This window comes from Lathyrus oleraceus, chromosome 5, assembly GCF_024323335.1.
Source record: "Lathyrus oleraceus cultivar Zhongwan6 chromosome 5, CAAS_Psat_ZW6_1.0, whole genome shotgun sequence".
In the NCBI taxonomy this organism is placed as follows: Eukaryota; Viridiplantae; Streptophyta; class Magnoliopsida; order Fabales; family Fabaceae; genus Lathyrus; species Lathyrus oleraceus.
The window spans coordinates 171820416-171892504 of NC_066583.1; the positions used below are offsets into that span (position 1 = coordinate 171820416).

A 72089-nucleotide genomic window follows, 5' to 3' on the forward strand; every position below is an offset into this window, starting at 1 on the left:
AGCCACTGTAGTTCGGCTTACACACGCCAAACAACACCAAAACGCACAAACAAACAAGAGTGGCAAACATGGAGCCCGACAACCACTGGATGGAATTACGTCAGCATCCGAACCAAAACACACTCAAAAGGGCAAACATGGAGCCCGACAGCCAATCCTGGACTTACGTCGGCATCCGAACCCAAACACGCAAAAGGGCAAACGTGGAGCCCGACAGCCAATCACTGGGCTTACGTCGGCATCCGAGCCAAACATGCAATCAGATAACAAGTAAACGCACGCAAAAAAGAAAAAGGTTGCCCGGAGTGGTCTCGCACGACCACCTGCCTACATACCTCGTCTGGAACGAGGATCAGGGCGATGTAGTTCCCCTGAAAGGGACTAAATTGCTAACCAGAAACCGGGGAAAAATACACAACTAGGGAGCTGAGACTCGAGCCTAATGTTGTCATGCATCGTTAACCCTAAGTTCGGTTTTCTATCCTACTTGCATAAACAAGCCTATCCTAACCAGGAAAGAAGCTAGCACACAAGCATACAATCATATATCAAATGAGAACAGGCATCTCAAACAAGCATGTCAATCAGAGATTCACAGAGCACACGCTATAACCACACAAGGGGCTCACACAATAGGTTTGACTGCCTCAGCAAGTCGTCTGTACGGGCTGTGTTTGCTCTTAACCTTGCCATTACGAGGCTAAGGTGAAGCAGATGATGGGATGAAGTGAGGATCAGACCTCACAGCTCTTATCCCTAACCAGGGAGAGCTGACAAATGAGCATGGGTCCAGAATAGGGGGACCCTTCTATACTCGGAGACTCTGACTCAATGTGCACTGCACAGATCTTGGGCTTTTGATCTCGATGCTACAACCATGTAATGGGAGCAAGGAGAAGACTCACTGAATAGTGGGGGACAGGTTGCTTGTCCCTACCTTCCACCAATTGCCTTACTTGAAGGACTTTTCCTGCTTGGCTTAAAAATAAACATACACAAGCATTGCCTCTTAAGGAGGACTTCAGACAATTTGCCCGGCCCGGTAACAGCCGGGTCTCCAGACTACATGAAGATTAGTAGGTTACCTCAATGCAAATTGCTTATGCAAAGCAAAGCAAAGCCATAGTTCACAAGGAACTGAGCAACTAAAGTACCTGGAAACAATCAAACTCAGTCAGTATTCAATCAGACAAATTGTACAGCAAACAATCAAACAGTTTAAACAATACAACACAAAGCAAGCTCAAGGCTTAAGCCCAAGCTCCAACACCTACAAAACAATGTTATGTTAGTGTACAAACATCCACAACATCAATTAAAATCAACTTGTATCATTCTCCATGTACATTATGCTTTTGATCCTGAAAAACCAAGCAAACATTAGCAACTAGACCACTAGGCCAAGCCTAGGGTCCAAAAGCAACAAAAAAGTTAAAACAGCAAGGTATCCACCATCCAACATCAAATTATCATCAAACAAGAGCAAACATCATTGGTCTCATGTTTATATCATCCATCATGCTCAATTCATGCACAAAACAATCCATATGAGGTCAAATGAACCACCAAGCATACAAACAGAAGTATTGCATTCAAATCCCTATCAAAATAAATCCAAAAATTCTCAAATTAAATACACCTAAACAAGGGATAATCAAGGTCTACCATGTCAAATTTGAGCTCAATTGGGCAAATGGAACCATGTCAATGAAAATCATCAAAAACAGATACAATTTCATGCTTCAATTCACACCATCAATGCATACATCCACTTCAAAAATTCATATCTCATTGAAAACAAAAAAGAAATGGATGAGACCAAAACAGGGAGGTCACACAATGTGTCTAGTTCATGCATATCAAATTTCATGGCCATACAATACAATATGAGGATTTCCCAATCAATCTACCAACATGTGTCACATGAGCTTGCAATTTCAATCACCAGAAATGAAAAATCATGATCAATTAGAAAAGGCAGTGAAAAATTCTACAAAATTTCATACAACATCCTAACATATCAACAATTCACCATGCCAAATTTCATTCAATTCTAACATGCATAGGTTATCCAATTAAATTCAACAAGTTGACATCAAGAGGTGTGACACAAATTGTCACACCTAAGTTCCAGAATTTGCTGCTCTCTGACCAGGTATCAAAAATTCATGAAATTTACATATAAATAATCCTCAATGAGTCAAGAACCACCACAAAAATTTTCAGCCATTTATTTTATGATATGAGTATTTCATGATCAAATTGCCAAAATGTATCAAAATGTGACATACATTAGAAAAGCCTATGCCAAATAAAATATTTGCCAAGCACAACTTTGACCAATAGGTCAAAAAAATCCTACACAAGTCAACAAAGTCAAGGAAAAAATCTCCATATTTTTAGGATTTTTTAGCTATTTTTTATGGATTTTTTAATGTCTTAATGATTAATTAAGAAATTAAAAAAATTAATTAAAGTCCAATGGCATATTGGTAATTCTCAGTGGCGGGAGCGGGAAACTCCCAGTTTGAAAATTCAAACGCTTCCACGGATCAAACACACTAATTCATCGTCTCCTTCACACAGAAATTCCAGAAAAATGAAAAAATCGAAGAACATTCAATGTTAACGAAAATGGACATGGCCATATCCGTTGGACTCGTCTCAATGAGAGGATCATGAATATCACACTATTTTCACTAACAGTTCCTAAATCTCTCGAATCGACTCACTTAGGGTTTGTGTTCCTACTTTCAAACTTAGATTTCTCACGCTACGATTAATCATTTTCCAAACCACAAACAGCATTGAAACCTACGTGAAACGCTCTTCAAAACACATATAATTATTAAGCATATGGTGCAAGTCGAATTTCACTCAAACCTGGATATGGCAGTCGTGATTTGGACGAATCAAGGTGTTTTAGCTTCAAACAGGTACGAAATAAACTTCAAGAAGATGAATTCCAAGCTCAGGTTCCATCGATTCCCCTCCTAATGCGCACAATTTGGATTTGCCATGGATGAGGTGAAATTGGACAATCGCGATTGGCTTTCTTCTCCTTCCAAGCTATCCAAACAGATGTTGTTGATGATGATGTGAGTCCAATGCAACAAGAATCACGAAAAATGGTTGAGAATTGGTGAAGAATTCTTGATTTGAAGATTGGTGTTCTTGATGGAATTTTGAGAATTTTGAGAGTTTCTAGATCCAACTTTGGGAAATGCAACTTTCTGTTATGATTAACCAATGATTATGAATATATATGTGCACTTAATCCAAGCTTAATCCACCTAATTAGCAATTTTGACATGTTAAGTGAAATGGTAATTTTGTAAACAAGGGCAAATTTGTAATTTCCATGTACAGCTCATTGCCAGCTGTTTTGACAGCTCATGCAAACTCCAAATGACATATGTAATGTGTAGAAACTTGTTTCATTCCAATTGGTGGAGTATTTCTCAAAATCACATGTGTGTGGTAATTGTCCAATTTTCCCCATTTCACTTTTCAACCCAAAACTCAAACCATGTGCATTAACCATGAAATGAATATTCAAACACACTCTAAATGCCATTCCTGAGGTGTTGGAAAAAGTCCCATTCAAAAATTCCAATTATTTTGACATTTGGACGATTTTGCCCCTGGTCCAGTTCAGCTGTCCAGTTGAAAAGTGACTTTTTGCCTTGGCCATCTTTGGACAAATCCAATGATGCACCCTCAAAGTACATGTCAAATGGAGTTTGTGCATATAAAGAACTTGCAATTTGGACAAAGTATGTGGTAGTTATGGCCTCCTGATTACGGGTCTTTTCTGAAATTCACTGAGCCATATTTTGCAAACCGTACATTGGATTTTCAAGTTCTTGGACTTTTTGGAAAGGTGAGAACAAGATCTACATCTGTCATGTTGAACAATTTTTCATTTGAAGCTTCCTTGGACTTCTGTTTTTGAGGTCAAAAACTTTCCATTTTTGGAAACTTCAGTTACAAGTCACTTGCTATTTTTGGCAGTTTTTGTCCTGACCTGATTTTCTTCATTCTCAAGCTTTGCAATGTCATTTAACACTTGTTCCAACATGAATGAAGTGTGTCTAACTCATTTCCACCTCCAAATCCATCAGATCATGTACAGTTGACCACAGTTGACTTTTTCATCTGATAGATGAATCTGGCAATGCATAGATCAATTTGAACCCCAATTTCCAACTGAAATGGCTCAAGGGTGACACCCTAGCCTCAATAAGCACCATATAACCATCAAATGAACCTCATATCCATCACAAACCCCATCTCCTAGCTGTCGCATCCTGCGAAAAATCAACCGGCGAGACTCAAAAAAAAAACACACAGAGCCGCCACTAAACGTTATTTATCCCAAGATAGGGAAAGGAAACGCTCAGAGAAACCTGGAAAGACATGGTCTCGCGACCAGAGAGAAAAGGTTCGGGAGTCGGTTACGCGAGGGGAAGGTATTAGCACCCCTCACGTCCGTCGTACTCGACGGGATCCACGTCCTAGAATAAAGAAAAGGTTGCTAAACATCACACACACACACGGGGAACGCAGGTGGGGTTAGGAGAGACGGGCTCGATAAGGTATCACACACTCAAAAGGGCAAACGTGGAGCCCGACAGCCAATCACTGGGCTTACGTCGGCATCCGAACCAAAACGCACTCAAAGGGGCAAACGGGGAGCCCGACAGCCAATCACTGGGCTTACGTCGGCATCCGAGCCAAACATGCAATCAGATAACAAGTAAACGCACGCAAAAAAGAAAAAGGTTGCCCGGAGTGGTCTCGCACGACCACCTGCCTACATACCTCGTCTGGAACGAGGATCAGGGCGATGTAGTTCCCCTGAAAGGGACTAAATTGCTAACCAGAAACCGGGGAAAGATACACAACTAGGGAGCTGAGACTCGAGCCTAATGTTGTCATGCATCGTTAACCCTAAGTTCGGTTTTCTATCCTACTTGCATAAACAAGCCTATCCTAACCAGGAAAGAAGCTAGCACACAAGCATACAATCATATATCAAATGAGAACAGGCATCTCAAACAAGCATGTCAATCAGAGATTCACAGAGCACACGCTATAACCACACAAGGGGCTCACACAATAGGTTTGACTGCCTCAGCAAGTCGTCTGTACGGGCTGTGTTTGCTCTTAACCTTGCCATTACGAGGCTAAGGTGAAGCAGATGATGGGATGAAGTGAGGATCAGACCTCACAGCTCTTATCCCTAACCAGGGAGAGCTGACAAATGAGCATGGGTCCAGAATAGGGGGACCCTTCTATACTCGGAGACTCTGACTCAATGTGCACTGCACAGATCTTGGGCTTTTGATCTCGATGCTACAACCATGTAATGGGAGCAAGGAGAAGACTCACTGAATAGTGGGGGACAGGTTGCTTGTCCCTACCTTCCACCAATTGCCTTACTTGAAGGACTTTTCCTGCTTGGCTTAAAAATAAACATACACAAGCATTGCCTCTTAAGGAGGACTTCAGACAATTTGCCCGGCCCGGTAACAGCCGGGTCTCCAGACTACATGAAGATTAGTAGGTTACCTCAATGCAAATTGCTTATGCAAAGCAAAGCAAAGCCATAGTTCACAAGGAACTGAGCAACTAAAGTACCTGGAAACAATCAAACTCAGTCAGTATTCAATCAGACAAATTGTACAGCAAACAATCAAACAGTTTAAACAATACAACACAAAGCAAGCTCAAGGCTTAAGCCCAAGCTCCAACACCTACAAAACAATGTTATGTTAGTGTACAAACATCCACAACATCAATTAAAATCAACTTGTATCATTCTCCATGTACATTATGCTTTTGATCCTGAAAAACCAAGCAAACATTAGCAACTAGACCACTAGGCCAAGCCTAGGGTCCAAAAGCAACAAAAAAGTTAAAACAGCAAGGTATCCACCATCCAACATCAAATTATCATCAAACAAGAGCAAACATCATTGGTCTCATGTTTATATCATCCATCATGCTCAATTCATGCACAAAACAATCCATATGAGGTCAAATGAACCACCAAGCATACAAACAGAAGTATTGCATTCAAATCCCTATCAAAATAAATCCAAAAATTCTCAAATTAAATACACCTAAACAAGGGATAATCAAGGTCTACCATGTCAAATTTGAGCTCAATTGGGCAAATGGAACCATGTCAATGAAAATCATCAAAAACAGATACAATTTCATGCTTCAATTCACACCATCAATGCATACATCCACTTCAAAAATTCATATCTCATTGAAAACAAAAAGAAATGGATGAGACCAAAACAGGGAGGTCACACAATGTGTCTAGTTCATGCATATCAAATTTCATGGCCATACAATACAATATGAGGATTTCCCAATCAATCTACCAACATGTGTCACATGAGCTTGCAATTTCAATCACCAGAAATGAAAAATCATGATCAATTAGAAAAGGCAGTGAAAAATTCTACAAAATTTCATACAACATCCTAACATATCAACAATTCACCATGCCAAATTTCATTCAATTCTAACATGCATAGGTTATCCAATTAAATTCAACAAGTTGACATCAAGAGGTGTGACACAAATTGTCACACCTAAGTTCCAGAATTTGTTGCTCTCTGACCAGGTATCAAAAATTCATGAAATTTACATATAAATAATCCTCAATGAGTCAAGAACCACCACAAAAATTTTCAGCCATTTATTTTATGATATGAGTATTTCATGATCAAATTGCCAAAATGTATCAAAATGTGACATACATTAGAAAAGCCTATGCCAAATAAAATATTTGCCAAGCACAACTTTGACCAATAGGTCAAAAAAATCCTACACAAGTCAACAAAGTCAAGGAAAAAATCTCCATATTTTTAGGATTTTTTAGCTATTTTTTATGGATTTTTTAATGTCTTAATGATTAATTAAGAAATTAAACAAAATTAATTAAAGTCCAATGGCATATTGGTAATTCTCAGTGGCGGGAGCGGGAAACTCCCAGTTTGAAAATTCAAACGCTTCCACGGATCAAACACACTAATTCATCGTCTCCTTCACACAGAAATTCCAGAAAAATGAAAAAATCGAAGAACACTCAATGTTAACGAAAATGGACATGGCCATATCCGTTGGACTCGTCTCAATGAGAGGATCATGAATATCACACTATTTTTCACTAACAGTTCCTAAATCTCTCGAATCGACTCACTTAGGGTTTGTGTTCCTACTTTCAAACTTAGATTTCTCACGCTACGATTAATCATTTTCCAAACCACAAACAGCATTGAAACCTACGTGAAACGCTCTTCAAAACACATATAATTATTAAGCATATGGTGCAAGTCGAATTTCACTCAAACCTGGATATGGCAGTCGTGATTTGGACGAATCAAGGTGTTTTAGCTTCAAACAGGTACGAAATAAACTTCAAGAAGATGAATTCCAAGCTCAGGTTCCATCGATTCCCCTCCTAATGCGCACAATTTGGATTTGCCATGGATGAGGTGAAATTGGACAATCGCGATTGGCTTTCTTCTCCTTCCAAGCTATCCAAACAGATGTTGTTGATGATGATGTGAGTCCAATGCAACAAGAATCACGAAAAATGGTTGAGAATTGGTGAAGAATTCTTGATTTGAAGATTGGTGTTCTTGATGGAATTTTGAGAATTTTGAGAGTTTCTAGATCCAACTTTGGGAAATGCAACTTTCTGTTATGATTAACCAATGATTATGAATATATATGTGCACTTAATCCAAGCTTAATCCACCTAATTAGCAATTTTGACATGTTAAGTGAAATGGTAATTTTGTAAACAAGGGCAAATTTGTAATTTCCATGTACAGCTCATTGCCAGCTGTTTTGACAGCTCATGCAAACTCCAAATGACATATGTAATGTGTAGAAACTTGTTTCATTCCAATTGGTGGAGTATTTCTCAAAATCACATGTGTGTGGTAATTGTCCAATTTTCCCCATTTCACTTTTCAACCCAAAACTCAAACCATGTGCATTAACCATGAAATGAATATTCAAACACACTCTAAATGCCATTCCTGAGGTGTTGGAAAAAGTCCCATTCAAAAATTCCAATTATTTTGACATTTGGACGATTTTGTCCCTGGTCCAGTTCAGCTGTCCAGTTGAAAAGTGACTTTTTGCCTTGGCCATCTTTGGACAAATCCAATGATGCACCCTCAAAGTACATGTCAAATGGAGTTTGTGCATATAAAGAACTTGCAATTTGGACAAAGTATGTGGTAGTTATGGCCTCCTGATTACGGGTCTTTTCTGAAATTCACTGAGCCATATTTTGCAAACCGTACATTGGATTTTCAAGTTCTTGGACTTTTTGGAAAGGTGAGAACAAGATCTACATCTGTCATGTTGAACAATTTTTCATTTGAAGCTTCCTTGGACTTCTGTTTTTGAGGTCAAAAACTTTCCATTTTTGGAAACTTCAGTTACAAGTCACTTGCTATTTTTGGCAGTTTTTGTCCTGACCTGATTTTCTTCATTCTCAAGCTTTGCAATGTCATTTAACACTTGTTCCAACATGAATGAAGTGTGTCTAACTCATTTCCACCTCCAAATCCATCAGATCATGTACAGTTGACCACAGTTGACTTTTTCATCTGATAGATGAATCTGGCAATGCATAGATCAATTTGAACCCCAATTTCCAACTGAAATGGCTCAAGGGTGACACCCTAGCCTCAATAAGCACCATATAACCATCAAATGAACCTCATATCCATCACAAACCCCATCTCCTGATCCAGCCTTGATTGGCCCAATACAACTGATTAGGGTTGACCAGTGGTCAAAACCCTAATCTCAAGGAATCTTCTTCAATCTTCTGATGACATCCAAACATGATGATGATGATGCATCAATTCAATCAAGATGAAGACCAATACCCTTGGAGAATCATAAAACCCTAATTCACAGCCCAATCCTCAGATGGCCATGATCAATCAATAAACCCTAGGCGTGCACTTGACTTCCTCAGCTTCTGATCAAGACTTGGGAGGATGGCTTGCATAATGTAACCACATGATATGCAATATGAAATGCCTAATGACCTAAAATGACATGCAAGTATGTTAATGCTAGTCCCAAGAGAGGAGGGCAAATTTTGAGGTGTTACAAATACTATATAGAATGTTATGCATAAGTGTCATAAGTTATTCTCATGGTGATAATGGTGTATACCACCTTTTGACCTGAAACCACTATGTACCCTAGATGTAGAGTCGAGTGCCTTATTGCTGATCAAATATTGCCCGTAACTGGATGACCATAAAGACAGTTAATGGGTACTCCACGAAGCATGCTGAGGGACATGAATGACCTGGATGGAATTTGCCCATCCTGCGTAACAGGATAAATGTCTACGGGCCCAATATTGAACTGGACAAGGATGACACGGTCTATGCCTTGTGTTCAATATAGACATAAGGGAAAAAGGGTAATTATACACATAAGTATTATCACAAAAGGATTTATCAGATCACATGACATTTTCGTGTCTTGGATAGCAGTGATGTGTTGCTAGATACCGCTCACTGTTTATTATGTTAAATACGTGATTTAATATAATTGTCAATGCCGCGAAAACCTACAGGGTCACACACAAAAGGATGGATTGATGAGAGATGGAGTAACTAAGGAATACCGTAATGTACGGTGCACTTAAGTGAATTGTAGAACATCGTAAGGTACGGTGTACTTAAGTAGAATACGAAATATGGTAAGGTACCACGCGCTTAAGTGATTTTGGCATATTATAAGATATGGGCCACAAACACTTGAGTGGGCTTTTTAGCTTGCAGCCCACACAAGTGGTTCTATAAATAGAACCCTTGTGTAGAAGCATTTGTGCAGTTGCAATTTCGTTTCTCTCTCTCTCTCTCACTCAAAGCCTTCATTCGTAGCAGCTAGCACTGAGATTGAAGGAATTCGTTCATGTGGACTGAGTAGAGGCGTTGTCATCGTTCAACGTTCGTGATCGCTCCGTAGGTATGCATCAAAGGTTACAATCGCCACAAGAGATAACGATTCTATCACTGATCATGCCCATTCGTAAGGATCATTAAAGGAGAAATTTAAAATTCCGCTGCGTTTTGGATCGCTCTTCTCCTTCAGAGACCATAGTAAATAGAATATACATCTTATATTATGTTATAGAAGGAACTTTGTATTAGAGTTATTAATAGCGGATAACGGAGTGGAACGGCCGACCCCAAAAATGAGATAGCGGGATAGTGGATAACGGGATAAGTTTTGGTACTAATAATTATATAATAATATATGAAACATATGTCATATACTTAATGAAAATTCAAAATTAGAATCTTAAAATTCAAATATATAGTAGAATATTCACAACATCACATCTTAAAATTCAAACCTAGAACTATTATATGAAAATTCAAACTTAAAATCCAAAAATTGAGGTGATCCCTAACCTCCTTATAAGTAGGTTCCCAACCACTTAAAAATTTAAATGATTTAATAAAAAATGGTGTTCCTAGTTTATCCCTCAACAAGATCAAGAGAAAAGGGTCCAACATAAATATCCCTAGTGATAAGACTAGTAAAATCATTTGTATTTATGATAGGTTGAGAGCTCGAGGGGTTGCTGCCATATTCAATAGAACCCCTGCTATAGCCAAATTTGTCGCTGAGAATAATGAGGTTTGCAATTGGTTGATTCACTGCTAAAAAATGTGACGTTTGGAATTTCTAGGTATACTATCTTTAGTGATCAATTTTAAATAATATAAAAATGATATCCAAATAGTTATGGACCTTCCGCAAGGCCCATGAAAAAGGTCTAATAACAATTGTTGAAGAGAAAGGCGCATATAAGAGGTGAACCATCATCTTTATTGGGGGCATGCATGACGTTGCATGTCTATGATACATTAAATGGGAGAACCTCGTATGGTTTTTTGCTTGTCTTTTAAGCTTTACTTTGCATTTAGTTTATATTTGATCCTCTTCTTCAATTTCATATATTTTTGGATCGAGTTTTTGAACTGTGTTTTAGCATGAATAATTCAAAGTGTTCGCATTTAAGTGTGCACATTATGCTTTAAGTTAATTAGTCGAGTTTTGTTGAAAAAGAACCATAATTGAGAATGATTCAAGGCAGGTCAAAGGTAGAATCTAAAAACTATGTTGAAAACCTGGATTTTTGAGGTTTTGAATGTGTGATTCAAATCAAACATATCCATGAGTCTAATCAAACAAGGCAAAGAGGAACATGATCTTGCTGGAGCTTGTGATTCGAATCACAATTGGCTCCTGATTCAAATTATGCAGTTGTGAGTCGAATCATAATGTATGCTTGAGTCAAATCAAAAATATTTTTCCAACCTATACTTTCTTTGAGTCGAATCATAACCAAGCCTTGAACCGAATCATGAACCTTGTGAGTCGAATCATGCTTATGCCTTGAGTCTAATCACAGAAAATGGTTTTCCTTTTTAAGTGTTGATCATGTTCTCATCACTTTACTAACTTGATTCAAATTACCAAATGCTATTGACTCGAATCAAATATGAATTTTTCACTTCTTTTTGTACTTCATCTCCAACACCTATAAATCATTTTCATCTTTTAACCTTTCATAATAATAGAAATCGCATTCTTTCATGGATGATTTGAAAACTCGCAAACCACTTGTTCTTACATTTTCAAAATGGTTTTGAATCTTTCTTGAACACTTGTAAATAATTTATTTTATCTTCTACCTCATTCTTTTCCCATGGTTGCATGGATCTGAATCTCACCTTGATATATTCGTGATTGATTGATTCATTTTTTTATTTAACATTTCTTTGAAGGTTTGTTTAGGATTTCAGAGGCTTGCAAGATTGTGTGGTGTTGTCACTGGTTATGACAATTCAAGTGGTAAAGAAAAAGGTCCTTCTCTCCAAGTTGGCCTTGGTAGTGTTTTGTGGAAGCCTGCAGACAGGTTAGGAGTTCGTTTGATCTTCGGGTAGACCAACACTCAAGATACTAGCAAAATTGTGTGGAAATTGTCGCAGGTTGTTAGGACTGGAAGATTCAAGAAGCGATCTCGAGTAAAGATTTTGCATAGAGTTCAGTTCATGGAGATGCGTACAAGTCAAGATCCATAATATAGGAAATTTTATATTCAACATTTTATTTGTGGACTAGTGATCGTATGAACTCTTGTAATATCGTTGCAAATCATAGCGGAAGACCAATGAATTTTCAATAGGAAACCATTGAAGAGTGGATTAAGTACAAAGTGAGGACGAATGTGTCAAACCACTATAAATCCCACTATACACTTTTCTCTCTCTCTCTCACACACACACACATATTTAATTTCATAGTTAATTGCATGAATAGTTTTCTGTTATTGCTTTCTATAATCACATTTTTATATGTTTATTAGTTGGTAGAAATTTGTTGTAAAATTTATATAGGTTTTGTTAGAATTGGAAATTCAACCTTTGTCTGATTGCGGATTAAGTCTGAAAACATTGATGGTGGAATCTTATGTGTATTGAAAGTTATGCAATATCACAATTTGTGAAATTGATTGATTGTGTAATAGAATTGGTTTGTAATTTTTGGTGTAATTCAACTATTCAACTTGATAATTGTGAATTGTTTAAGGATACTCTCGCATAACTTCCAATTGATAACCATAATATATTTTTACGCAAACTTTGATTCTATCAAGCAAAACATATTGTTTTTGAAACTCTGATAAAAACATTATTCAAACAAAAGTTTTATTGTGGGAGGTCTTCACAACAACATAATCATGCACTCTAAAACATCTCTCAGTGTTGAATATAATCAAACAATAACCTGCATGAGGCACCAAATCACATGCCGACAATTTTAATTGTGTATAATATATAAAGACTAGATCACGTCATTTTAGGTATTCAATTCATTCCCACTCTCAAACTAGTTTTCACTCAATCACTGACTTAAGCGTTAGAGTGGTAACCTTATAGGTTCACCCTCTCTCCGTCGTACCGGAGGCTTGATCCACTACACTTAGACTTTATTTCACCACTTGACTACACATTTATGGTTCCTTAATAGAACAGTGGTGTCGTTTGTAGGAATCTACTCTTCATTCCCGCCATTTTCCCACAAAACCATTATTTCTTCACCAAAGACACAGATCACCAATATTCTTATCATGAAACACTAATCTCTTTTTTGAACAGACCAGATAACAAACTCTTGAAGCCATTATGACATCAAAGATTACTATATATGTCGCCTAAAGTCACATTGTTGTTGCTGCCGCAAAAGCTAACAAAGATCCACCTTCTCTTTTTGTAGAGAATGATCCAGTTCTTATGATATCTCTGTGTATTCATGCATAATAAGATATTTCTCCTCCAATAATTGTCAAGTAATGTTCTAATATTTTGCATTCTTCCATCCTATGCAACAACCTTTCCAAGGCTAACTTTCACAACAACCTTCATCGCAACAGCTGATATCTGGACAAGACATGCTTTCGAATATTCAACAACTTCAAACCAATCTAGAGAAGCAAGGAGATATCAACCTACTTAGCACTTTCTACAACTTGGTACAACAATAAAACTTCAAATCCTTAGCAGATAATATACTTAGAATTGAAGAGAACATACAATGTGCTCCTATGAGAACTAACACTATGCATGAGGTGTATTTTCGAGACGACCATGGGTCATGCCATAATCAATTATAGTAGACATGTACTTACCACATGGAGTACCACTGAGTTTTTTGATTCATAATCGAAGTAGAAAACATCATACTCCCCCACCCAAATCTGGAGGGAAAAGTTATAGTCACACTCCACCCGAGGTTCACCATCCTCGTAGCTTTCCGAAATACTGCTCTTGCAAAAGTGAAAGGTACGATGCAAATCCCTAACCTATGAGTAGAAGAGGAACCCATTATTCATATGAATTCTTGACATATGATCCCTAGGTCCTTTGAGAAGCCCCCAAATATAGAAACTTTAGACGGTATTTGAGATCCAAACGAACATGTCAAACATGTAGCAACATATTGAATTATTACCACGCCTAAAGAGTTAGGAACTAGAAAATATTTGCATTAACTCTTAAGGGAGCTTCCATAACCTAGTTAAAAATCCTCCCATGCGGAAGCATGCATTAATTGAAAGAGTTATATGATTTGTTCACGACTCAATTCATCGCTTAAAAGAGGGAACCCATCATTATGGTTGTACTCAATGGGATCACACAGAAGAAAAAAGAGACCCTACAATAGTACATCGACCAAATCCTCAAGGTAGAAGTGGATGTAGGAGGTACAAATGACAAATTAAAATGATTGATATTCAAAAAGTGATTGAAATCAGGCAAAGCACTATATCAACTATGAAGAAGAGATCCCAGCTTAATAGAATACCCATGGAGCGAGAAACGTCGAATACGATCACGATATAGAAAAGGATAGTAACTGTTATAGAGACGACAAAGAGCGAGGCCCCTGAGCATATTTTCTGCGTACACTCCTATAAGTAGATCTAAAAGAGAAATAAGGACATTAACATCGAGGAAAAGAAAGGTCAAAAAGGGAAACTACAAAACATTGCTTCCATTAGCGGAGGGTCTTCTCATGGAAAAAACCCTTCTAATGGGACTATGAATATGAGGATAACCGAGTTAATGGCAATCAGCAAGGAGGAAAGAACAACCCCTGATGGGAAGTTGGAAAGGCTTTTTCCTATGGTTCTGTTATAGTGAAAAGGTGGGAATAATCCCAAACAAGACTTTCCCCTTGGTGATAACAACAACAATGGTCAATTTTGATCTATCTAGGATCATCATTGATGGGGGAGCTCATGTGACATTATGTACGTAATGTTTTTTGAGAAGTTTGGACTACAAGGTCGACTCGCCCCTAACGAAGACATATTTTTCATCCATTATATCCTGGTCAGGACCTCTTGCTCTTTGGATAGCTCAAGGTTTTCATGACGTATCTCCCGAAGACCATCCACATCTTTCTTTTAACCATCTCAAGCTTCATTCAGAGACAAATCTAAATCATCCACCCTCTTACGAGAAGATTCCAATTCTTGGTTCACCTCTGCAAGAACAATATCAATAATGGATAACACCTACCAAGAGGAGAATAGAGCTTCTTCATTATTCTTCATCTCTTGCAGAAGAGATTTCACCTCATCAACCCATAAGTGAAGGTATCCGAAATTTGGCATTTCATTCCATACATCTCTCAATAAATCAACTATCTTGGTAAGATCCTCTAGATATAGGCCATGCTCGATAGTAAGAGCACTAACATGTTCTTAAATCACTTTCTTTTCGGAAAAGGTTAGGCAAGAAAACATCTCCCCTTCCGAAAGAACCAATGCCAAACATCATATACCTAACGATTCTAGTACACCAGTTTAACCAACTCCTCTTGACGAATGACTTCTCCCTTTCTTGAAAAACTCATGTAATCCTCCTCAGAAATAAAATATCTAAACTCTATCTATTCTTGGACCAGGACGAGGCAAAACTGAATAAAACAATACAATCATGTTCGACGCTGGAAAAACACCAAGACTAGGCTTTCCTAAGTCTTTCTCTAACGTATGATGTAGGACAAAAGACCTTTCCCCACAAGACACCCCAAGAACACGCCTAATGAGAAGACTCCCTTCATATACAACTGGCGATGAGAGTTGGGCACTTTCTTCCACGACTCCATCCAAAGATTCTCGAACTTTCACTTGGACTGGGATAGGAAGGGTTACCACGACTAGACTAGCAAGGGAACATGTACACAGGATTTCTCTAGTAGCCTTCCCAACATCAACAACAGTTGACAAGAGAGCAACCCTATGCGTTTTCTTCATCGAAAACATCGTGTTATAGCATTTCATTTTATATGTAGATTAAAGATTAAATAAGATAAGGCAATAACAACCATCTTAGAATCACCAAAGAAAGGAGGAATTTTCCCGCATTATTCACCAGACATGACCTGTTTATCCTTCTTCAAAACAACTTCCACTATTAAGCGTGTCTCTATGAACTACTTCTTTTTTTTCCTTGGTTTTGCCCCCGAAGGAACAACTTTGTCAACATAGTCTAAATCTTCAAAGAAGGCTGCCAATTTCCTTTTCATATATGTTTCTTCCAGAGACATGTAATCCAATTTATAGACATAACACACAGTATCCACCAAGAAATGGCTTTGGCACTAGAACTTGAAGAATTTGCATGAACATTTATAAGGTGGCTCAAAATCTGTGTTGCAAATATTGGCATGTGCCACCTCGCTATGAGGGATAACTAGGTAGTACCGATCCTTGAAGTTATTCACGCTTTCTGATTAAACCTCAAACATCTTAGTACTTTCCCTAACGAAGATCATGGCTTGACCCTGTGCTGAATCAACAGAACTTTGTTGGGCTTTAAAAAGGTGGAAGAAGAGTGTTAGAGACAACATGTATTTCTTGTATTCACATGAGTAATGGAAGACATTGATATAAGCCTAGCGCACCATATGTAGTTGTGAAAGAGAAATTACTAGATGGTTAAGAACTCCCACCTTAAAGTCATTGAAAGGGAGGTAGAAACCTATCAAAAAATATATCCATTCATGGATAGGGATGACACACCATCATACTTGCTCCAAATCCTCTTATTCCATTTGGGAGGAAGCACTCCTCAATCTGAGAGGAGGAGGGATCCACTTCAGTAAAGAAATGGTTTAGGCCACCTTCACAAATGAAGGTGAAAACGGTGTCTAGTGTCTTTTGATCCACCCATACAATAGAGTTGTCTTCCGTCATCTTCCAAGTTCTGAATTAAGAGTTATCCGTGTAAAAAAGGGATGTCAACGCATGAAAGAAATTACCATAAGAAAAACACATGATCAACACAAAGAAACACTTTGCGCCCCACCAAAATCATTTATAGCAAAAGAATTCACCAAAGCACGAAACAGAAAGGACTAAAACCCCATAACTCTCTTATCTAGAAACCCTAATAAAGTAAGCAAGTGTGAAAAAAAGAGAAAGTTGAGGCTCGTGCGCTACCTTGAAAAGATGAACTAAATGACCCAAACGATAATGTTATATCAAAAGAGGTGGTGCAAATTAATGGCTAATGGGAAGAGATTGACGAAGATACAGGAGGTCGTATATGCGAGAGAAGAACTTTCAAAAATTTACAAATGGCAAAAAGAAGAACATGGTAACCCCATAACTCTTTATATATCCTCTTAGGAAGATAAATCATGTGATCCTCGACATTGGGAGGCACGAATCAAAACACCAATGGTCCAGATTTCATCACATGTTGTACAAGAGCACTCAAATTCCATATTATTATAAGGAATCATTACAGTCATACGTAGGGACACGTGTTGTGACATGCCTATGAAATGTTGATAATTACAAGGGAGACATTTAATACACCTCTTCTTAAAGACATTAATTTCCCATCAAGACTCTTATGTTTTTCTCCACCATAGGTCAGACTGAAGATGAAACTGACAAATCCCTCACTCTACGACGTATGAACAAGGGTTTGTGGGCAACTTATATGGGATGTCCGCAAGGCCCATTAAGAAGGACCAATAATAAACATGGAAGAGGAAGATGCACGAAACAAGTGAATCCACATTTTTGTCGAGGGCACACGATCACGCCCTCCAACACATCTCTCACCGTTGAATCTAACAACTCCAACACATCTCTCACCGTTGAGTCTAACCAAACGGCAACCCGCACGAGGCGTTGAATCACACCCGAACGACCACCAATACTATATAAGACCAAATCATGTCATTTTAAGTATTCAATTCATCACACTCTCAAATTATTGTTCACTCAACTACTAACTTAAATGCTAAAGTTATAATACTGCAAAGTCCACTCCCTCTCCCCCGTGCCAGAAACTTGCTCTACCATACCAAAATTTTATTTCACTACTTCACTTTTATAGTACCTTAACACGAGTTAACAAAGATGAACTTCACTTTGAGTTCAGTGATTATTAGTTTGCTTCTACTGCTACACAAGTTGAGAGACTCAACAAAAGTATTATATGGATCATCATCCAAGAAGCCTACATGAGTAGAAGTGGTAGAACAATCAATGAAAGAGGTATATCTGAATGTTATTCCAAACAACGACACTACTTAAGGTTTTGGTTTCCCTTTTGAAAATCACCACCTAATCCAATTAAGGAAAAACTAACTCATGATAAATAATTGAAAACACATAACTACTCATTAAGGAAAAACTAACTCATGATAAATAATGGTTTTGAAAACACATAACTACTCTTAAAGTGAGACTTTAAAAAAAACAATAAAATACCTAATGCTTAAATCTGTTAATCATTATTTTGCCTAATGCATGCCTTCTTTCTCGGATTCTAACTAAGTCACCATAACAAAAGTATCGAATGGAATAGGCATGCACAATATCTAACACAGTTTTTGAGTTTTATATTTACTAATCTACTCAACTTTAACAACTAATTTGGATTTTCATGCACTCAAAGTCAACTAAAATGTATTATTGTTTATCCTATAACACTGAACCCAACTTGTTTTGCTTGTCCTTTCTTATAGCTCTCCTCAATCACATGCATTCTTGATTATCAAATAATACATGGCACTAAGTATAGAATAATTCCATTAATCATTGTATTTCTATGTATAAATAGGTTATAATTATGGCATAAGCTTAAAAAGAACAGATATAGTACTCAGTGAAAATGTATCCCAAAAAACTTAACTATGCAATTATAGTTTTGGTCACATATTTTTTAAATGAAAGTGTTTGTTCTGAACTGGATGTTGGGTTTTATAGCTATTCATGTGGCATGGCTGAGTTCATTGTGAAAGATGAGGTTAGAAAAAGTTTCAATAAGAATCCTGGAATTGCTGCTGGACTTGTAAGAATGCATTTTCATGATTGCTTTATCAGAGTAAGTGATAATACAGTCATAATACTACTTGATTAAGATAGAGGTCATAGATGGTACCATCTTAATCATTAACTTTAATCGTGTTCGTTAATTGTAGGGGTGTGATGCATCGGTACTTCTTGATTCGACTCCCTCTAACACTGCAGAGAAAGACTCTCCAGCCAATAAACCGAGTCTCAGAGGGTTTGAAGTTATTGATAATGCTAAAGCTAAACTTGAAGAAGTATGCAAAGGAATTGTTTCATGTGCTGACATAGTTGCTTTTGCAGCAAGAGACAGTGTAGAGTTGGTAAGTCCGTCTACTTTGTGCTAGAAACTTTCGAAGGTAAATGCTTATTTCAAAATGACCCTACATATGCAGGCTGGAGGGCTTGGTTATGATGTTCCTGCAGGAAGAAGAGATGGGAAGATATCACTAGCATCAGATACAAGAACAGATTTACCTCCTCCAACTTTCAATGTTAACCAACTCACTCAACTCTTTGCAAAGAAGGGGTTAACACAAAATGAAATGGTCACTCTCTCTGGTAGGTATTTCAAGATAATTATTGCAAAAAGAAGGGGTTTGATCTTGCAGCATAAATTTGTAAATGACATACTTTTCTGTATGCAGGAGCACACACCATTGGACGCGCTCATTGTTCTGCTTTCAGCAACAGATTATACAACTTCAGCAGCATTTCAAGGCAGGATCCAAGTTTACATCCCTCATATGTTGCACTATTGAAAAGGCAGTGTCCACAAGGAAACACAAACCCAAACTTGGTGGTACCAATGGACCCTTCTAGCCCTGGAACTGCAGATGTAGGGTACTATATTGATATCTTGGCAAATAGAGGCTTATTCACATCTGACCAGACTCTCTTAACTACCACTGGAACAGCCAGACAAGTTAATCAAAATGCTAGGAATCCCTATCTATGGGCAAACAAGTTTGCAGATGCAATGGTGAAGATGGGACAAATTGGCGTCTTAACAGGCAATACTGGGGAGATTCGAACAAATTGCAGGGTGGTCAACAGCTAGATATGGTGTTGATGCATTGAAGTTCCTGCAGCAGTAACGATTTATAAATTCTATGGTGTGTTTCATCTGGTTTTGCGTGCTTTTATTACAAAGCAAACAACTTTTGTTTTGTTTCTTTTTCTGCCTAGTTGTAACTGGCTTTCATCTGTTGGTTGATTGTGGCTCTTTAATTGGCATAACAGTGCATTTTTATCTTGTTAAAAAGTATGACATTGTATTTTGAAAAGTAGTTCAAATTAAGAATTTCCAAACATTGATGGATATGAGCTCATGCAGGTTAAACCTCGTCATCATATCTAATTGAACAAAAAAATTAGAAGCTCAAATATAACAACAAAAGAATGTGATCACTAATCATCAAGCCGTAGCACAAAATTCAGAGCACAACAAAAATTATTAGGTAAACCAAATCATATGGACCATAGTATTATTCGACTACACTCACTTAAGGATGGAACTAGTTCCAAAATCATCCCAAAAATGCAAATAAATATAAAGCATAAAGCAAAATCAATTAGTTAGCTCCATGATGGCACCAACAATGTCTCCATTGTGAGTCTTGAGAGCCTTGACGGCCTTGCTTCTTGACACTCCTGCTTGTGTCATGACCAGATCAATATCGTGGGCCTCCACGCCAGTTTCATCAACCTCCTCTTCCTCTTCAGGCTGTGCACTATCAGCTGCAGCACCCTGTTCTTGTTTTGCCATAATAGATCCCATATCTGGCATCCGGAACTGTTGAGCAGCTTGTGTCTGCAATTGAGAGCTCAAGTCCTCTATTTTTGCCTCCCCAAATATAACGTAGGTCTCAGAGTTTGGACTCTTGAAGACATCAGGTTTTGAGATGAAAAACATTATCTAACAAGACATAAAATAATTAAGTTAGAAACCTCCCTACCCATCATAGATCACAGAAAGAACAATATATACACATAATATTATAATAACTAGTCTTGTAAATCAAAAATTGTGGAAACTAGTGGTTCGTTCAAATTTCACTAACAGTATTTTTTACTAAACAGTGTTGTCAATCGCGAATCAGAGGTTTGTTAAAATTACACTGCTATAGTGCTATAAAAACCACTCTATAGCCTCTATTTGGCAACATTCTGTACTAAAATAGTGTATCATGGACCATGGAACAATAGTCGTTGTTCAAACTCTGCTACACTATAGCAGCTAGCTGACAACACTATTACCAAATAGTGCATCGGTGAACAATAACAATTAGTTCAAATTCCTCTTTGCTATAGCGCTAATAGTTACTAATCGGCGTTAACAACTCACATTTTTTGTTCTCTTGATTGTTACCCTGCTAACACCATCAATTGGTTTTAGTCCCAGCTTCAACATTGCTTTGCGACTCTTCTTCTCACTTCTGCTCTGCTTTGAACCTTCAGTACCACCTGCATCTCAAAGTCCAATCAAAATACAACATCAAATACAACATCATATGTATTCAGTATTTGCAATTTAAGATACATACATTGTGATTTGTCTAGGTCAAATATCCCAATATGCTATAATCATAACCCTAAAATTTGTGACCCTCATACAATGTTCATACTATAGATTATAGATTATAATAGCATACAAGGAATAACGGTCGTACCTTGAGCGGCGTCATCTTCCTCGTCATCGGATTCGTCTTTCTCGTCGTCGTCGTCATCCTCGACAATAGGAGCGTCGTTTTCTTCCTAAGGAAAAAACAGATCGTATAAGGAAATTAGAGGAAAACAAAGTAGATGATAGATAATATGGAATACGGTGTAAATGGGAAACCTGGGGAAGATGTGCCTTCTTGAGGGTTGTTTCATCGACGGAGGGGAGTTGTTGGACGGCGGTTCCGTCGGCGGTTGCGTCAACAATGGGACCTGGAGACATGGCTAACGGTTTTGCACTCTACTGAACAACCTAGGAATGAATGAGGATGAGAGTATTTTGGTATTCACATTCCTTCATTTCATTCACGCCATTTCCTCATCGAAGGCTTCACGTTCCTTGGCCCAAAACATCTTTAAGCCCACTCTCTATTTTGACAAGATAAAATATAAAATATCATATAATTTTAAATCTTTATTAAAAAAATAAAATTTAATTATTAAATTATAAAATAAATAAACACTAATATAATGACTGATATGTTTTTGATATATATATATATATATATATATAATATATATTATATATATATATATATATATATATATTATGTAGCAGATATGGGCGGAGAGGGTATTTAAATATGAGTCAAATTATCATCCCTATATGAAGAAAAAAAATCTTTGATTCTTCTAAAAACTATAAAAAAAATATTACTTATACATTTTTTACCATTTAATCATTTACTCTTTCACTTTTTCACTCCTACTTTTAACTCTTTTTTTTTTTTACTTGATGAATGTTCACTCCATATTTTTTTATTCGTAAACTTTTTTTGGTGATTAAAATTTACTGAAAATTTTTCATTTTAACTTTTTTAAAAGGTTCAATGAAAAACTTAAGAGAAGGTTAATGTTTTTGAAAAATAATTCTAATTTTCCTTTTTGAAAAAAATGTTATATTTTGTTGGGTTAATACATATTTTTCTCCTGTTAAATTGCGATTTTAAAAAAATTGAATTTACTACCTACCATACGAAGATTCTTCTATTTTGATCCCTCAAGAAATCTAATCATAAAAAATAATGATATGGCAGGGGATTTTTTTAATATCGTCAATTTGGCATGGGGCCAAATAAATATTAACCCTTAAAAATGACATGACATTTAATAGGTTATTGATTGGTAAATTTCTTGAGGGGTCAAAACAGGAGAATCTTATTTGAAAGTCGAGTAGACAAAATGCTTTTTGTTGAGTACTAGATAACCTAAAAATTGTTTATTAAGGATGAGTTATGCCCCCGAGTGATTTTTACTAATGGTAATCTTGCTTTGATGAAAGCAACTTAAGTTATTTTTTCATAGACGATTAATTTGCTTTTTCGATTTCACATAAACAAAAACATTGGCGTAAGATGCAAACAATATGTGTTTAAAGATATGCAAGAGACAATAATTGCACTTTGGACATATGTTATATGGTCTACTGATGAGGTGGAATATCAACAATGATTATGTTTTGTTTCAGAACCAATATTATTGGTACAGATCCTTGATGCGGTGGTGCAAGCTGCTCCGATGCGGTTGAACATGGAAGGTCTTTAAGGTTAGCACTCTAACGCACATGTCAGCTTGTGAATGAATGGGATAAAGAGAATTATGAATCCATTCATACACTTTTGTTATTTATGATGGGGTATTTGTGCAATAGGATGATATTAGGCATATGTCGTATTGGGCATGTGGCTAGCTCATAACAGTCACCCTAAGGTTTGTTATGTTGTGATGCACAATTCAAGGAGTTCGGTTGAGTACTCCAGACTGAGATCTTATGGATAAGTGGAAGAGATTTTGAGACAGCTGCAATAAATGTCAATCTCATCATTAAGATATTTCGCAAGTGTTCTTCACACGTGGCCCTAGGTTCATAAGTTAGGGTGCATCATTTTCTCCTAAGGTGCTTGAGTGAACTCAAGTGTCCTTACATTTTTCATATGTCATATAGATCGTTGATTTTTCATCTTCCATTTTATTTCATTTCGCAACATTGATTCACTTCATTTGTCTTTACTATATAAAGGTTGCTTTGACCTTTAAAGCAACTTTCATTCCCTCTCATAATTAAACCTAATATTCTTTGTGAACCCTTTCTTCTTTTTCTCTTAAGCTCTGGTGATTCTTGTTCTTGAAGGTGAGAAAAACAAGAAAGGGGGGGTTTGAATTGTTTTTGGAAAATAAGCGCTTTTTCAAAATAAAGACCACACAAGGAATTTATACTGGTTCGCTTATAACACAAAGCTACTCCAGTCCACCCGGCCAAGGTGATTTCGCCTTCAACAAGGACTTAATCCACTAATCTTGAAAGATTGTTTACAACCAACGTCTAAGAGAAAGATCTCTTAGTCCTCTCAAGTATACAGACTGCGCAGAGTCACTTGAGGAAATAAAACAATAGATAAAAAACTATGTAATCTAGAGTGCTTCTAAGATAAGCAAATATTACAACAGTAAGAACAAAAGTGTTTCACGTTCTAAGCAAAAGCTTTGTGAAATATTGAGAGAGAAGGAGAATGTTTCAGTATATGCTTGCTTCTTTCTCAATGTTGATTGCTGTATTTTATATAGGAGTGAAAGGACCGTTGAAATTGATGGCAGATAATTTGTCTTGAATAAGAATTAATGCCAAAATAACTTTTTCTCCCAGAAAAACTTCTTTCCAAATATAGTTCCTTTCCATTTGAATTTGAAGTTAACGTTACTCTTTCTGTATTAGGAAATCCATTACCTCATTGAATTTGAAGTTAACGTTACTCTTTCTGTATTAGGAAATCCATTACCAAAGTCTGCGTGACTCTGGGAATCTTGGAATCTTGCTGTGTTGATTCGGAGCTTCTGCAGATGTCTTCAGATGACGCTGAGAGCTTCTGGAATGATATACCGTTGTTCAGAGTCAGAACTTCTAGAGTGTACTTCTTCTTCAGATGCTTCTGATGTTCTGCTGTTTTGCTCAGAGTTAGAACTTCTTGAGCGTGTTTCTACTTCAGATGCTTCTGATGTTCTGCTGTTTTGTATCTGATATGATTTTGTATCTGATGACGTCATTAGATCTCTTCCTTCTTTCCTTAGAACCCTGCACACTTAGAAACTTTTTGTTAGGGTGCCATTTTTTGTTTCATCCTTTGTTATCATCAAAATCATGGAATCTGTTGTAGAACAATTTTTGTTCTTACAATCTCCCCCTTTTTGATGATGACAAAACAAACTTAAATAGCAGATGAAACATAACAAATATCAGATCAGATAGAAGAGGGCTCCCCCTGAGATAGGTTAGGGAGTTCAGAAGTTCTTACCAGAGCTTCCAAGTAATGAAGTTTCTCTTATACCTTCTGCAATTTCTTAAGTCCAGTGTTAAATGAATTTATTTTTAAGAAATAATATGTTGCAGAGTGCTTAAGGTATTAGGCAATATATTTCATCAGAGCTATATTCGATTTCTCCCCCTTTTTGTCAGAATCAAAAAAGACTTAAACAAATTAACCAAAAAGATGTTATATTCAGATAAAAAAGCAACATAGATAATGGCAAGAAGACAAACAAGCAAACATCAGAACAAGGAAAACAAGGCAATCAAACAAACAAAATCCTAAGTGCCTAAGGGTTGGGAGGCGGAGGCATCCTCTGAAGCAGTTGAGCCAGCATGTTCTGAATGTTGTCGTTGACGGTATCCTATTTGTCCATTCTGGCTCTGAGTTCCTTCTGGTCTTTCTTAAGTTCTTCAAGTGTCTGGAGAACCATAGGGACAACAGTGGAGGACTCCCCCTGAGTCAGAGCACTCTGTGCTTCAGCAGCGGCCTTTGCTTCAGCTTCAGCAGCAGCTTGTGCTTCAGCTTCAGCGGCAGCAGCAGCATCGGCCAGAGCTTTGGCTTCAGCTTCCTTTGCCCTTTGGATTTCTGCTTGCCGAGCTCTTTCTTCTTCTTGTCTTCTTGCTTCTTCTTCAGCTTCTCTGGCAAGTTTTTCCTGTAGTCTTGCCTCAGCATCTCTGATGAAGTCGTTTCTGACTTGCTCAGAGATGTGCTTCAGTTTGAAGGCTTCAGAAGTCATCCAGCCAATGACTCTGTTCCAGTGTGTCCTTACAGAGTCAGGATCATCACTGATGCCAGAGTTAATGGTCAGAGACTTGACCTTTTGTACTGAAGCCCCTGCGAACAACATTATGGCTTCCTCAAGGGTAGGCATGGAATGTTCAGGTTCAGGTTCAGATGTTTGGGATGGAGAGTTTGGAGGGTTTAAGTTTAATGTTAGAGGTTCAGGTTCAGTGGAAGTGTTTTGGGGGGTAATGTCAGAGGGTTGAGCTTCAGAAGGGTCGTTGGTTGTTTGTTCTGGGGGTGGTGAAGTGACTTCAGGTTCAGGTGGAGGTTGTTGTGGTTGTTGTGAGTTTTGGTTTAGAGAGTAAAGGTGGGCTAAAGTGGGAGAAGCGGGGTCAGAAGGTTCTGGGTCAGAGGAGAGGATAAGGTAGGGGGTGACTCTGGGTTTGAAGATGAAGAGGTGGTTTGATTGAGTTCTTCAGCTTCGGATAGAGGTAGTGATGTATGGGCAGGATTAAATTTAGGTCGAGGTTGTGAGGTTCTGGTTGTAGAAATTGGGGTTTCAGAGGTGGTGTATATAGGTGCTGGGAGAGGATTAGAGGAAGCCACAGGAGGTTCAGAGGGAATAGACGGAGCAGACTTACCAGTAGATACTTGCAGAGGCGCTGGAGATCTTGTTTCAGAAGTTTCTCCTAGCCTTGCTTTCTTTGCCTTTGAAGACTTCTTTTCAGAGGGACCTCTTTTGAACTTGACGAAGTCTTCTTCTGAATCTAGACAATCTTCCAGTCTGAATTCAGAGATGTCAACTCCTTCATCCTTCAGACGCTGCATATAGTGAAGGATTGCTTCTCTGGGTTCATTCTTGAAAAACCTTGCAAGACCATGTGGTAGCTTCCTCTGATCCTTCAAGGCGTCCCAGGAGGTGTCCAGCGTGGGTTTGACTTGAATCTTCTTCAGAATTCCCATGCTCTTCAAATTTCTGGAGTTAAGAGGCTTTTCAGTATCTATCGCCAGATCTTCCATAAGTTTGTTCTTCTCCAGATGATCTACAAGCCCATTTTCGATCAGAACATCAGACAGAAGTCTTCCCAAAGGGATGTAGGTTCTGGGTTTCATGTTGTTTCTGGTCTCCCGTACAGAGTCTCTGAGATACTTGAAGAGTAGTGCTGGGAGGCAGAGCTTCAAACCCTTGTGAATGCAATACAGAATGCACTTCTGATCTGTATTGATGTAGTCAGAGGAGTTTGATGTTGGGCGGTGATGAATGGTTCCCAGAATGATCTTGAGCCATACTCTGAGGTTCTGATGAAGTTCTTTGTTCTTTGATGGATTGCCTTCAGTGTTTTGTTTGAAGATGGTGGGATTGATTACTTGAGCAATGTACCTTGATCTAGGGTTGATGTCATAGATCCTTCTTCCTCCAGTTTTCTCCATGTTCAGTAAAGAAGCAATTGACTTTTCAGTAATCACTATCTTGACCCCCAACACGTAGGAGACGATGAAATGATCATCAGCGTCAGCAAATCTCCAGAATTCTTTGATGAGGTATGGGTAAACAGGGCCATAGAGCCGTTGAAAGTAGTTTTCCCAACCTTGTTTTCGAAGTTCTTCAGTAAGATCTACCCCATTCCTTTTCATGTTGTTGAAGTCTACCAGTGATTCACACAAAACTTCCAGTCCCTCAAAGGGAGTTGCAAGATTGATATGAGGTTCACGATCAAGAACATGGGGTTCCTTGTACACTGGAGTAATGGATACGCCTGTAACTGTTGGAGTGGGAATGCTTGAACTTTGGGCAGTAGTGCTGGATTCCATTTGTTGAGAAAAGTTGAAAACTTGTTGTTGTTGAGCATCCATAGTTGATCAAGATGAGTTGAAGATGAACTGCTTGCAGAAATGCTTCAGAGAAGTTTGAGAGTGAGTGAGAGTGATAAGTGTGTGAAATGTGAGAGAAGTGTTTAAATACCCTAAACAAAAACACATGCAAAACGACACACAATTCAGCGTTAGCACAAAAATCAAGTTAGCACGCTTGGGGGAGAAATGATTAAGGCTCATTAATGAATGTCTAATCCCAACAGTATGCACACTGCTCGAGGAGATCTCAAACGTCTGGCCTTTGAATTTCTTCTGGACAGCTGTCTAGAAGTTCCAAGGTTAGACGCTAAGTGCTCCACGTGTTTTGAAGTATCAGAGTCAGAGACAGGAGCTCATTTGTTTATGTCAGAGTCTCATTTTACATCTTCAGAGGCACAATTTATTCAGGGCAATTTTGAATGTTCAGATTCTCTAAGATAAAAAGAAATCTATCTTCAGCTAAAGGCTTAGTAAATATATCTGCCCATTGATGATCTGTATCAATGAACTTCAATGTTACTATCCCTTTCTGAACATAGTCTCTGATAAAATGATGTTTTATTTCAATGTGCTTAGCTCTGGAGTGTAGAATGGGATTCTTACTTAGACAAATGGCAGCAGTGTTATCACAGAAGATAGGAATGTTACTCTCGAAGATTTACAGATCTTCTAACTGATTCTTCATCCAGAGCATCTGAGTTGTGCACAGTGATGCTGAGATGTATTCTGCTTCTGCAGTAGATAGAGCGATAGTTGACTGTCTCTTGCTGGCCCAGGATATCAGATTGTTTCCAAGGAGCTGGCAATTTCCAGATGTGCTTTTTCGTTCTAGTCTATCTCCTGCATAATCTGCATCACAGTAACCCGAAAGTCTATACTCTGATGTTTTCTCATACATCAGGCCCAGGTTAGGAGTTCCTTTCAGATATTTGAGAATTCTCTTAACTGCTGTTAAGTGAGTTTCTCTAGGTTCTGATTGAAATCTGGCACAGAGACAGACACTAAAGAGAATATCAGGTCGAGTAGCAGTTAGATAGAGAAGAGAGCCTATCATACCTCGATAGAGCTTCTGACAAACCTTTTTGCTTACTTCTTCCTTTTCAAGAATGCATGTTGGATGCATGGGAGTTTTTGCAGAGTTGCAGTCAGCCATGTCAAATTTCTTCAGAACATCTTTAATGTATTTGCTTTGATGAACGTACGTGACTTCTGAAGTTTGATTAATTTAAATTCCCAGAAAGAACTTTAGTTCTTGCATTAAGCTCATTTCAAATTCTGCCTGCATTAACTCAGAGAATTCTTGACAAACAAAGGTGTTAGCTGAACCAAAAATAATATCATCAACGTATATCTGGCATATCATGAGATCATTGTTAAGGTTCTTACAAAAGAGTGTGGAGTCAACTTTCCCTCTGATAAAATTGTGTTCCAGAAGAAAATTGCTTAAACGTTCATACCAAGCTCTGGGAGCTTGTTTAAGTCCATATAAAGATTTTTTAAGTTTAAAAACATGTTCTGGAAAATTTGGATTTTCAAAACCTGGAGGTTGGTTGACATACACTTCTTCTGATATATAACCATTAAGGAATGCGCTTTTGACATCCATTTGATATAATTTGATAGAGTGGTTTATAACAAAAGATACAAGAAGACGAATAGATTCTAACCTTGCGACTGGAGCAAAGGTTTCATTATAGTCAATACCTTCTTGTTGACTGTAACCTTGAGCTACCAGTCGAGCTTTGTTTCTGACGACTTCTCCTTTCTCATTCAGCTTGTTTCTGAATACCCATCTGGTTCCAATAACGTGAGTGCCTCTGGGCTTTGGAACAAGATCCCAGACATCATTCTTTGTGAATTGATCTAATTCTTCCTGCATGGCTGAAACCCAGTCGTTATCTTGAAGTGCTTCATCACAGGACGTAGGCTCGATCAGAGACACTAGTCCCAGAGGAGTATCTTCAGAGGTCCTGAAGGTAGATTTGGTTCTGACAGGTTCGTCTTTGTTGCCCAGAATCAAATCTTCAGATACGTTGATACGACTTTTAACTTTCTTTGGGATTTCTGGGGATTTAATTTCCTCAGAGTTCTGAGTGACAGTTGCTTCTGGAGCTTTATCAGATCCTGCAAGAGTGATTTCTAAATCTGCAAAATTTTCAACTAGCTTTGACTTTTCAGGGTCAAGCTTATCATCAAATTTGACATGAATTGATTCTTCCACAATTTTGGTTTCTGTGTTGTATACTCTGTAGCCTTTAGAGCGTTATGAGTATCCTAACATAATACCTTTCTGTGCTTTGGAATCAAACTTGTTCAGATGTTCTTTAGTGTTTAAGATAAAGCAAGAACATCCAAAAGGATGAAAATATGAAATGTTTGGTTTTCTTCCTTTACACAGTTCATAGGGAGTCTTTTCCAGAATAGGTCTTATTGAGATTCTATTCTGAATGTAACACGCTGTATTTACAGCTTCTGCCCAAAAGTGCTTTGTCACATTAGTTTCATTGATCATAGTTCTGGCCATCTCTTGGAGTGTCCTATTCTTCCTCTCTACAACTCCATTTTGTTGTGGAGTTCTAGGGCAGGAGAAATCATGGGATATTCCATTAGAGTCAAATAATTCCTCAAAGGATTTATTTTCAAATTCCCCACCATGATCACTTCTGACTCTGATAATCTTAGAGTCAAATTCTTTTGCACTTTGGAGCAGAAACTAGTGAATACAGAGTGAGACTCACTCTTGTGCTTTAGGAATTTTACCCATGTCCAGCGACTGTAATCATCAACAATGACTAGTCCATACTTCTTTCCATTGACTGATGCTGTTTTCACAGGACCAAATAAGTCAATGTGGAGAAGTTCCAGAGGCTTAGAGGTAGAAACAACATTTTTCTTTTTGAAAGACATTTTTGAAAATTTTCCTTTCTGACATGCCTCACATAGAGCATCTGAAGAGAACTTCAGTTTAGGTAGGCCTCTGACTAACTCGAGTTTATTTAGCTGAGAAAGTTTCCTCATGCTAATGTGGCCCAAGCGTCTATGCCACACCCATTGCTCTTCGTGAACAGACATCAGACATTTAACATTTTGTTCTTTTAAATCAGAAAGATTGATTTTATAAATGTTGTTTTTCCTCTTGCCTGTGAATAGGACTGAACCATTGTTTTGATTTGTGGCTTTACATGTTTTTTGATTAAAGATAACGTCATAACCGTTGTCACTTAATTGACTTATGGATAACAAGTTATGCATTAATCCTTCTACGTAAAGAACATCAGATATGGAGGGAAGAGTACCATTACCAATAGTTCCGGAGCCTCTGATCCTTCCTTTCTGATCTCCTCCGAAGCCTACGAATCCAGCGTCTTTAAGTTCTAGGCTTTGGAACATAGACTTTCTTCCCGTCATGTGTCGCGAGCATCCAGAGTCCAGATACCATGACTGGTGTCTGAACTTTGCTGCATAGGATATCTGCAACATAAACAATCTTATCTTTCGGTACCCAGATTCTCTTGGGTCCTTTCTGGTTAGTTTTCCCAGAGTTTCTCATGACCTTGGGTTTTCTAGCATTTTCAAATTTTTGTTCTTGTGTGTGTGTATAGTGATATGAAAAAGGAGATTTAAGTTGGTCACTATTAGAAGTTTTATCTTCTTTAGGATCATACCCAATTCCCTTTTTATTGTTCTGACTGACTCCATAAATCATGGATGCCATAACACTCCTTCCTATCCCATTTTTCAGAAATTCTTGAAAGGCTTCTTCGTATTTATAGATTATTGTATTTGAAGTTTGTGGTGCTTGAGACAAAGCTTCTTCCAATTCTAAGCCTTTTCTTTTTGCTCCATCTCTTTCCAATGTTAACGATCTGATTGTATCTTCTCGTGCTAGAATTGTCATCCCAAGTTCGCCACATTCTTCAAATTTTGCTTTAAGACAGCCTTTTATGTTTTTCAACTTTTGTTTTAATTTCTGATATGAGCTAAGAGTTTCTGACAAACATGATTCTAGATCAGATCGAGAGAGTTCAGAAAATACCTCTTCAGATTCTTCATCTGAGCTGCTCCTGGATGTGGTAGCCATAAATGCCACATTGGCCTGTTCATCAGAGTCAGATTCTGATGAGCCAGATTCACTATCATCCCAGGTAGCCATTAATCCTTTCTTTGTCCTGAAGGTATTTTTCTTAAAGCTTTCTTTTCTAGAATTGTCTTTCTTTAGCTTGGGGCATTCATTCCTGTAGTGACCTTTTCCTTACATTCATAACAAATAATATCTTTGTTAGTTTTACCTTTTGAGGTTGATTCTGATCGATCCCCTCTGGGTCTTGGTCTTCTGAAGTTGTTGTTCCTCTTTTTCCAGAGTTGTTTAACTCTTCTGGTCAGGAGGGACAATTCTTCTTCATCATCAGAATCTTCTGGTTCAGAGTCATCAGTATCTTCAGTTTCTACCTGGAAGGCTTTGGTTCTGTCAGATTTGCGTCTTTCAGATCTGGACTTTAATGCTACAGACTTGTTCTTTTTCTGAGGCTCATCTTCCTCTAGTTCTATCTCATGGCTTCTGAGGGAACTGACAAGCTCTTCAAGACTGATATTGTTCAGATCCTTTGACAGCTTTAGGGCAGTGACCATGGGTCTCCACTTCTTTGGCAAGCTTCTGACTATCTTTTTGACGTGGTCTGCAGTTGTGTACCCTTTGTCTAGAACTTTGAGACCTGCAACAAGAGTTTGGAATCTAGAGAACATTACCTCTATGGCTTCGTCATCCTCCATTTTGAAGGCTTCATATTTCTGGATAAGCGCCAGAGCCTTTGTCTCTTTGACCTGAGAGTTTCCTTCATGAGTCATCCTCAGAGAGTCAAGTATGTCTTTGGCTGTTTCTCTGTTGGTGATCTTTTCATACTCGTTGTAAGATATAGCATTGAGGAGTATGGTTCTGGCCTTGTGATGATTTTTGAAAACTCGCTTCTGATCATCTGACATCTTACTTCTGGGAACTTCAGCTCCATCCTCTGTGACAGGAGGTTTGTATCCATCTGTGACAATGTCCCAGAGATCAGCATCATAGCCTAGAAAGAAACTTTCAATTCTATCTTTTCAGTAATCGAATTTCTCTCCATCAAAGACAGGAGGCTTAGCATTGTAACTATCTCTTTCATTTGTGTGGGCCATAGTTTTTCTCGTTCTGGATCTCTCTACACTGTTAAGTGTTTGATTAGAAAATCAATAATAGAGCCGAAGCTCTGATACCAATTGAAGGTGAGAAAAACAAGAAAGGGGGGGTTGAATTATTTTTGGAAAATAAGCGCTTTTTCAAAATAAAGACCACACAAGGAATTTATATTGGTTCGCTTATAACACAAAGCTACTCCAGTCCACCCGGCCAAGGTGATTTCGCCTTCAACAAGGACTTAACCCACTAATCTTGAAAGATTGTTTACAACCAACGTCTAAGAGAAAGATCTCTTAGTCCTCTCAAGTATACAGACTGCGCAGAGTCACTTGAGGAAATAAAACAATAGATAAAAAACTATGTAATCTAGAGTGCTTCTAAGATAAGCAAATATTACAACAGTAAGAACAAAAGTGTTTCACGTTCTAAGCAAAAGCTTTGTGAAATATTGAGAGAGAAGGAGAATGTTTCAGTATATGCTTGCTTCTTTCTCAATGTTGATTGCTGTCTTTTATATAGGAGTGAAAGGACCGTTGAAATTGATGGCAGATAATTTGTCTTGAATAAGAATTAATGCCAAAACAACTTTTTCTCCCAGAAAAACTTCTTTCCAAATATAGTTCCTTTCCATTTGAATTTGAAGTTAACGTTACTCTTTCTGTATTAGGAAATCCATTACCTCATTGAATTTGAAGTTAACGTTACTCTTTCTGTATTAGGAAATCCATTACCAAAGTCTGCGTGACTCTGGGAATCTTGGAATCTTGCTGTGTTGATTCGGAGCTTCTGCAGATGTCTTCAGATGACGCTGAGAGCTTCTGGAATGATATACCGTTGTTCAGAGTCAGAACTTCTAGAGTGTACTTCTTCTTCAGATGCTTCTGATGTTCTGCTGTTTTGCTCAGAGTTAGAACTTCTTGAGCGTGTTTCTACTTCAGATGCTTCTGATGTTCTGCTGTTTTGTATCTGATATGGTTTTGTATCTGATGACGTCATTACATCTCTTCCTTCTTTCCTTAGAACCCTGCACACTTAGAAACTTTTCGTTAGGGTGCCATTTTTGGTTTCATCCTTTGTTATCATCAAAATCATGGAATCTGTTGTAGAACAATTTTTGTTCTTACAGTTCTTGCCATAATTTTCTTCTTGTTTGGGTCCATTGTCCATGGTTCATCCTCAATATCAAGTTTTTATTTCTCTTAATCACCCATTCACTTCTCTTCTTACTTAAGTACTATTTCTAGTCGATTTCCTTATATTTGTTGCTTACTGTTATAGTATCTGTTATGGAAAATGCATAGAATATTCCTGGAAAAAAAATGAATGGGCCTAATGGCATATATTTTCCAGTATTGGTGATATATGAGAACTCTGATGTCCCAAATGTTGAGTCATTAGAAGTTAATGGTCCAAATCCAGAATTTATTGTATTTAGTGATAGCTCTGGATCTGGAAGGGGATCTGTAGATAGTAGTGAACTCCAACAATCTGGATTTCAGAAAGGTGGTTTTCCATCTTTCCTCCTCTATCATATCTTATACATATTCATATGCATATATCGTGTCTCGAGATGAGTAATAAAGTCTATATTTTACCAATACTTTTAGAGAGACGCATGGTTGGGACCTTAGTGAGATAGACGTTAGGGATCATCTTATTTTCAAAGTAGTAATGCAGTTTATGACTGATATTACCTTTTGCATGATAGTTGGAAGAAATGGTTAAGTGGGTCGTAAAGGCTTGGTGGAGATGGCAGGTGGCCATATGTATTGTTGGGTGGATCCTAAATTAGTGGGAACAATTTATTTCTTTGATAACACCAAGAAAATGGAGGAAGCTCATATAGAATGGGGTCCTTCTTTTCTTTGGCCAGCCTCACACGTTGATGTTGGAAAGAGGATCTATAGTTATTTTGATGAATGTTTTGACCCTTTTTATCAGTGTCCCTTTACTCGTCTGAAGTTTAGGTTGCCCTTTAGTGGGTATAAGATGAGGTTATTCAGGTGTATGAACATTGCCCCATCATAGTTGCATCCCTTTTCTTGGGAATTTGCAAAAGTATTCCAATATTGGTGTGAATATCGGGGTAATGAGAATTCATCTTATCTCTTTTTCAATTTGTTTTATGTGTCTTGTACTTCCAAGTATCCCCGCCATGGGTAGATGATACTTTCATTTTTCCAGGAATCTTAGATGCTTGATGTTTACATGGATAGTTGGATCATTTTCTTCTGGTAACTCCTCAAACTCTTTAGGCCCACTATGTCTTCTGTAGGGTTCCTGTTAGAGAACCTATTCCAATATTGCACCACCTCATTATACAAGCCAAGTGAATTATAAAGAGCTAATGAGTTTAATTCTATAAATTTTGCTCTCTCCTTTCTGTCTAATCCAAATAATGGCATTCCTACTCATTTCATTATGGTCTTATGTGTCTAGACACTTACCTCATTCACTATGTGGCAACCATTATCCTCATCCCAAGGAAGCACAGTTTCGGAAAACTATATAAAAATGATTTGGATTTTACTTGGATGATGGAAAATTCGGTTGAAATAAATTAGGCAAGCATGGTAATTTGTCACATGATGGAATGCCAAAGAAAGGGGATTGTGTCGCTGCCATATGGTATTCTAATCATGAAAATATTGGAGCATATTGGCTTTGACCTTGAAGAGGAAGAATCCATTAATGACTCGATAAGTATAAGGAAACATGCATTAGGGCAGATGTGGATGTCCATCGTCAATGTAGTGGTGGTGCAAAAGCCATCCAAAGCATGAATAGTTGCACAAAGTCAACAAGCACTTGGCCAAGGAGGTCCCTCAACTCTGGAGGGCTTTTTTTATGAGATCCCTCAAACGACTCCCACTTAAGCCCTTCTATGCACCATCATCAAGGAGAAAAAATGGACAAGTAAGCAGATTGACTATATGGCACAAAAGCTGGCTATGATCGGGATGTCATTGCCATATGGGTTATTTAGTGATGATAATTAGGACACTTAGTAGTCATTTAATTGTTTGCCCTATTTTTTTAGTTGCTTAGTTTGTTTTCTTGTTTTCTGCATCTTTCCCTTTGTAATTATCTTGGATTTTAATGTATAATTGTTTTTAGTTGGGTATTTTATTTTCCTTATTTGAATTTGTGATCTATGCTTGAATATATTTTTTCTGCCTTTTGTTTATCTGTTTATTATTCCCGTTTTTTGGATAATTCCAAAGGGGGAAAGTATAATATGATGAGAAATAGCGTATACTCTCTATATTTGCGACTATGAGTTTAACCATTACAATCTCTCACCCATGTCGTATTGTTTGTTACCATCTCCCTAAGAGATGTGTTATCATCATCTAAAAGGGGGAAAGTATGGATATATGTGTTTGTAGGTACAAGTATTTGCAACCTTCAGATGTTCATGATTTTTTTGATGATGGGAACATGGAATGTCAAACGACATGATGTGAAGTCTCCGTCTTTCAAGAAGAAGCCATTATCAAGATGCTTCTACGAGATCAAGATGTCCTTGATGATATTTGGTCAAGTAACCTCTAATGATGGTATCTATCAAAGAAGTTATATCAATCCTCATCATTAGAATAGTCAAGTTCTATATGAAGTTCCAAATCAATAATGAATCAAGTAGAGGAACTTGAAGCTTCAAGATTACGAAATACATGAAGTGTACAAGATCTCATGATCCTATGTCTGAGTGATTATTGTATTGTAAAGGTATAAGATTAATTCCCTAATTACTAAGGCAACTCACACACTCGCCTAAAAATGATTTAAACCTCTTTGAATTCTCTAAAACACCTTAAATTCTATGGAAGAACTGTCAAGTTGCATGTGGAATTGACCAAGAGTATTCTTAATCATTTAAAAAGAATTTGTACAGTTCCTAATTGATTAGGGGCTTATTACTATCATTAAAGCAATACAAAAGGCTCTTTAATCGATTATAAATACTCCTAATTTATTAAGACACATAACTATTGTAGAATTTCCATTTTGGGATTAGGGTTGTCGTATTCTTGAAGCTCTTAATGGATTAACTCTAGTAATTAATCGATTAAATCATTAAAAATCCTGTGGATATTTTTTATTTTTATGCCAATATTTTCTACTATAAATAGAGGGTTTTTCCTCATTTCAAAATACACCAGAAAATAAATTTCAATCATACTTTCTCAACTTTTATTATATTTACTTCATTTCTCTCTATTTCTTCGCAAAGTTGCCTTAGTGCTTTGAAAATGAAAAATATATGTGAGTTTTTCTTGTTGTTTCAGTGATGTGATAATATTGTAAATTACTTAAGAGGGGTTTGTCTCTTATGTAGTATCTTCTAAAGAAGCAGTTGTTTGGTTCTTGATATTAACCAGGTAAAAAAATTGTTTGGTTCGTGAGCTCGGGTTATTTAAAGCTCATGTTTAGTTATTGAGTTTAGCCGTAAAGAACTCAATTTGATTCATGATCTCAGCCTAATGTAAAAGCTCTATTTGATTTTGAGATTATCCTTATGTAAAATCTCTCATTTCGTTTGGGGATTAGCTAGTGTAAAATTTCAAATTAAGTTATAAGACGATTCGTGGACGTAACTTGTGAAAAACTCACATCTCAAATAGTGGAAACTCTCAAGAAGAAATTCTTGGGGACATGAGTAGGTCAAGTATTTAGGTCAAACCTATATAAATCACTAGGGAATTTCTCTTTTCCTTTATATCTTTATATTTTTGTTCTTTATTTCTTTATGTTGTATTTTCATCTCTCCATCTCTCTGTTTTTTTTTACTTATTTCACTGTTTTATCTTTGTTTAATTTATAAAACTAACTTATACATTTTTATAAATAAAAGTTTTTATAATTAGATATCATTTTTCAACCTCCATAATTCACCTCTCTCTTGTGTTTAAAGTCATTTGTTCAACATCGTTAAAACTTATGATTAATTCTTTTAATATGATTTATACTTCCTTTCGTTAATTATTTATGATCAATTTGATTATAAACATTGCATATAGGCAGGGGTGGTTTAGAGTAGGGGTGGCAAACATATCATGTCCACCATATTTAGATCTACCCCGCCAAAATCCATAAAAAAAACAGGTCAGTCAAAGTAGAGTGCATGCATTCAAAACCTTAGCTCGACCGCCAAAAATAACGGGTAAAGTTGATGGAGTATGATCCATTTTTTCATCCTTACAATGCATTGTGAGGTTTAGAGGCGTATCTGTCCCGCTGAACCCAAAAAAATAGGGTGGGCAAGGCAGTCAAAGTAGAAGGTAGCTTTCAAAACCTTGGGTTGGCCAACAAAATATAATTGGTTAAACGGGTGGCCCTGATCATTTTCCACCCTTAGTTTTTTTTTTGCATTACCTCCCTCGCTTCCCTATACCGCCCCACCCTAAACCATGTTGGGGATTATTATTGAACACTCGTTGTGTCTCTGATTAGGGTCGGCCTGAACAATTTAGAGACCCTGTTCTTTTTTTTAAATTAGGCCTTTAATAGATAAAAACATAATAAATTTTAAAAAATCATATTTTTATTTAATAATAAATAAAATTAATATATATATATTATATAAATATATATATTATATATATAGAATTATATATATATAGATATATATATATATATATGATATTATTATATAATATATATATATATATAGTATATAGATCGATATATATATATTATATATATATAATATATATATATATATATATATATATATAATATATATATATCTAGAATATATATATATATATATATATATATATATATATATATATATTATATATTTATATATAATATATTATATATATATAATATATATCTATATATTATATTATATATAAGTTTGACTCATTGAAATTTAATTTTTCGCATTTTTCTACCATTACAATTCACAATTTATAGAAAAATTCATACTGTTTGATGAAATTAAATAATTCCTGAAACAATATCGACATATTAATAAAGAAGTGTTTTAATTAATAAACAACAAACAATATGAAATTACAAATTTTCGAGGTCTCACAACATACTAAATTTATTAATGTGTTCATTACCAATGATAGAGAAATATAAATGTTTTCAAATTTATATTTTAAAAATTGTCATGCATTTATAAACTCTTAAACTTTTAAGATATTATACTATGGATTCGATTGTATTTGAATAAGACAGACTATGACACTTACTCATATCTATAAATATAGAGTTGATATAGTAAAATAAAAATTTTAATTAGAGAAAAAACTTTTAAAAAATTAGCCTATAATAAGTAAAAGAAATTTTTAAATCTAATAATTTAATTTAGTATTTATTTAATAATAATTTAAATAAAAAATAATTATAACAATTTTTTAAATTTAAGAATATTATTCAAAAATAAGATTAAGCAATGCAACTTTAATATATATATATATATATATATATATATATATTATATTATAATATATATATTATATATATATATATTATTATATATATATATATATATATATATATATATATATATATATATATATATATTATATATATATTTGATTAGTGAACCCATAATAAATTTCAAAACGGATTTAATGCGGTAGCATATTTTATTAAAATGAAAAATATACATAAAATAGATAATATAATAAAAATGGAAAAATATTGTTTAAGTGGGTTCATAATAAATTTCAAAACGAATTTGATATGGTGGCATTTTTTTTATTAGAATGAATAATACACATAAAGTGTGGATTGGAAGGAATCGGACCCACATACTTTTACTTTCAAGATTTAACAAACACCCTTCAACTACATTAAATTTTGTGATCAGGGTTGCAATTAGTGTTATATATTAGTGAATAATTTATTTATATTAGGTCCATATATCAAATTTTGAGGTCTTAAAATTTGGAGATCCTGTGTGATGGCACTCCTTGCACACCCATAGGATCGGCCCTGTCTCTAATGAGGACATGTTTCAATACACTACTCTTGCCCTAAGAAAGAATAACTCTTTCATCAAGATAAGATGTGTTGACATGATTTTGAATCTTCGTATTTCATTTCTTTATATTATCCAAAAAAAAATGACAACATTCAACATAAATTAATCATTCAACTTATTTTTTTAAAAACAAATTTTTAAATATTAAATCATCAAAACAATATATTATCTAAATAATGGTAAATGTGTAATAAGATAAATAAATATATTGGTAACCTAATAATTTTGAGTATGTCGGTGGATGTTGTGTGGGTTGTATCAATAGCCATGTTCTTGCCTCCGTTTATAAAATATGTGTTTTCCCTACACCCATTCCCCGTTAAATAAGTTTTTCCCGTTAAATTCAATGTGGATTCTAACAAATTTATATTTTTATGTCATGCCTATTTGAATTTATGTTCAATTTTTAGTAACAAAATAATGCTTATCATTTTTCGCAAGTTTGGTTTTTTGAATGTAAAGATATTTTGGAGTAGTTTAATGGTTTGAATAAGATATATGATAAATTAATTGTAACATATATTGTAACGCCCCAATTTTCAAGGCACACCGAAGGCATTTTTTTAATAAAAAAAAACAATAAAGTCTTTGAAGTAAAATATTTGCGACCGTCTTCAAAATAAATCAAAGTAAAGCTTTTGTAAGACAACAATCGGAGTATAATGTCTATTTTATAAATTATTTTCTCAATAAAAAATTTAATAACACAACTCAAACACTATGTCTAAAAAGAACATAATGGTAATCTTTATTTTAAAAAATAAATATACATAGTTTACGAGAATACATGCTACAAGAAAAATAGTAAGGAAGAGTAAACAAGACTTTTAACAACAACCCCTAAGCTATTTTTTGGATTCTAAATGAAGATGCCTGGGTAACAATGACCCACAAATGACTTCAAGCCTCCCAGATCATGGGCAACATATAAGGTCATAATTTAAATATTTTTTGTTGATGATAGGTTTGATGTTGATCTGCGGCCACTAAGGCACAGTGATACAACCATTAATAAGGAACAACAATACAAATTTTATAGTTATATTATATGAATACATTTATACTTATTTACATGTCCATATATAATATTTCCCTAGGAGATAATTTGAGTTAATTAGGATTTAACTAGTTTCTTTAGTTACTTGTACTTCCTAGGATATTTATATAATATTTGTTATGTACAAACTCAATAAGAAATACAATATTTCTACATGGTATCAGAGCTACAGTTCTGACTCGAAAGAAATAAGAAAAATATATGGTTTTCCCATGGAGGAAAAAACAAACAGCTCAAGCATCTCAGATGTTGATCCAAAGGCATCGACTGGAAACACCATCAGTCATAATGAGACGATTCTCATTGATTGTTACAAGTTTAATGGACATAATTATACACAGTGGTTCATATTTGTTTTACTCTTCCTTTAAGGGAAGGAAAGGGAAAGGAAAACTACATCATCAGTTACGCTAAGCAGTCGCCAAAGACTAATTCAAACTAGGAAAAGTGGAAACTTGAAAATAGTCTTGTGATGTCATGGTTACTCAACTTCATGACAAATGAGTGTGGTGAAAATTTTATGTATTATGACAATGCTGCAGAAATTTGGAATGCAACCAGCCAAGGAGAACTACTCAAATGTGGATAACACTTTAGCCATATTTAAGACCAAAAGTCTCGTACATAACCTTCAATAAGGAGACTCTAGTAACAGAGTACTATTACACTCTCACAAAGTACTGGCAGCAACTCAACATCTATGCCGGCACAGATTGAAAGTTTCTGGAGGATGAAAAATCTACAAAAAATTGATTGAGAAGGATAGAATCTATCAATTTTGTTTGGTCTGAATAAAAACTTAGATGAAGTAAGGGGAAGGATTCTTGGAACTAAACCTCTCCCTATTATTCATGGAGCATTTGTAGTAGTAATAAGGGAAGAAAGTATAAGGAAAGCTATGTTGGGAAGTCAAAGTGCAAACATTAAAGGTCATGCCCTTGTAGCTAGAGGTCCACCAAAGAAAGGTAGAGGATGGTGTGATCACTGCAAGCGTCCCGAACATACAAAGGAAACTTGTTGGGTGCTTCATGGGAAACCCACAGATATGAAACCACAATTCAAGGATACATGCATATATGTTGTTGATATTGATGAAAGAAAATCCAAAAATACTACAGAGGCAAGCCCTTTCAATAAAGAATAAATAGAGATGTTGCAGAAAATCATGTAACTAGCGATACAAAGCACTAGTACTTCTTCTTCCACTTCTACTCTTGCCCAAAAAATTAATTTTTCTATTTCCCTTCATGTTAATCACCAGAAAACAAACCAATGGATTATTGATTTTGGTGCATCGGATCACATGATTGGGGACATCAATGTATTTACCAAATACACTCCCTGTCAGGATGGATCTTTTGTCCGAATAGCAGATGGTACTATCTCTAAAGTGGCTAGTAAAGGTTCAATGATTATCACTAAAGATATTACTCTTGATTATGTTTTACATGTTTCAAAATTAAATTGTAGCTTGTTGTCTATTTGTAAATTAACCAAAAGTTTGGGTTATATTGCTAAATTTTTACCAAATTTGTGTGAATTTTAACCAAATTTGAAATGCTAAGGAGAGTGCATGCCTTTACTACCTAAGAGTTGAAGAACAAAATAAAAGATCATACAAGCTTTCTCTTACGTGTTCATCAAAGGAACATGATTTATTGTTATAGCATTATCGCATAGGACACCCAAATTTTATATATTTGAAAAGATGTTTCCATCATTATTTAATAAAGATTATGGTTTTTTCAAATGTGAAATGTGTGAACTAGCCAAACACACCAAATCTCATTATTCCATACAACCTTATAAACCATCTAAACATTTCACAGTTATTCATAGTGACTTGTGGGGACCTTCACGATGAGCAATATTATTGGGTCAAGATGGTTTCTCACCTTTATTGATGACAATACAAGAGTCACCTGGGTGCTTCTCAAGAAAGAAAAGTCAGAGGTAGGGAGTATATTTGAAAACTTCCATAAAATGGTTCAAACCCAATTTCAAAGCAACATTCAAATTCTAAGAACTGATAATGGGGGGAGTACTTCCACCACACCCTTGGTACATACCTTGCAAAAAATGGGATTGTACACCAAAGTTCATGTCCATATTCTCCCAACAAAATGGAACAACATATAGGAAAAATAGACACCTATTGGAAGTCACTTGATCCCTTGTGTTGTCCATGAATGTACCTAGACCTTTTTTGAGAGATGTGGTTCTTTCTTCATAATACCAAATAAATATAATTCCCTTCAAAATACTCAACCTAAACACACCTCACCAAACCCTCTTGTTCTTTTATCATTCAACCGAACTCATCAAAAATCTCCCACCAAAGATCTTTGGATGTACTGTATTTATACATGATCAAAATCTAAATCCTAACAATCTGGACCTAAAAACCATCTAATGTATATTCTTGGGATACTCTCCCACCAATAAAGGATATAAATTTTATTGCTCTCAGAAGAAGAAAAAAATCTATCACACTATAGATATCACGTTTTATGAAGGGAATGCCTTTTATTCAAAGGTTTCCATTCGGGGGGAAAGTGACAATTGATGAACACCAACCTTGGAAAATTAATATACCAAAATATGTACCAGAATCTTTCCCAGAAAATGTACCAGTATTTGTCCCACAAGAATTTGTCCCAAAATTTAACCCACCGAAATCTGGCTCAACCACAAAAATTCAAAATTTTCCTAAACAATACTTGAACCTGAATTGGACCAGCAAGAAACTACCCTTGAGGTTACCAAGCCAATAAATGGAATAAAAGAACTACATGTATACACAAGGAAGAAAAATAAGCTTCAAACTCTTAAGGAAGTAGAAACATGCATGCACTCTTCCGAAGCAGAACCAACGTTCTACCCAAAATTCAGATTCTAAACCTACTCACAAAGTTAAATTACCATGCATTGACTCATCTTCTAATTTATTGGATAATGACACTTATGACCAGAACTTAAACTTACCGATTTCCATAAGAAAGGGAGTGCGGACTTGTACCAAACACCCAATTGAGAACCATGTTTCTAGTGAAAAATTGTCGCAGGAGTACAAGAATTTCATTAACCCAATAGACAACATCCACATTCCTCAAAATTTCCATGAAGTTATCCTAGTTCCAGAGTGGAAGGTTGCAGTTATAGAAGAAATCAAAGCACTAGAGAAGAATGGTACATGGGAGCTATGTCACCTTCCAGAGGGAAAGAAGCCATTTGGATGCAAATGGGTATTCTCGGTGAAATATAATGTGGACGGGTGTGCGAACAAGTATAAATCTTGATTGGTGGAAAAAGGATTCACTCGGTCTTATAGGATGGACTATAAAGATACCTTTACACATGTAGCAAAATTAAAATCAGTCTGTGTTCTCCTTTCCTTGGAAGTAAATTTGGATTGGCCACTTTATCAGCTAGATATAAAAAATGCTTTCCTAAATGGTGAACTTGAAGAAGATATTTACATGAGAATACCACTTAGAGAGACGTTAGAAAACTCAGGCAAGATATGTAAGCTTAAAAGATCATTATACGGGCTCAAGCAATCCCCACGGGCTTGGTTTGATAAGCTTACACGAGTGGTTAGGATGCATGGTTTCTCTCAATACCAAACATACCACATAGTGTTCTTAAAGCACTCAAAGGAAGGCAAGGTAACCATTTTCATTGTTTACATAGAACACATTACTATTACATGCGATGACTATATTGAAAAGGTTTAAATTGTTAGTATCTAAGGAATTTAAAGTTAAAGACCTTGGCCAGTTACATTATTTTCTTGGAATGGAAGTGGCACAATAAAAAATTTAGAGTTTATTTCTCTCAAAGGAAATATACTCTTGACTTACTTCAAGAAATGGGGATGTTAGGAAGTCGGCCGTCAGACACTTGTATGCAACCTAATGTGAAAATATGAGAGGAAAAAGAGAGTCCAACAATTGATAAAGATATGTATCAAATACTGGTTGGGAAACTTATCTACCTAACCCATACACGTCCAAATATTGGTTTTTCTTCCAACTTGGTTAACTGTTACATGAACGATCCCAAAGAGACTCACATGAAAGCAGTTGATTGTATTTTGCAATATCTCAAAAAGGCACCAGGGAAAGGTTGCATTTCAAAAAGGATACAAGCAGGAAAATAAAAATATCCACATATGCAGAATGAGTTGGCTCAACAACTGATAGAAGATCAACCAGTAGGTATTGCTCATTTGTATGGGGCAACTTAGTGACATGGAGAAGCAAGATACAACCTTTGGTTGCAAGAAGCAATGCTGAAGTATAATTTAGGTCAATGGCTCATGGGATTTGCGAAGGGACGTGGCTCTAGGATGCTTGTGGAACTACAAGTTCATACTTACCATGAAGTAAGTCTATTGTGTGACAATAAAGTTGCCATAAGTATTGCTAAAAATCATGTGCAACACGACAAGACAAAGCATGTAGAAATTGGTAGATATTTCATCAAGGAGAAGATAGATAATGGATTAACTTCTCTTCAACACACACCCTCAAGTCATCAAACAACTAATATCTTGACCAAGTTACTTCCTATAGCCAAACTATGAAAACTTAAGATTCATGTTAGGCATGATACACATCTATGACCCAACTTGAGGGGAAATGTTGGTTAATGATATGTTAGTTGTTGATCTTCCGTCATTAAGGCATAATTATGAATCCATTAATAATTGACAATAATACATATTTTATAGTTGTATTATACGAAAACATTTATACTTATTTATACAACCATATAAAATATTTCCCTTCTTGTAAATAGGAGTTAATTTGAGTTAATTAGGATTTAATTAGTTTCTTTAGTTACATGTACTCCCTAGGCTATTTATATCATATTCTATTATGTACAAACTAAATAAGAAATACAACATTATACAAATATAACATATAAACCAAGAACACGTTATACAAGACATGTAATACATGACAACATATAATCATCAAGCATATCATTTCAAGCAAGCCTAATATCAAATATATAGATATCATATCAATGCAGACTCTATATGAGTGTGATCTCTCTAATCGAGTTCCTCACATGCATGAATCCCAAAATTTGACATCTTCGCAGAGAGTCGTGGACTCGTTCTCTTAAAGGTGTAACTTTCTTAATTGACACCACGTGTATTGTTCTCTACTACATTGGCTCAATAAAATCCTACAGGATTAGGTGGGCTCCGTTCTCTAGAGTCCTCACTCAGTGCAGTCCTCCGTCATACGCACAACTATGAAAACGTATGAGTATAGCTTTCTCTATATATACTAATGCAATGATAACATGAAATAGTATCACATTCTAGGACTCAATTTAATTAAATTATATTATTATTTATATTTCAATTTATTTCATTTTATTAGATATTACGCGGTATTTTCTTTCTATTTATCTCAGGTGGTTTATTTGAAGCACAAGTAAAAAAGGAAGAAAAGGAGGTGCAAAAAGGAATGAAAAGAAGCAAATATCAAAAGCCAAAGCCCAGCCCAAAAAGCACAGGCGTTGTGCCTGTGACGAGCGTCACAAAGGCTGTGCGAGCGTCACGCTTTGCACACTCCTGTGACGAGCGTCACACATGGTGTGACGGATGTCACACCGTTCCCCTATATTTTTGGCACCAGGAACGCAACTGACCACGTTGAAACAGACCACGTTGAAGCTACTTCCACGCTTGACCCTCGGAACGTAAAGACCGTGTACACGGAAAACCCTTGGAAGCAGTTACACAAGTAGCAGTATAAATAGTAGCTTTTTGGAAAGCTCTCGGTTCCATGCTTTTTCCAGATTTCTTTGCCGTTTTCGCTTTTTCGCATTTTTTTCTTTTCCAGCAGTACGAGCATATTTTTATTACAACATAGCTTTTACGATTTTTATATTGTTTCCCTTGCAATTTCTATTTTCCTTTTTAGCATTTAATTAATTCTTTTTCGCACAATAGTTTCTACACCGGAAACTATTGTGTACCTTTTACCGGATCTAACCTTACGTTAGAATCTAGTTTTTTATTCCTTCGCTTTTATTTTCCTGCCTGATTGAAGAATTCAAGAACAAATCCAACCGACCTGTGGTGGAGTGTTCAAGACTGCTATTTAATTTCTCAGGTTCTTTAATTATTGTTTGAATTTATATATGCCCTGTTTTACTGTTTATTTATATTATTTTGCCTGAGATGAATCTGTTTATGCATGATAATTATTTAAGTCTGTTTAGCATGTCTGGCTGATTTACTTAGGTATCGGTATGTAGAGTAAGCGGAATGAAGGAATCAAAACCAATTGGTTTAATTAAGTTTAAAATTAAAATCACTCTTTTTACGGTCTCAATTTACAGGTTTAATAACAAGGTGTTTGTACGAAAGTAAAAGACATAAAGAAGTTAAAAGCAATAGAGCGAGAGTTTGAGTTTTTGACTGGACAATGTAAATTGGACATTAATTCTAGATCAGGGCGAGAGCAATTTTTAGAGTTAATTAAATTCTAACCTTTTTCAAAAAGTATTTTTAAAGATTGAATGTGAGGACGAGAGTTAAGCATTTGAATTTAATTATATAACCTAAGTCAACAGATCGAGAGTTTGAGATAAGGGTGTTTAAACGATTAGTGTTTTCTTAAAAAGAGTTTCTACGGATCCTATTGTTTTCAAACAGTGGTTTTTGACTTAACTATAAGTGACAGCTACGTTAATATAAAATCATAGTTTATTCAACAGAGCGAGAGTTTGAGATAAGACTTTTAATCAATAGCGTCAACTGAAAAGATTTATTTTAAAACCAAGAAACCAACAAAGAATTGATTCCCTAATTACGACGAACTACATACCGATATCCGCTTTATTGATATTTAATCTAGATCTTATTTTAGTTTTAACTTTTCCCCCGAACAATCAAAGTATCATCCGCCTTAGCTTTACGAAGTAACCTTAGATAGCGGCATATCGATTCATAAGTTCCTGTGGGATCGATATCTTTTAAAACTACGCGATAGAACTGTGCACTTGCAGTTTGTACCCCAAATTCGACTCATAAAGTCGCGATCAAGTTTTTGGCGCCGTTGCCGGGGACTTTTATTTAGTCGATATCGTAACTCTTCTGTTACGCTGTAGAGACTAAGGCTTTTCTTTCTTTCGTTGATTTGTATGCCACACACTCGCTCACAAGGCGAACCGTTCTACTTACGAATCAACGATATCGAACTATATCTCCGAGTCTTACGATGAATTCGGGAATATCGTGCTGCAAACAATCTCCCTCCTGTTAAACTTCCTGATTTCAAAAATATTTTCCCTTCGATACCCGAGATGGCAGAACCAGCTCGTGCTCTTAGAGATTACGCCGCCCCATCGCAAGATGAGCCGCATTCAAGTATTGCTCCACCCGCAATCGAAGCAAACAACTTTGAACTCAAACCTTCACTGTTGCAGGCAGTACAACAGAACCAATTCTCTGGAAATCCTACCGAGGATCCAAACCTTCATTTATCCGTATTTGTCCAATACGCTGATACTGTTAAAGCTAATGGTGTCACTTCAGAGGCAATTCGACTTCGTCTTTTTCCTTTCTCATTAAGAGATATCGCTAGAAGATGGCTTCAATCTCTTCCTTCAAACCCAGTCACCACATGGAACGAGTTGAAGAAAGTTTTTCTTTCTCGATACTTTTCGCCAAGCAAAACAGCTATGTTAAGAGCCCAGATAAATGGATTTAAACAAAAAGATAACGAGTCTCTTTTCGAAGCATGGGAAAGATACAAAGACATGATGAGACTTTGTCCACACCATGGTTTAGAGGACTGGTTAGTAATTCATACCTTCTATAATGGTCTCCTGTACAACACGAGGTTAACAATAGACGCCGCCGCAGGTGGTGCACTAATGAACAAACCTTATGCTGACGCTTACCAACTTATCGAAAGCATGGCTCAAAACCACTATCAGTGGGGAAGCGAACGAACAATGGTAGAAAAACCTCAAACGAAAACTGGCATGTACGAGATAAGTAACCTTGATCATGTTAATGCAAAAGTGGATGCTCTGGTCCAGAAAATTGAAAGTTTAAATGTATCACCTCCAGCCACCATAGTTGCCATAACTCAGAATTGCGAAGTCTGTGGAATCCAAGATCACACTCCTGCAGATTGTCAACTCCTAAGAACAAGCGCCTACTGCTGCCCCAACTGGTACATTTCCTGGCCAACCCCAACCTAACCCAAGAAGCCACGCTCATGCAATTATACTGAGAAGTGGAACGGAAGTGGAAGGACCGTCTGACCCAAGGATAGAAAACCAAAACTCTAAAAAGTCAACTGAGGAGGAAAGTGAACCTAAGGAAAAGGAAGAGAGTAACAAGGAAACCGTAGAAAAGAAGGAACCTTATGTACCTCCACCACCTTATAAACCGCCTATCCCTTACCCTCAAAGGCTTATTAAAACCAAAGATGCGGGCCAATTCAAAAAATTTGTTGACCTACTAAAACAATTAAACGTCACAATTCCGTTTACAGAAGCTATTACGCAGATGCCCTCATATGCCAAGTTTTTAAAAGAAATTCTTTCTAATAAAAGGAAACTTGAAGATAGCGAAACCGTTACACTCACCGCTGAATGTAGCGCTATAATCCAGAATATGCCTCCTAAACTTAAAGACCCAGGTGGTTTCTCTATACCCTATCACATAGGAAAATTTGTCATTGACAAAGCCTTATGCGATTTAGGAGCCGGTATTAGTGTTATGCCTTTATCCATATGCAAGAGACTTGAAATGGGAGAATTACGACCAACTAAAATGTCTATGCAACTAGCAGATCGTTTCGTCAAATATCCTGTAGGAATTCTTGAAAACGTTCCAGTGCGCATAGGTCAATTCTACATTCCAACTGATTTTATAATTATGGATATTAGAGAAGATGAAGTTACACCCATTATACTGGGAAGACCGTTCTTAGCAACTGCCGGTGCAATCATAGACGTGAAACGAGGACGACTTACTTTTGAAGTAGGAGAAGAGAAAATTGAGTTCATTCTTTCCCAATTTTTGAAAGCACCTGCAATAGAAGATACATGTTACTTCATGGATATCATCGATGAATGCATACAAGAAACAGAGTTAGAAAAAGACAAATCATCTGACTATCTTGTTGAAGACAAACTTAACCAATGTTTAGCAATAACACCGGACCCTACGCAATGCCTTAAGAAACCAACCTTAGACCTGAAAACACTTCCCAAGAATCTGAGATATGAATTCCTAGACTTAGAGCTTGAACGACCAGTGATAGTTAATGCTGACCTAGGAAGACTCGAAACAAAAAAACTCCTGCATATCTTAAGAAAATATCCAACCGCACTAGGTTACAACATCACCGATCTTAAAGGAATAAGTCCCTCTATTTGTATGCACCGCATCATGCTAGAAGAAGACTGTAAAACTTCTAGGGAACACCAGAGGAGACTAAACCCGATCCTGAGTGAGGTAGTGAAGAAGGAAATAACCAAGTTATTAGAGGTAGGTATCATATATCCTATATCTGATAGCAAATGGGTTAGTCCTATACACGTAGTACCAAAGAAAGGAGGTGTAACAGTCATTGAAAATGAAAAAGGAGAAACTATAACCAAACGAATTGAATCGGGATGGAGAATGTGCATTGACTATAGGAAACTAAACAAAGCAACCCGAAAAGATCATTTCCCTTTACCATTCATTGACCAGATGTTAGAACGATTAGCAAAACACTCTCATTTCTGCTATCTAGACGGTTACTCGGGTTTCTTTCAAATACCAATTCACCCTGATGACCAAGAAAAGACAACGTTCACGTGCCCTTTTGGTACCTTCGCTTATAGACGAATGCCGTTTGGCTTGTGTAACGCTCCTGCAACTTTCCAAAGGTGCATGATGGCAATATTCGCCGATTTTCTAGAAAACATCATGGAAGTATTTATGGATGACTTTTCCGTATGCGGACAAAGCTTTGAAGAATGTCTTGAAAACCTAGAGAGAGTTCTAGAGCGATGTGTAAAAGTAAACCTAGTACTTAATTGGGAAAAATGTCACTTTATGGTACAAGAAGGAATTGTTTTAGGACACATCATCTCGAACAGAGGAATTGAAGTAGACAAAGCTAAAATAGAGGTAATCGAAAATCTTCAACCCCCGAAAACTGTGAGAGAAGTACGAAGCTTCTTAGGACATGTCGGTTTCTACCGACGATTCATTAAAGACTTCTCTAAAATAACTAAACCTTTAACCGGGTTATTAATGAAAGATGCTGAATTCATATTCGACAATAAATGTTTAGAAGCATTTCAAACGCTTAAACAAGCACTGATTTCCGCACCCATAATGCAGACACCAGATTGGAATGAACCATTCGAAATAATGTGTGATGCTAGTGATTACGCTGTAGGTGCTGTTTTGGGACAACGAAAGGATAAAAAGCTTCATGTTATATATTACGCAAGTAGAACTCTAGATGAAGCACAAATGAATTACGCCACAACCGAGAAAGAACTTCTAGCAGTAGTGTTTGCGCTAGATAAATTTCGTTCTTACTTGGTCGGAGCCAAAATAATCATCTACACTGACCACGCTGCTATCAAATACCTCTTAACAAAAAAGGATGCTAAACCTAGACTCCTAAGGTGGATCCTTTTGCTACAAGAGTTCGATTTGGAAATCAAAGACAAGAAAGGAACTGAAAACGTAGTAGCAGATCACCTCTCTAGACTTGAGAACCTTGAACCGGAAAGAACATCGATCAACGATGATTTCTCGTACGATAAACTTATAGCTACTTTGGAAGAAAATAACGCTGATAAACAGGTAGAAACCACTTTAGCTATATCTGTTACACCGTGGTACGCTGACCTCGTCAATTATTTAGCTGCCGGAATAGTTCCACCTACCTTATCCTACCAACAGAAGAAACGATTCTTCTATGACATAAAACACTATTACTGGGATGACCCCTTACTTTTTAAAAGAGGCCCCGATGGTATTTTCCGTCGGTGTATACCCGAAGAAGAGGTAGAAAATATAATCCAGCACTGTCACTCCGCTCCTTATGGTGGACATGCAAGTACATCCAAGACCTGCTCTAAAATCCTACAAGCCGGTTTCTATTGGCCAAATATATGGAAGGATGTACATGCAGCTATTAAGAAATGTGAACGATGTCAACGCACAGGAAACATATCTAGACGTGACGAGATGCCACAAAAGGGCGTTTTGGAAGTAGAGATTTTCGACGTGTGGGGAATAGACTTCATGGGACCTTTTCCATCCTCTTTCGGTAACAAATACATACTCGTGGCAGTTGACTACGTATCGAAATGGATTGAAGCTATAGCTTCTCCAACAAACGACACACGAGTAGTAACTAGACTCTTTAAGAATATAATATTTCCAAGGTTTGGTGTCCCAAGAATAGTAGTCAGTGATGGTGGATCGCATTTCATATCCAAGGTACTCGAAAAACTACTGCTTAAGTATGGCGTAAGACATAGAGTAGCGACACCTTACCACCCTCAAACCAGTGGGCAAGTGGAAGTGTCTAACAGAGAAATCAAACAGATACTAGAGAAAATAGTCGCCACTTCAAGGAAAGACTGGTCATTGAAATTACCAGAAGCTTTATGGGCTTACCGAACTGCTTACAAAACTCCCATAGGGACAACCCCATTTAAGCTAATTTATGGAAAATCCTGTCACCTCCCGGTAGAATTAGAACATAAAGCCTATTGGGCTATTAAAAATCTAAATCTAAACTATAAAGCCTCCGGCGAAAAGAGAATCCTTGATATAAGCGAATTAGAGGAACTCAGAAGAGACGCTTACGAAAATGCCATAATCTACAAAGAAAGAACAAAACAATGGCATGACAAGCGCATATCAAGGAAAATCTTCAAACAAGGCGATACAGTCCTTTTATTTAACTCCAGACTAAAGTTATTCCCGGGAAAACTACGATCTAGATGGTCAGGTCCTTTTCAAATCACCAATGTTTTTCCCAGTGGAGCAGTAGAAATTAAAGGCAAATCTATGGAACCATTTACCGTAAACGGGCAACGTCTAAAACATTATCACTATGTAGAAAACAATGAAGATTCGCAAGTCTTGCACTTAGACGAAATGCCTCAAGAACTTATAGATTATAATTGATAGTTTTTATGTCGAGCTTGCGACATTAAACAAAGCGCTTAGTGGGAGACAACCCACAAATATTTTATTATTTTCTTCTATTATTATTTTTCTATTTCTTCCTTAATTATTCTTTTAATTTTTGTTTAGTAATCATTCTTAATTTATTTTAATTTATTAAAACTTTTCTCTTCTTCTTTCGGCATTTGGCCAAATCCTGACTAAAACTCTTGTTTTTCTTTTCTCTAGCTAACACTAACCTGATGGGACAAATTGATCGTATGGGTATCAAATTCAGAGGAACAGCTCAGAAACAAAAGTTTGAGGAACTAGCCACGAGAGAGATGCTACCTAGTCTGTATGCTGATGACTGGGCAATGACTGCCCTTGGACTAAGACAAAGTGTCCTGTATTTGCTGAGTCAGATAGGGTGGGAAACCGCTCCTATCCGTAGACAATTTGTCACTTACCGGAGACTGACTCTAGAATTCCTTAGTTCTCTGATCTATCTACCCAGCCATGGAAAAGGAATAAGCAGAGGTTTCATCCAGTTCAGAATGTTTAACATGGAGTACCAATTTAATATTCAAGATTTTACCAACCTTTTAGGTTTCCCTACCTCCCTTGATACATTCACAGTGAGCCAAGAAGAACTTTTTGACTATAGAGAACTTGAACACTTTTGGGGTAACTTGACTGGAAATGACGATCCCGAGGAACATGAGTTTCTCTCTGGAAACATACATAACCCGGCCTTCCGTTATTTCCATAAGATCCTGACCCACACCTTATTTGGGAAGAAGTCAAACAGTACCACAGTTTCACGTGATGAACTCTTCATCATATTTTGTGCTTCCCAGAACCGTCCAGTAAACGGTGCCACTTTTATGTTGGCAAATTTAGACCACCTTATCCAAGATGAACGAGCACCAATTCGAATAGGCGGTTTGATAACCATGATTGGTAATGCTATCGGATTACGTCAGCCTATGCTTGACTTAAGCCCTTTTTGTGGCATTACTACTATGAGTATACCCTTCCTCTTCAACACTATGTTTATAGCAAACCTAGGATCTGATGAGTTTGAGCTTATAATTAATAACCAAGTTCTTTGCCTATTCACCATGCCCGATCCTAGGACTAGTGTTCATAACCGCAATAACTGGCTCTACAATCTGAACGAAACCCCCTCTCCTGCTAGATCCACTGAATCCATCCAGGACTATGAGATTTGTGATGACCTGATTCCTTATGCTGAATCAGACCCTCAGACACCATCTGGTTATTATGATATTGATCCTCCTCCTCAACCTGTTCAGACCGAAGAATCGGCAATACCCGACCTTAGACATCATATGCCCGGAACTGATTATAACACTGCCATTGAAGCTTTGATGTCAAAACAAGACACCCTCAGAGAAGAGTTCACTAGCTTGAGACACGAATTTCTGGGATACATGAACAGTATGACAAATCAGTTTCACGAGTTACTATACCGTGTTAACTCCTTTGCTCCTCCGGCCAGAGATCGTGCAGATGGATAGAAGCCGTTTTTCTTAGTTATCTAGCTTTAGTTAGTTTTATTATTTAATGCTATTTCAAATTATGTTCGTATTTGTTTCTCTTTCGCATTTTTGTTTTTCTCCATTGTTACATTATGATTATTTTATGAAGCTATTGAATTATCCTATTTTATTATGAATTATGCAATATTTATAAAAAAAATGCTCTCTACTGTTGCTGCCTACATAAATTATTAACAATATAATACATTTATGCACTATTATACAAAGTAGAATAGCATGCAGGAAAATTAAATAGCAAAATAAAATAATCTGAAGCAAAACAAAATAAAAAAAAATAAAAAAAAATTACCAAAGTTATTCTGAAGAACGCTAGCAGAACCTTGCCAAAAAGACTGTGTGACGAGCGTCACACATTCTATCACGGACGTCACACAAAGTGCTTGTGACGCCCGTCATGCTCCTGTAACGAGCGTAACGCCATGTTAACGTTACAAAGACCGTTGGAGACGAACGTTACAACCCTACAATTTTTTACCTTCCCCATTTATTCACATTTACCCACATTTATTCACTTTTCAACCACTCCCTTTCCAACTTCAAAATTTTTCCCTATAAATACCCACCATACCTTTCTTCCTACATCACAACTATTCTATACAATCAAATATATTTTTTTTTCTTTCCTAATTACTTCTTCCAACTCATTCATCAGTATGGCGGGAAATCAAAATTTTGGAAATATCATCTTCCGATCCGAAGATGATAATTATCAAAGGGAGCAATTCGAGCGCTTTCAACAACGAGGTGTCACTTCTACCAGGTATCCTGATTCAACTTGTTTACAACAATTAGGATTACTTCAAGGTATCGAGTGGATGCTCCGCCTTGCCGATCTAACCTTTCTATGCACGCATAATCAACCCACCTACCCATCCCTAACCTTAGAATTCTTAAGTTCATATGCGTACAACACTCCCACCGGTGAGGACGAATTCTTAACCGGTACCGCAACCTTCCGTATATTCAATACCGAGTACTCCCTATCCCAAAACCAATTGAGTACCATGCTACAATTCCCCATAGAAGGTCAAGTCTACCCCAGAATCCCTCCAAACCTAAACTGGAGCACAGTTGCTGCTTTCGACCTCTTTAGGAAAATATCCGGTGTAGATGCCAACAACTGGGAAGAGCTCCTTGTTTCCCATATACATAACCCAACTATCCGGTACTTTATCCGCATCCTACAAAACACAGTTTTTGGAAGACCGAACAACAACAAGGTCAACGCAAAGGAACTATTCTTCCTCGAATGCGTCTTCGAACCGAATGCTGAGGTGTCATACCCTAAAATTTGCCCGTTAATATTACAAGGCATTTTCCAGAACACTCCAACTTATTTTCAAGGCACTGATCCCAAAGGAACAAAGACCCAGCTCAAAGGTGGCCAAATCCAGAAAATGGCCCAAACTGGCATGCTCGCTAGGCGAGCAATTCCTTCGCCTAGCGAACCCTTCGTTATGCCACTCGCCTAGCGAAGCTTGCAATCCAGAAAATGGCCCAAACTGGCAGGCTCGCTAGGCGAGCAATTCCTTCGCCTAGCGAACCTTTCGCTACAATACTCGCCTAGCGAATACCAGAAAATTCTGGGCTTCATTCTGAGCCCATTAGGTCACAACAAACCATTATAAATACCAGCCTTTCAGTCAGGAAAAGGAGAACGAAAACGGGAGGCCAAGACGGACGAAGACGGACAAAAACCCTGGCACAGAAACCCTGGAGACTAACTCAGAGGATTCCGAGTAAAGAAACCCTGAAGGCCGCTCATCCGCACCGAAGTTACCTCCGCCCAACTCCATCCGATACCAAGAGTGGTCAGTCCCTTCAACATCGTAGCTCCGTTGCAAACAGGTTTGCGCATCACTACTGTTTTATGCTTTTAATCGGTAATCTCTACATACATAAGGCATCATGATTAAATTTTCGGATATGTAATTTGATTTCACATGTGAATTTAAGTATGCTTGAATATCCTGAATGTTTGTCCATGCTATTCCTGTAATTAAATGCCATAAAGTTCAGGGTTCCGGAGATCATGATGCTATCAAACCCAAAACCCGTAGCCGCTCGCTAGCACATCGCTAAGCGAGCCTGTAGCGAGCACTCGCTAAGCCGTCGCTAGGCGAAGCAGGAGCGAACGGGACAGTGGCTGTTTTGTTTCTTTTCTGTTCTGCCTTATGTTTATCTAATCAAGATTTATTATAATTCTGCATTATTTGGCCTGACTTTATGACTGTTGTGTTTATTTTGTGGTGCAATTTTCAATTGTACCTTATCTCGATGTTCTAACCCGTGTGCTGAATTGTGTAAAGGCTTACATATTCCCGAGGAAACGGCCGGCTAGGTATTCCACTTTATGTGTGGGATACCCTTACGGAGATGGATTCTGAATTACTTAATTTTAATGTGGAGATTCATCCTAAATTACCTAGCTGATTTTAATGTATTGATTTCATCGATTTTAATGTGGACCTAATTACTTAATCGATTACGGTTATCTAATTAATTGTAAAACTTTGCCTTTAAATATGCGATCTTGGACCTCTCTTTGTTACCCTACGATATTACGGTATTATGGTCATGTCCCGCGAATGTGGGGATACACTTAGCAAAGACCCTTCGGTTAAATCATCATAGTCCCTCGAATGTTGCCTTTGTCCCTCGATGACCTTTCGGTATAGCCTACGGTTAAATGATGATCGTCCCTTCGAATGCTAAGGTATCCCTACAAAGGTTGCCTTCAATGACCGATCGATGACCCTACGATGACCCTTTTACATCCAAAGGATAAAACTACTTACTTCTCAATAGTAAGGACAATTTTACCCTCATAAGGATAGGAAATGCCCATAAAGACCTTGGGTAGGTATAACTCTTAATTGCTTATCCACAACTTACAATACTTTTCGCACCTCACACCTTTCAAAACATCCCTTAGAAAATCACCACTTGGTATACATTCGTACTAGAATCATTACCGAGTTATATTTTTCTAAATAACTTTCAAAACTAAACGAGATAACCACTTTGTATACATTCATACAAGATTCATTACAAAGTTAAATTCTCTTTTCAAAACATTTTCTAAACAACTCTCACACACTTTTTCAAACTAGAAAAACATAAATGATTAAGCAATTAAGAGCCCATGGATAACCATGGATATAAAGGGTGCTAACACCTTCCCTTTGTATAATGTACCTCCCGAATCCAAAATCTAAACTAAGGTCTTTCCTGTTCTTTTCCACCTTTCCTTATTGGATAAAAGAAAAGTCGGTGGCGACTCTTGCTAACCGCGACATTTGCTTTCCAAAGCAAAACACATAAAGTCCAGTTCACCGTATGACAGAACCAATTCTCTGGAAATCCTACCGAGGATCCAAACCTTCATTTATCCGTATTTGTCCAATACGCTGATACTGTTAAAGCTAATGGTGTCACTTCAGAGGCAATTCGACTTCGTCTTTTTCCTTTCTCATTAAGAGATAGCGCTAGAAGATGGCTTCAATCTCTTCCTTCAAACCCAGTCACCACATGGAACGAGTTGAAGAAAGTTTTTCTTGCTCGATACTTTCCGCCAAGCAAAACAGCTATGTTAAGAGCCCAGATAAATGGATTTAAACAGAAAGATAACGAGTCTCTTTTCGAAGCATGGGAAAGATACAAAGACATGATGAGACTTTGTCCACACCATGGTTTAGAGGACTGGTTAGTAATTCATACCTTCTATAATGGTCTCTTGTACAACACGAGGTTAACAATAGACGCCGCCGCAGGTGGTGCACTAATGAACAAACCTTATGCTGACGCTTACCAACTTATCGAAAGCATGGCTCAAAACCACTATCAGTGGGGAAGCGAACGAACAATTGTAGAAAAACCTCAAATGAAAACTGGCATGTACGAGATAAGTAACCTTGATCATGTTAATGCAAAAGTGGATGCTCTGGTCTAGAAAATTGAAAGTTTAAATGTATCACCTCCAGCCACCGTAGTTGCCATAACTCAGAATTGCGAAGTCTGTGGAATCCAAGATCACACTCCTGCAGATTGTCAACTCCTAACAGGAATCCAAGCGGAGCAAGTAAACTATGCTCAAGGAAACCCCTACTCGCACACCTATAACTCAAATTGGAAGAATCATCCAAATTTTTCATATAAGAGTAATAATGCTTTATACGCACCTGGACAATCTCCAAATCAAGCCCCAGCTATACCTCCGGGATATCAGAAGCCGATCCCATCTACACCTAACAATAACGCCCCTAGGAAATCCAACTTAGAAATCATGATGGAAAACTTTATAGCTTCTCAACAGCAAACCAATAAAGATTTCTTAAACCAGAATGTACACACTGGCGAACAAATTAAACAACTAGCAAGTAAAGTAGATGCCCTGACTACTCATAACAAAATGCTGGAAACGCAAATTTCATAAGTAGCTCAAGAACAAGCGCCTATTGCTGCCCCAACTGGTACATTTCCTGGCCAACCCCAACCTAACCCAAGAAGCCACGCTCATGCAATTATACTGAGAAGTGGAAGGACCGTTTGACCCAAGGATAGAAAACCAAAACTCTAAAAAGTCAACTGAGGAGGAAAGTGAACCTAAGGAAAAGGAAGAGAGTAACAAGGAAACCGTAGAAAAGAAGGAACCTTATGTACCTCCACCACCTTATAAACTGCCTATCCCTTACCCTCAAAGGCTTATTAAAACCAAAGATGCGGGCCAATTCAAAAAATTTGTTGACCTACTAAAACAATTAAACGTCACAATTCCGTTTACAGAAGCTATTACGCAGATGCCCTCATATGCCAAGTTTTTAAAAGAAATTCTTTCTAATAAAAGGAAACTTGAAGATAGCGAAACCGTTACACTCACCGCTGAATATAGCGCTATAATCCAGAATATGCCTCCTAAACTTAAAGACCCAGGTAGTTTCTCTATACCCTATCACATAGGAAAATTTGTCATTGACAAAGCCTTATGCGATTTAGGAGCCGGTATTAGTGTTATGCCTTTATCCATATGCAAGAGACTTGAAATGGGAGAATTACGACCAACTAAAATGTCTATGCAACTAGCAGATCGTTCCGTCAAATATCCTGTAGGAATTCTTGAAAACGTTCCAGTGCGCATAGGTCAATTCTACATTCCAACTGATTTTATAATTATGGATATTAGAGAAGATGAAGTTACACCCATTATACTGGGAAGACCGTTCTTAGCAACTGTCGGTGCAATCATAGACGTGAAACGAGGACGACTCACTTTTGAAGTAGGAGAAGAGAAAATTGAGTTCATTCTTTCCCAATTTTTGAAAGCACCTGCAATAGAAGATACATGTTACTTCATGGATATCATCGATGAATGCATAAAAGAGACAGAGTTAGAAAAAGACAAATCATCTGACTATCTTGTAGAAGACAAACTTAACCAATGTTTAGCAATAACACCGGACCCTACGCAATGCCTTAAGAAACCAACCTTAGACCTGAAAACACTTCCCAAGAATCTGAGATATGAATTCCTAGACTTAGAGCTTGAACGACCAGTGATAGTTAATGCTGACCTAGGAAGACTCGAAACAAAAAAACTCCTGCATATCTTAAGAAAATATCCAACCGCACTAGGTTACAACATCACCGATCTTAAAGGAATAAGTCCCTCTATTTGTATGCACCGCATCATGCTAGAAGAAGACTGTAAAACTTCTAGGGAACACCAGAGGAGACTAAACCCGATCCTGAGTGAGGTAGTGAAGAAGGAAATAACCAAGTTATTAGAGGTAGGTATCATATATCCTATATCTGATAGCAAATGGGTTAGTCCTATACACGTAGTACCAAAGAAAGGAGGTGTAACAGTCATTGAAAATGAAAAAGGAGAAACTATAACCAAACGAATCGAATCGGGATGGAGAATGTGCATTGACTATAGGAAACTAAACAAAGCAACCCGAAAAGATCATTTCCCTTTACCATTCATTGACCAGATGTTAGAACGATTAGCAAAACACTCTCATTTCTGCTATCTAGACGGTTACTCAGGTTTCTTTCAAATACCAATTCACCCTGATGACCAAGAAAAGACAACGTTCACGTGCCCTTTTGGTACCTTCGCTTATAGACGAATGCCGTTTGGCTTGTGTAACGCTCCTGCAACTTTCCAAAGGTGCATGATGGCAATATTCGCCGATTTTCTAGAAAACATCATGGAAGTATTTATGGATGACTTTTCCGTATGCGGACAAAGCTTTGAAGAATGTCTTGAAAACCTAGAGAGAGTTCTAGAGTGATGTGTAAAAGTAAACCTAGTACTTAATTGGGAAAAATGTCACTTTATGGTACAAGAAGGAATTGTTTTAGGACACATCATCTCGAACAGAGGAATTGAAGTAGACAAAGCTAAAATAGAGGTAATCGAAAATCTTCAACCCCCGAAAACTGTGAGAGAAGTACGAAGCTTCTTAGGACATGTCGGTTTCTACCGACGATTCATTAAAGACTTCTCTAAAATAACTAAACCTTTAACCGGGTTATTAATGAAAGATGCTGAATTCATATTCGACAATAAATGTTTAGAAGCATTTCAAACGCTTAAACAAGCACTGATCTCCGCACCCATAATGCAGACACCAGATTGGAATGAACCATTCGAAATAATGTGTGATGCTAGTGATTACGCTGTAGGTGCTGTTTTGGGACAACGAAAGGATAAAAAGCTTCATGTTATATATTACGCAAGTAGAACTCTAGATGAAGCACAAATGAATTACGCCACAACCGAGAAAGAACTTCTAGCAGTAGTGTTTGCGCTAGATAAATTTCGTTCTTACTTGGTCGGAGCTAAAATAATCATCTACACTGACCACGCTGCTATCAAATACCTCTTAACAAAAAGGATGCTAAACCTAGACTCCTAAGGTGGATCCTTTTGCTACAAGAGTTCGATTTGGAAATCAAAGACAAGAAAGGAACTGAAAACGTAGTAGCAGATCACCTCTCTAGACTTGAGAACCTTGAACCGGAAAGAACATCGATCAACGATGATTTCTCGTACGATAAACTTATAGCTACTTTGGAAGAAAATAACGCTGATAAACAGGTAGAAACCACTTTAGCTATATCTGTTACACCGTGGTACGCTGACCTCGTCAATTATTTAGCTGCCGGAATAGTTCCACCTACCTTATCCTACCAACAGAAGAAACGATTCTTCTATGACATAAAACACTATTACTGGGATGACCCCTTACTTTTTAAAAGAGGCCCCGATGGTATTTTCCGTCGGTGTATACCCGAAGAAGAGGTAGAAAATATAATCCAGTGTCACTCCGCTCCTTATGGTGGACATGCAAGTACATCCAAGACCTGCTCTAAAATCCTACAAGCCGGTTTCTATTGGCCAAAATATATGGAAGGATGTACATGCAGCTATTAAGAAATGTGAACGATGTCAACGCACAGGAAACATATCTAGACGTGACGAGATGCCACAAAAGGGCGTTTTGGAAGTAGAGATTTTCGACGTGTGGGGAATAGACTTCATGGGACCTTTTCCATCCTCTTTCGGTAACAAATACATACTCGTGGCAGTTGACTACGTATCGAAATGGATTGAAGCTATAGCTTCTCCAACAAACGACACACGAGTAGTAACTAGACTCTTTAAGAATATAATATTTCCAAGGTTTGGTGTCCCAAGAATAGTAGTCAGTGATGGTGGATCGCATTTCATATCCAAGGTACTCGAAAAACTACTGCTTAAGTATGGCGTAAGACATAGAGTAGCGACACCTTACCACCCTCAAACCAGTGGGCAAGTGGAAGTGTCTAACAGAGAAATCAAACAGATACTAGAGAAATAGTCGCCACTTCAAGGAAAGACTGGTCATTGAAATTACCAGAAGCTTTATGGGCTTACCGAACTGCTTACAAAACTCCCATAGGGACAACCCCATTTAAGCTAATTTATGGAAAATCCTGTCACCTCCCGGTAGAATTAGAACATAAAGCCTATTGGGCTATTAAAAATCTAAATCTAAACTATAAAGCCTCCGGCGAAAAGAGAATCCTTGATATAAGCGAATTAGAGGAACTCAGAAGAGACGCTTACGAAAATGCCATAATCTACAAAGAAAGAACAAAACAATGGCATGACAAGCGCATATCAAGGAAAATCTTCAAACAAGGCGATACAGTCCTTTTATTTAACTCCAGACTAAAGTTATTCCCGGGAAAACTACGATCTAGATGGTCAGGTCCTTTTCAAATCACCAATGTTTTTCCCAGTGGAGCAGTAGAAATTAAAGGCAAATCTATGGAACCATTTACCGTAAACGGGCAACGTCTAAAACATTATCACTATGTAGAAAACAATGAAGATTCGCAAGTCTTGCACTTAGACGAAATGCCTCAAGAACTTATAGATTATAATTGATAGTTTTTATGTCGAGCTTGCGACATTAAACAAAGCGCTTAGTGGGAGACAACCCACAAATATTTTATTATTTTCTTCTATTATTATTTTTCTATTTCTTCCTTAATTATTCTTTTAATTTTTGTTTAGTAATCATTCTTAATTTATTTTAATTTATTAAAAACTTTTCTCTTCTTCTTTCGGCATTTGGCCAAATCCTGACTAAAACTCTTGTTTTTCTTTTCTCTAGCTAACACTAACCTGATGGGACAAATTGATCGTATGGGTATCAAATTCAGAGGAACAGCTCAGAAACAAAAGTTTGAGGAACTAGCCACGAGAGAGATGCTACCTAGTCTGTATGCTGATGACTGGGCAATGACTGCCCTTGGACTAAGACAAAGTGTCCTGTATTTGCTGAGTCAGATAGGGTGGGAAACCGCTCCTATCCGTAGACAATTTGTCACTTACCGGAGACTGACTCTAGAATTCCTTAGTTCTCTGATCTATCTACCCAGCCATGGAAAAGGAATAAGCAGAGGTTTCATCCAGTTCAGAATGTTTAACATGGAGTACCAATTTAATATTCAAGATTTTACCAACCTTTTAGGTTTCCCTACCTCCCTTGATACATTCACAGTGAGCCAAGAAGAACTTTTTGACTATAGAGAACTTGAACACTTTTGGGGTAACTTGACTGGAAATGACGATCCCGAGGAACATGAGTTTCTCTCTGGAAACATACATAACCCGGCCTTCCGTTATTTCCATAAGATCCTGACCCACACCTTATTTGGGAAGAAGTCAAACAGTACCACAGTTTCACGTGATGAACTCTTCATCATATTTTGTGCTTCCCAGAACCGTCCAGTAAACGGTGCCACTTTTATGTTGGCAAATTTAGACCACCTTATCCAAGATGAACGAGCACCAATTCGAATAGGCGGTTTGATAACCATGATTGGTAATGCTATCGGATTACGTCAGCCTATGCTTGACTTAAGCCCTTTTTGTGGCATTACTACTATGAGTATACCCTTCCTCTTCAACACTATGTTTATAGCAAACCTAGGATCTGATGAGTTTGAGCTTATAATTAATAACCAAGTTCTTTGCCTATTCACCATGCCCGATCCTAGGACTAGTGTTCATAACCGCAATAACTGGCTCTACAATCTGAACGAAACCCCCTCTCCTGCTAGATCCACTGAATCCATCCAGGACTATGAGATTTGTGATGACCTGATTCCTTATGCTGAATCAGACCCTCAGACACCATCTGGTTATTATGATATTGATCCTCCTCCTCAACCTGTTCAGACCGAAGAATCGGCAATACCCGACCTTAGACATCATATGCCCGGAACTGATTATAACACTGCCATTGAAGCTTTGATGTCAAAACAAGACGCCCTCAGAGAAGAGTTCACTAGCTTGAGACACGAATTTCTGGGATACATGAACAGTATGACAAATCAGTTTCACGAGTTACTATACCGTGTTAACTCCTTTGCTCCTCCGGCCAGAGATCGTGCAGATGGATAGAAGCCGTTTTTCTTAGTTATCTAGCTTTAGTTAGTTTTATTATTTAATGCTATTTCAAATTATGTTCGTATTTGTTTCTCTTTCGCATTTTTGTTTTTCTCCATTGTTACATTATGATTATTTTATGAAGCTATTGAATTATCCTATTTTATTATGAATTATGCAATATTTATAAAAAAAATGCTCTCTACTGTTGCTGCCTACATAAATTATTAACAATATAATACATTTATGCACTATTATACAAAGTAGAATAGCATGCAGGAAAATTAAATAGCAAAATAAAATAATCTGAAGCAAAACAAATAAAAAAAAAATAAAAAAAAATTACCAAAGTTATTCTGAAGAACGCTAGCAGAACCTTGCCAAAAAGACTGTGTGACGAGCGTCACACATTCTATCACGGACGTCACACAAAGTGCTTGTGACGCCCGTCATGCTCCTGTAACGAGCGTAACGCCATGTTAACGTTACAAAGACCGTTGGAGACGAACGTTACAACCCTACAATTTTTTACCTTCCCCATTTATTCACATTTACCCACATTTATTCACTTTTCAACCACTCCCTTTCCAACTTCAAAATTTTTCCCTATAAATACCCACCATACCTTTCTTCCTACATCACAACTATTCTATACAATCAAATATATTTTCTTTTTCTTTCCTAATTACTTCTTCCAACTCATTCATCAGTATGGCGGGAAATCAAAATTTTGGAAATATCATCTTCCGATCCGAAGATGATAATTATCAAAGGGAGCAATTCGAGCGCTTTCAACAACGAGGTGTCACTTCTACCAGGTATCCTGATTCAACTTGTTTACAACAATTAGGATTACTTCAAGGTATCGAGTGGATGCTCCGCCTTGCCGATCTAACCTTTCTATGCACGCATAATCAACCCACCTACCCATCCCTAACCTTAGAATTCTTAAGTTCATATGCGTACAACACTCCCACCGGTGAGGACGAATTCTTAACCGGTACCGCAACCTTCCGTATATTCAATACCGAGTACTCCCTATCCCAAAACCAATTGAGTACCATGCTACAATTCCCCATAGAAGGTCAAGTCTACCCCAGAATCCCTCCAAACCTAAACTGGAGCACAGTTGCTGCTTTCGACCTCTTTAGGAAAATATCCGGTGTAGATGCCAACAACTGGGAAGAGCTCCTTGTTTCCCATATACATAACCCAACTATCCGGTACTTTATCCGCATCCTACAAAACACAGTTTTTGGAAGACCGAACAACAACAAGGTCAACGCAAAGGAACTATTCTTCCTCGAATGCGTCTTCGAACCGAATGCTAAGGTGTCATACCCTAAAATTTGCCCGTTAATATTACAAGGCATTTTCCAGAACACTCCAACTTATTTTCAAGGCACTGATCCCAAAGGAACAAAGACCCAGCTCACAGGTGGCCAAATCCAGAAAATGGCCCAAACTGGCATGCTCGCTAGGCGAGCAATTCCTTCGCCTAGCGAACCCTTCGTTATGCCACTCGCCTAGCGAAGCTTGCAATCCAGAAAATGGCCCAAACTGGCAGGCTCGCTAGGCGAGCAATTCCTTCGCCTAGCAAACCTTTCGCTACAATACTCGCCTAGCGAAGCTTGCGAATACCAGAAAATTCTGGGCTTCATTCTGAGCCCATTAGGTCACAACAAACCATTATAAATACCAGCCTTTCAGTCAGGAAAAGGAGAACGAAAACGGGAGGCCAAGACGGACGAAGACGGACAAAAACCCTGGCACAGAAACCCTGGAGACTAACTCAGAGGATTCCGAGTAAAGAAACCCTGAAGGCCGCTCATCCGCACCGAAGTTACCTCCGCCCAACTCCATCCGATACCAAGAGTGGTCAGTCCCTTCAACATCGTAGCTCCGTTGCAAACAGGTTTGCGCATCACTACTGTTTTATGCTTTTAATCGGTAATCTCTACATACATAAGGCATCATGATTAAATTTTCGGATATGTAATTTGATTTCACATGTGAATTTAAGTATGCTTGAATATCCTGAATGTTTGTCCATGCTATTCCTGTAATTAAATGCCATAAAGTTCAGGGTTCCGGAGATCATGATGCTATCAAACCCAAAACCCGTAGCCGCTCGCTAGCACATCGCTAAGCGAGCCTGTAGCGAGCACTCGCTAAGCCGTCGCTAGGCGAAGCAGGAGCGAACAGGACAGTGGCTGTTTTGTTTCTTTTCTGTTCTGCCTTATGTTTATCTAATCAAGATTTATTATAATTCTGCATTATTTGGCCTGACTTTATGACTGTTGTGTTTATTTTGTGGTGCAATTTTCAATTGTACCTTATCTCGATGTTCTAACCCGTGTGCTGAATTGTGTAAAGGCTTACATATTCCCGAGGAAACGGCCGGCTAGGTATTCCACTTTATGTGTGGGATACCCTTACGGAGATGGATTCTGAATTACTTAATTTTAATGTGGAGATTCATCCTAAATTACCTAGCTGATTTTAATGTATTGATTTCATCGATTTTAATGTGGACCTAATTACTTAATCGATTACGGCTATCTAATTAATTGTAAAACTTTGCCTTTAAATATGCGATCTTGGACCTCTCTTTGTTACCCTACGATATTACGGTATTATGGTCATGTCCCGCGAATGTGGGGATACACTTAGCAAAGACCCTTCGGTTAAATCATCATAGTCCCTCGAATGTTGCCTTTGTCCCTCGATGACCCTTCGGTATAGCCTACGGTTAAATGATGATCGTCCCTTCGAATGCTAAGGTATCCCTACAAAGGTTGCCTTCAATGACCGATCGATGACCCTACGATGACCCTTTTACATCCAAAGGATAAAACTACTTACTTCTCAATAGTAAGGACAGTTTTACCCTCATAAGGATAGGAAATGCCCATAAAGACCTTGGGTAGGTATAACTCTTAATTGCTTATCCACAACTTACAATACTTTTCGCACCTCACACCTTTCAAAACATCCCTTAGAAAATCACCACTTGGTATACATTCGTACTAGAATCATTACCGAGTTATATTTTTCTAAATAACTTTCAAAACTAAACGAGATAACCACTTTGTATACATTCATACAAGATTCATTACAAAGTTAAATTCTCTTTTCAAAACATTTTCTAAACAACTCTCACACACTTTTTCAAACTAGAAAAACATAAATGATTAAGCAATTAATAGCCCATGGATAACCATGGATATAAAGGGTGCTAACACCTTCCCTTTGTATAATGTACCTCCCGAATCCAAAATCTAAACTAAGGTCTTTCCTGTTCTTTTCCACCTTTCCTTATTGGATAAAAGAAAAGCCGGTGGCGACTCTTGCTAACCGCGACATTTGCTTTCCAAAGCAAAACACACAAAGTCCAGTTCACCGTATGACAGAACTGGCGACTCTACTGGGGACTACAAAGAGAGGTCACCTTAAGAAAAAATCATTTATGTTTTCAATTGTTCCTTCTTTTAAGGGTATTTTCGAGTGAAAGATTGAAATTCTAGTTATCAGACTTTGGATGTCACACGGGTTGTTATGACATCCAATTCTGCACAGACAGGAATTATGCAGAACTTAAAAGTAAGTGCAGTAAATAACACAAGTAATTGTTTACTTTGTTCAGTCCAACATGACCTACATCTGGGGGCTACCAAGCCAGGGAGGAAATCCACTATTAGTAGTATCAATTCAAAGCTAAACTCACCCGTTTACAACTTATCACTTAATCCCTACCCAATGCAATTTCAATCTTACACTAAGATCAGAGTTCCTACTCACTCCCCCTCAATCACCTCAGTGATTACTATCTTTAAACAATATTAAAGACAAGTTGAAGTCACACTTCAAACAACTCTTGATTGTGCTTCACAGCTTTAATCAAGATACACAGCACTCACGCTTAAAAGCTTTGAGCGACACAACACTTACAACTCAATGAACACCCTATACCAAAACTATCATCAACGTGACAATGGCTTGGCTTACAAGATATGTCTAATACAAGACTCACAAAAATACAGCAGTGAAGTATGATGGACACACTTAATCTTCACGCCTCAAAATCCCCGAAACTGAATGAAGGAACGCCTTCCTTTTATATTGCAGTATCCTGGGCTTTTGCACCTGTATTCTCCTGAATTTAAGGTCACGCGAGTTCCCATAAATTCAACATTTAGGTTACTAACAAATAGGCTATTTGTTAGGTTCATTGAATGTAGCTTGGTTGTTGATTTCCTGGATTTTCTCTCAGTTGTTGAATCCCTGAAGAATAGCCTGAGAAAAAGCTGAAACAGAAAACTGAACAACCTACAATATAGCATATGCTGTCAGGAATGAATGTCACGACATTCAGCTTGACATCAAGGTCCATATGCTGAGTCTGTTTTTCCAAAAAACAGACTGTACAATTTTGCTGACCTGTACATGATCAAAATGACCATACTACAGTAACAGCTTATATTAATAAATGTTAAAGTGTCCAACTTAACATTTACACATTTGGCCTTAAGTTAGTTCTGTTATTCTCTTGAAGAACAAACTAAGTTACATGCTGAAGTATAGCAGAACACCACTCTGTCTAATGTTCAGTAGCTGCTGTCAATGATGAATGTCATAACATCCAGTTTGACATTCAGTCAGTAGGCCTTATGCCAGGTCTGGTCTTTCCTTGATAACCAGACTGGAAATAAATACTAAGTTCTAACAGAACACCAGCTGTTCTATTCCTTAGTATCTGTTGACAGGTATGAATGTCACAGCATCCAGTTTGACATTCAATAAATCCTGTGTTAGCTAATCCTGCAGTAACTACTCAAGGGTGTCATGACATCAGTCAAGACATCAGAGTACAGTTAGATATTCTAACCTACAATGTAGTCACCTATACATACCATGTCATGACATCAGTCAAGACATTAGTAACCAACTAGTGTTTTACCATATAATGCAGCCAATTAAGCACCTACAAACTCCCCCTTTGGCAAATTTTTGGCTAAAACACTTTGATCCCCATAACAGAGTTCATAGCAGCGGAACCACACACCTAGCAGGAAATAATACTAGCTAATACACTCAGAGTGGCAGCACACTCACACACATGGAAGTTAAATAAAAACTTCACACAGCAGCTGCAGGGGAGGGAATCTGTCATGAGAGTCTGTTGTAGAGACCCACATGGAAGTTAAATAAAAACTTCACACAGCAGCTGCAGGGGAGGGAATCTGTCATGAGAGTCTGTTGTAGAGACCCACTCTGTTTGTCAGGGGTGGTTATTACTCCCCCTTTTTGTCAAAAATGTTGCCAAAGCCAACAACATAACCAGAGAACAATGACAGAGTTACAGACTTGGTTTTACTTCACAGTTTCAACCAAGTTAGCATCCACTTGATCTTGCTTCACAGCTTTGATCAAGTAATCACCCACTTTTGCTTTACAGTAGGTACCACCATATCAGATGCCATGATTTTGTTTCTGACATCCAGAACCACTCCTGCATGAACATCATCCTTGAACTCCTGCAGGTACATTGGCCTTCTCACGGTAGGGTGTCTCCTTACCCTCTTGTAGCCACACTTGTTACAGGTAGCATAGCTATGATCTGTTGACCAATCAGAGCATAGTACCAATTGTTTAATAGGCAGAGATATTAAACAATACATCCCAAACATCAGTGGTTGCTATAAGGTCTCAGAGAGACATATTCCCAGTTTGCTCCTTAAGTTTTCAAACTGAGTAGCATCCAGAGCCTTTGTAAATATGTCAGCCAGTTGAAGGTCCGTGGCTACATGTTCCAAAGTGATCACCTTGTCTTCCACCAGATCTCTGATGAAGTGGTGCCTAATGTCAATATGTTTGGTCCTGCTGTGTTGGATGGGATTCTTGGAGATATTGATGGCACTGAGATTATCACAGAACAATGTCATGACATTTTGAGTGACATTGTACTCAGTGAGCATCTGTTTCATCCAAACCAGTTGGGAACAACTGCTTCCAGCAGCTATGTATTCAGCCTCTGCAGTGAGAGAGACACAATTCTGCTTCTTGCTGAACCAAGATATGAGGTTGTCTCCTAAGAAGAAACATCCACCTGATGTGCTTTTTCTGTCATCAGCACTCCCAGCCCAGTCAGCATCACAGTACCCAGATAGGACAGGCTCAGAACCATGTGAATACAGCATCCCATAGTCACAAGTCCCATTGATGTACTTGAGACTCCTTTTGACTTGATTCAAGTGACTCACCTTAGGCTCTGCTTGGTATCTAACACATACTTCAACTGCATAAGAAATGTCAGGTCTACTTGCAGTTAGGTAAAGTAGGCTTCCTATCATGCTTCTATACAAGCATTGATCAACACCAGGGCCTCCTTCGTCTTTGGTTAACTTCAGATGAGTAGGAGCAGGAGTCCTCTTGTGCCTAGCATTATCCATACCAAACTTCTTAACTATGTTCTTGGCATACTTGCTTTGGGAGAGAAACATAGAGTCCTCCATTTGGTTTACTTGCATTCCAAGGAAATAGGTTAGTTCTCCAACTAAACTCATTTCAAACTCGGATTGCATCTGGTGAACAAATTGTTGAACCATTTGTTCTGACATTCCACCAAAGACTATATCATCCACATAGATTTGAGCTATCATGATTTTGCCGTCTTCATCCTTCACAAATAAGGTTTTATCTATTCCACCTTTTCTGTATCCATTTAAGGTCAGAAATTCGGTCAACCTTTCATACCATGCTCTAGGTGCTTGTTTCAACCCATACAAGGCTTTCCTCAACTTGTATACATGCTTAGGTTGGTTAGGATCACAGAACCCTTTAGGTTGTTCCACAAAGACTTCTTCATTCAAGTACCCGTTCAAGAATGCACTCTTCACATCCATTTGAAATAGCTTAAACTTCAGGATGCATGATACCCCTAACAGCAATCTGATGGACTCAAGCCTAGCCACAGGAGCAAATGTTTCATCAAAATCTACCCCTTCAACTTGAGTGTATCCTTGAGCTACTAGTCTTGCTTTATTCCTAGTAATTACTCCTTTCTCATCAGATTTGTTTTTGTAGATCCAGTTGGTACCAATGATGTTGGTCCCTTCAGGTCTTGGAACTAGCTCCCATACTTCATTCCTTTTGAACTGCTCAAGTTCCTCTTGCATGGCATTGATCCAGTACTCGTCAGTCAGGGCTTCTTTCACATTCTTTGGTTCAACCTTGGATACAAAGCAGAAATTTGAGCTTATTCCCCGTGACCAGGTAGTCACACCACTGTTAGGATCCCCTATGATAAGATCCTTAGGGTGGTCTTTCTGAATTCTGATAGATGGCATTTTGGTGGTTGCATCTACTTCACATTCAGGAGGAGATTCCTGTACTTCTTCTGACTTGACTGGAATGTCAGTTGAACTGCCAAGGAATGTTTCAACATCCTCTATGACATCGATCCCTTCCTCTTTATCATCCACAATAACATTTATGGATTCCATCAGGACATTGGTCCTGTAGTTGAACACTCTGTAGGCTCTGCTGTTAGTGGAGTATCCTAGAAATATACCCTCATCAC

The 72089-nt window shown here is 37.4% G+C and overlaps 2 protein-coding genes and 2 non-coding genes across 4 annotated transcripts; 1 reads left to right on the top strand and 3 right to left on the bottom strand.

The window, feature by feature from the left end:
• The first annotated feature begins 18734 nt into the window (after positions 1 to 18734).
• Positions 18735 to 20279, top strand: LOC127081188 (peroxidase 5). Its single transcript, XM_051021469.1, has 4 exons — positions 18735 to 18998; positions 19096 to 19287; positions 19360 to 19525; positions 19612 to 20279. Exons 1-4 carry the CDS (start codon positions 18786 to 18788, stop codon positions 20022 to 20024), a joined length of 984 nt encoding a protein of 327 aa, XP_050877426.1. The 5' UTR covers positions 18735 to 18785; the 3' UTR covers positions 20025 to 20279.
• Positions 20280 to 20352: 73 nt separating this feature from the next.
• LOC127081189 (nascent polypeptide-associated complex subunit alpha-like protein 2) lies at positions 20353 to 22024 on the bottom strand. Its single transcript, XM_051021470.1, has 4 exons — positions 21807 to 22024; positions 21637 to 21721; positions 21312 to 21430; positions 20353 to 20882 (listed from the first exon to the last, which is right to left on the bottom strand). Exons 1-4 carry the CDS (start codon positions 21906 to 21908, stop codon positions 20535 to 20537), a joined length of 654 nt encoding a protein of 217 aa, XP_050877427.1. The 5' UTR covers positions 21909 to 22024; the 3' UTR covers positions 20353 to 20534.
• A 26486-nt stretch (positions 22025 to 48510) lies between these two features.
• Positions 48511 to 48617, bottom strand: LOC127088837 (small nucleolar RNA R71). Its single transcript, XR_007790651.1, has one exon. It is a non-coding gene; the product is annotated as a small nucleolar RNA R71 (small nucleolar RNA).
• Positions 48618 to 58147: 9530 nt separating this feature from the next.
• On the bottom strand, positions 58148 to 58254 carry LOC127088629 (small nucleolar RNA R71). The gene has a single exon (XR_007790458.1). It is a non-coding gene; the product is annotated as a small nucleolar RNA R71 (small nucleolar RNA).
• Between the last annotated feature and the right edge of the window lie 13835 nt (positions 58255 to 72089).

Excerpts from the sequence above, each read along its gene's own strand:
- LOC127081188 (XM_051021469.1), top strand. The coding sequence starts at position 18,786 with ATGTATCCCAAAAAACTTAACTATGCAATTATAGTTTTGGTCACATAT. Across the intron at positions 18,999-19,095 it reads TTCATGATTGCTTTATCAGA|GGGTGTGATGCATCGGTACT; the intron begins GTAAGTGATAAT and ends CGTTAATTGTAG. Across the intron at positions 19,526-19,611 it reads TGAAATGGTCACTCTCTCTG|GAGCACACACCATTGGACGC; the intron begins GTAGGTATTTCA and ends TTCTGTATGCAG.
- LOC127081189 (XM_051021470.1), bottom strand. The coding sequence starts at position 21,908 with ATGTCTCCAGGTCCCATTGTTGACGCAACCGCCGACGGAACCGCCGTC. Across the intron at positions 21,722-21,806 it reads AGAAGGCACATCTTCCCCAG|GAAGAAAACGACGCTCCTAT; the intron begins GTTTCCCATTTA and ends TTTTTTCCTTAG. Across the intron at positions 20,883-21,311 it reads CAATCAAGAGAACAAAAAAT|ATAATGTTTTTCATCTCAAA; the intron begins GTGAGTTGTTAA and ends ATGTCTTGTTAG.